Raw genomic sequence first — 72,089 nt, 5'->3', positions numbered from 1 at the left:
CTACTCTAAATATAATCTCCTGAAATAGTTTAGCTCCTGAATGCTACCTTTGTAAAACAGTCATCATCTTTAGCCATGTTAGCAAAATTCATTGTACTTGATGTTTTATGAAAATGCCAGTATTTTAAGGACACGGTGCAAAGCTTCATTTTGGGCCCACACCTGAGGGAGATAGCATAACATTGGGAAGAGCAAGCTGCTTTCATGGTTTTGAACATCGGGGATAAAGGCGCTCCCAGGGATTTAACAGTACAGGTAGCAAAACCACAGAGTGAAAATTACTCATTTGAAATAACTATTAGCACAAATTACTTTGTACCCATCTTGCTTAGGAGATACAACTGTAGTTCTGTAGTTCTACTGAGTTTCTGCTCCTTGTTATTTGGTAATTGTATTCATTTTCTGTTTTATATTAATATAATGTTTTGTATTGATATTATGTTTTCTATTAATTACACACTTGCGATGAGATCAAGACTGGTTGCACTGTCAATATTACTTGTAACTCAAGTTATGGTTTGGTTGGCACTTCGATTCCAACAAAATCCAACTCACCAATTGCTGATAGTTCTGCGTTATCACAAGCAATCGCAAAGCCTACTCATGTAGTCAATGTGATGGAGATGAACTTTTTCAGTTTTTTCTCTCTTGCTGCAGCATCACACCCATGATTGGGGCTGTTCTGGTAGTACTGGTTAAGGCATATTCAGCAGAACATGTGAGAGGTGTCTTTCTGGCAAATTGTGCTAAAAGGTCATCATGGAGTCAGGTTTAACAAACTATAAGCAGTGAGGACCTTTGGATCGAATGTAGTGTACGTATATGAAACCATTAGTGTCAGCTCACTCTTTTGATATACTTTATGCATGATAAAAAAATATGATTCAGCATTTCTTTCATTTGCTTCCCAATCGGTAGGATTACACAACACGAGCGTCATGCAAATCCTTGAGACCTATGATTGAAGCAGAGCATAATTCAGTCTTCCAAAAAAAAATACAGTGTTTAAAAAAAAACTGATTGGTGCCTTTGACTAGAATGAGTGTCTTTCTCCCTAGGTAGGGTTGAGTGGCACAACCCAGGCAGTGTGCGTGCATACATGCTAATATGTGTTATTACTTTTCCATCAGCGATACATATTGGCTTTTACACACAGCCCTCAACTCTCGTCTCCTACCTTCAGGGTTCCTGTAAACTGAGTGCCACTGGGAGCAACTTCTCAGCTCTCTATTTTAATTTAAAAAAAGGCTTAATCTCTCTGTGAAATGAATAGCTGCTATTGAGCATCTAACAGTATGGCTTTTTATATACTTTATTCTTTTCCTTGTCTTTGGGGGTTTGCATGGTGTTTTAGCACTACCGGTATATGGTTTCACTGCATCCACAAGATTCCTAAGAAAGAGATTTTAAAACATACAGTTGATTTTTTTAGGATCAAGAACGATTTATTCTAAATGACTGGTTCGAAACATTTCAAGTAGTTCCAAAGAGATACGTATGTCCCAACAACGTGATTACTTGGCATCAAATGTAAATGTAAATGTAAATCAAGTGTGATTAGATAACATGCTGCTCATGCACGGATCACAGTCAGGGGATTAAGCCAGAATCTGAGTGGTAAAAGCCAAGCAGTCCTGTAGTCTTGGGATAAGCCATTGTTGTGTAGAGTGTATCTAAACTCATTGTTGGGCTTGATGTAATCATCAAGGAGGAACTGCTCCACGTGTGCTGGCATATCTGAAGAGTTTCTCCCCGCTTTTTATGTGTTTCGCTCTCTAAGATTAGGTAATGACATCAAGCACACCCACTGAGCACCAACACACTACACTACAAATACTTCTATATCCCAATTTAAAGATTAATGTTATTATATGGGAGGACGTGACTAACATGAGTAAGAATATTGTAGCAATGTATACTTCTGTGTGTCTAAGCAATAAGAAGTATTGTCTTTTCTCCAGGCAGGAAAGCTGGCCATCGACCGAGGATGGGCAATAAACGTAGGTAAGTTCAATTTCATTAATTCTTTCAGAGACGGACCTGACCTGTAATTAGACAATCAATCTTTGTGCACCCAAGTGGGAAGCCTCTAATGTGGGAACTGAGATACCCACTATATTCTATCAGTTCATTGACTACACCGTGACATTAAATCTAATGCTTCACAACTTTGTAATAAAGGCATTTTTCTTTTTTAAATTAATGCCAGATTACTTTTTTTATTATTGAATATGGCACTTTATTGGACAAAGCTAACTAAAAGGGTTACCAGTCACTTTACAGAGACTGTGTGAAGAATGGCAGGAGAGAAGGGCTTTTGGCTTTGTCTCTCCTCTAGACAACCATCTATAGTCAAATGGGTTTATCTAGTTGTGATTAGCAGGAGGTGTTTGGCTAACCAAGGTTAGTTCTTTTCCGATTTGTGTCAACTGGGAGAGGAAATTGCATCATCAGACATTTTTCTGCAGCTCTTGCTTACTCAGCCACTTAAAGCTCTGTTGATGAATCAGGAAAATATGTCTTGTTGTTTTGCATCAATAAACACAATTTTAATAGAGATCTCAAGGCGATTTAAAAGCATACATAGTATGTATGGATTTTTGCCTACTTCTGAACAGTAAGGATATACTGTAGGTGGATGAATAATGCCTAAAGGATAATTTTGGTGGGTTATTTTATGCTGCTGAAAATTGTATGATAATCAAGTTCCCCCCAATCTCTTATTACTAGATGCAGCTCCACAAAACTATTTAATTAGCCTAACCACAGACGGGCAAAGGGGACTGTAGCTCTAACCTGAATACATATGAATGACTCCAATTTAAAGGCCACTTCGTAATCACTCTGTCCCCAAAGACCCAGAAGTCACTTTTGGTGTGACCATGCTGCCGCTCTTTAGTCATGCAACTTTCTCATGGGTATCGCTCCAGCCTCCGGGCATTTGATATTTTTCTTGCCACTTCAGCTGCGTTTTGAATAGATGCCGCAAAGTTTGCCATTGAGTAGGCGGGGCCAGTAGTGGGTGTGTCGGGAGGAGGAGCGCTGCACCAGAACAGCGTTTTCCCTCCTCCCAAACCATCTCCTAATCAGCAAGTTGTTACACTATGCAATTTTCCAAAACCACAATTTGTATAAATACCAGCGGTCATTCAATAGAATGTATTCATAGATCAAGGGTTTCTATTATGTTCACGTTACTCACGTGTACTGTATGCATTTACCCCAGATGGGCACATGATTCTTTTATATTACAAAATTAGCTTCTGCCTTCCAGAGTGAAGCTATGGACGGGTGGCTGATAGGAGACAGTGATTATCCAGTAAAGACCTGGCTCATCACACCGTATTAGTCCCCACCTTTTCGAGACAACAAGCATGCAATCAATTCTGTCAATGTCCCTAGTTGTAATAGAAAGAATTGGGGGCATAAAAATGGGGACTACAATACAGTCATCAGAACTATAGTGCTTCCTTCATGAAATGTGGTGTTCTGCACAAATCAAATCCTATCCTATGCCCATAAATCTGTACCTATAACCCTCAAGGAAAAACAAAAACTAAATGTAAGAAACCTAGGGAGGAGCGATATAGTGAGGGATCCCCTCTTCCAGAGACTGTTGGTGTTACACAGAGTGGCATATAGGCATAGTACATTTAGGCAGGAAGTATAGAGATAAAAGTAAATATTTGTATGCCTTCTCAATATTGCCATGGGTTATGATACACACTTGGATATTACAAAGTAGATACTATAGGACATTTGGCAATGTGATGGAGAGCAAGATTAGTTTATGGCAAAAAAACAGGGTATCACACCCACAGCCCATAGACGTCATAGCAGTAAAGAATGTTGGCATGTTATGGGACAAAGGTTCGCCGTTGGTCATGCATGCGACTCTGTCCGTGTCAAACCCATTCTGCTGGACTTGGAGGTCAAGACCAAAGCGCCTATGGGAAATAATAAATCATATTTATTTGATCTGAAGTGTATTAATTACAGAAATAGATTATTTCCATACATTTATTCAACTGAAGACTTTACACAATTATTTGTGGGTTTGCAGATCATCAACTATGTGTCATATCAACAGAGGTTTTACAATATAGGAAATATATTTTGGATACAGCTCATACCTGAGAGGTTCCTGCCTCAATCCCTCCAATTGAACCTGGCCTGCATTGCTGAAGTGTTCTCGAGCCCCCAGACGAAGATGCACTGACAGTCGCTGCTTAATCCTCACACACAGTTCTAGTAACAATCCATGGGGGATGATGAGTGTCTTCATAAATCTTGTATTGTTTTATCTCTACATAGGTGAACTTCCATCGCAGCCTTTGAGTTAGGTTGTCTTTGTCTCTGCACTCACTTTTTTCACACAACCCCCGTTTGTACTGTCGACACGTTATTGGCTATAGGGACCAGCCAAATTCCAAAATGATTCAATTATTCAACACATGGTGGGAATAAAATGGTGAGAAAACATACATTTTGTGAGCAAGATATCAATTTTTTTTCATTTTACTGGAGCTTTAGACTGTACTCTTGAGCTTTAGAGTAACAATATACTGTTCTTCCATAGGACACCTATTTTCAAACAAGAAAAAAAAGCAAATGATGGTTGTTTTGAACAATAGAAGTGTGCGATACACAGTGCGGTGGCTGTTTAATGTCCCCGACACTAAGCTTTGCCTTCTGTTCAAGGCGGGGGCTTCCATCACTGCTCCAGTGACAAGGGAGGGGGTTTCTGTGCCTACGCAGACGTCACACTAGCGATAAAGGTACTGTGAAAAGGGGGCAGGTCCTTTTATGTCAAGGTCTAGTTGTTAAAAATGCATCAAGGTTGCATTAAATGCTGGAATGTGTGAAATGTACTGTATGAGGTGAAATGATGATTTGCAATAGACCTTAACCAGTATTGAAATTATATTGATCTACAATTGAAACGGGTACTATTCATTATGAATGTTTTTTCTGGTCTTTTCATATCTCAGTTTCTGTTTGAGAGAGTGGAGGGTATTTCCATGGCCACTATCATCGATCTGGATGCTCATCAGGTGAGCCATAGTTATTTCTTATCTGACTGTCAATACATCCTTGCTTCTTCAGAAAAGGATGACAAGACCATCTGTTTTAGTGTGCTGATCCATGAGAACACAGAACTGGCTCCAAGCAAGAGTTCACTTTCTCACACTTAGTTGATAGGCAGTGAAAATCAGCTTTGTTAAAAGGGATAAGATCATCAAAGGAATTATTTTCTGTATGCAGCTTTTGATCACAAATATCATTTCTACCTTGATGTTTGTAGTTTCTAATATAAAAGCTGATAAATGTTATTCTGAATTAACTTTTTTGTTTAATTTGAGTTTAATTTAGCTGTAATTTAGATCCACTGAGTTTTAAATGTGATTGGGATCAAATTATGAATATACTGTACCTCAACCATGGTCGTATATTCAGGACTACTTCACAATATCGCATAGTTAGGAAGAGAAATTGGGCTCATATTGACTTTGTCTCAGATAGTGTAACTTTTTTCCATAGTAGGGCAAGATGAAAGTCGATGTTTTTGCCTCCAAGCTTCAGTACTTGTACTGCTCTACCACTCTGGCAAAGTCACATTGTGTGTGTGTGTGTGTGTGGGACTGGATGGGATCAGCACAACCCACCAAATAGGCAATCAGCACACAGAGCATGGGTACATAACTAGCAGTCACAAACCAGACACCAGGCACATTATTCCCTGGTGCAATCTAGCAACTCACAGCACACAGAAGGACTGTGGTAAAGTAAAAACTTTCTGGATTGGGAGAGGTCTGTTCTGAAATGCCAGTTTGGAATTGTCCCTGTATTCAATGTCAATACAATATCTCAGAGGCCCTAACTGACCCTGTGGAGATGGTCAGTTCAGTATTGTCATCAGTAATATGCTAACTCAAGGACCACTGTGTCTTCATCCTATTGCTATATAAATAGTCTGTTCTTATTAACGATTTTTTAGCGAAGCATTTTTGTTGATATTTTAGGAGGCCTGATTAGCATATTTCTGTCCGAGTTGTGGTGTATTTAAGATGACTCATATCCACAACCAATTAGTCTTGCAAAGATTGTTAACATTGACAGTGGTTCAAGGTTGCCAAGGTTCATGGCAAATGTCCAAAGTACAGCTTTATTCATTTTGAAGCATGGCTTGATCCTAATGATTGTTTCTAACTATTGACTTATGCAAGGGATCCAATCAATACTCATGCAGTAAATAATTCATGAAGGCTGTCCAGAAAACAAAAGACCAAATGTGCTTGACGGCATAAAAATTGACCTAAAATGCCCCCTCAGCACAGTTTAGGGAAGGAGGAAGTGTGTTGGGGGTGGTGAGTTTGTGAAGATCCTAATTAAGGTGCTAGCATATTACACTCTGGAGTGCTCTTGTCTCTGCACATGTGAATTCAGATTATGGTTAAATTGTGTTTCTCATTTAATGAGACAACCAATTGCTTCTGTAAAAACTCTGACAAGCCGGTAAGATTAACAAACATTACAAGGTCACCAAGAGAGTGGAATCTCACGCAACATCACAGTGTTCAAGACACATAGTGTACACATGTACCTTAACATGCACATGCAGATATCCAAGCATGCCTGATGAAACACCATACCAACACTTATTTTATTACTTTTTACAAAATTCCAATAGAGGACTCTTGCATTTTCCTCTGTGTCCAAACTAAGAACTACCGTATGTACGTTTGACTGAACATAATCCCTCTCTCTCCCTGAGACAGTCAGGTTATGCAATGATTGATTATTTGATTGCAGTGATGGAAGTCTTCTGTTGTCATTTCACATGGATGAGTCTCTCCCGTGTAGAGGACCGTTTTAGGATGTTCTGTGTTGTACAATCCTGTTTCTGCTTGATGAATGGCCTTTGGCAGTCTGATTAGAGATCTATGGACACATTTGTTCAGATCTAGAGGATGTGAATGTCTGCACTGAGCTTCACATCCCTGGATCCCTCAAAGCCCTGCAGGCTGGCGTGGACCAAATGGATCAGCAGGTCCATTTCTTCTGCCTTTGAGGCATTAATACTGAGCCTGGCACCCAGAGACTTTAGATGACAAATGGATGGGTAGAAGTAAAGAAGGATTGAGTTGCTGTGACTTTGGTATGAGTTTCTATGCCCATGGACATCCCAGAAATATGTATGTCCCATATTACCCTTCACTCTCAGAGGCCATCAGAGGTAGACACATTTCTCTAAATGGAATCTATCAACACTGGAACGTAACATGATGTATAGGATGGGCATGTAATTTGGATGCACCTTTCCATGTACACCCCAATGGGTACACCAGTGCCCACCAAAGGTGTTGGGCACTGACATACAGTAATAGTTTATGGGTCCGGTGTTTACAGGTGTTATTCCTACCCTTATTCCCTAACTTTATGTTAGTATGTTCCTCACTGTGTTACAGGGAAATGGACATGAGAGGGACTTCCTGGAAGACAGACGGGTTTTCATCATGGATGTCTATAATCGCTACATCTATCCTGGAGATGGCTATGCCAAGAGTGAGTCAAACCAGAACATCTTGTCCGCTTACATATTTCCGATGGGGTGTGGAACTGCCCTTCTGTTGCAAGGGAACCACACATGACACTTTTTCTTACAAAAGACAATTTTTACCTAAATGGAATAAGTATCCAAAATATATATTTTAATCAAGGTGACCCAGTGATCTTTTGTGCTTTAATCAAACTAATACTGTGGCTGTTGGTGGCGCACACTATTGCGATGCATGTTGGTGGTATCTGTTGTTGGCGGCAAATGCTAGTGCAGTGCCCATTGGTGGCTAACAAGATGCAGTTATATTTATTACTTGTGAGATATATGGTTCCATTGCTTGGTGCAGCTCTACATGGCGGCAAACTTGTTTATATATTTATATTTTTAGTCGCAAACCCCTCATCCAAACAAATCAGAGGCGACACTGCACGTCCCTGGGTCCGAGCAATCCACATGGAAAATGTCTACTTCATACAGTGCCCAGTTCTTGAGACACAGACAGACGCACACAGACAGAATTCCAGCCTTTCTATTTAGATGAGAAGAGTCTGCTGCTCTGAACAGGAGAGCTGGTGTTTCCTCCTGTTCCAGCCCCTAGATGTCACTGACTGCCATTTTAATTATGCTTAATTATTCTGTTAAAAATTCTGTTGATCCATCCACACTACTGCAGCACCTCTGCTCACAGATTGCAGTATCTCTGTCACCTGAGAGACCATTTAACAATAAAATAAAAGCATAACACATTTAGTCTGTCAGTACAGTGAAGATGACAGACATACAATGACTTAATCTCACCATTAAGAATACTCACTGTAATGGTTGTGTGGCTTTATTAAAATGGACTTTAGATTTTATAGTTTTAATTGCATGCTACTGTACTCTTTGAATAATAGGAGATAGTTTTATATAGCTCCTTGTGACAAAGTTAACGTAAGACCATGCAAATTCTGGTTGTTCATTATAAAGCCCTTAGAACCTCACCCTGCTTTGTGTTTTCTCTTGCAGAGAATAATTTATTTTGCGTTTAAGTAACTTCAAAGACAAAACACCATAGTAGTGGACACTGCTTTCCCACAAGTCCTCATATGTCATTGAAAGTCTTAAATGCCAGTTATTGACAGCTGCTAATAAACTTCAATTCAAATAGTCAAATGAATTGTTTCTACCCATTCTTTACTTAATTATGGAATTGAAGAGATAAAAGCCAATTAACTTATTTTTTTGCCAATTACATACTACATATTTCTTTTATATACTGTACTTTATATAGTAATTAAGTGGGGGAATAGAAACTTTGCTTATCTAAAATGTGTTTAAGGATTTAATTATATGTTGCTTAGTTACATTTCAAGAGAAAACTCCACTTAGTTTTACACCTTCTGCATTGCATAAGCCACTACAATAAACTTTTGTGACATTCAGTTGTTTATTACATTATCCAACAGTATTACTGTGAGTAAAAGTGCATGGTAAAAGACTTGACAGGACTAACCATGTCTTGTCAGGGGCCATTAAGAGGAAGGTGGAGCTGGACTGGGGGACAGAGGACTCTGAGTACCTCCAAAAGGTGGAGCTCCACTCTGAGGGGGCCCTCAATGAGGTGCGGCCTGATATCATCATCTACAATGCTGGGACAGACATCCTGGATGGTGACCCCCTCGGAGGTCTGGCCATTTCTCCACAGGTACTACAATAGGTACACATACACAAAGATATGGCATCACTTAGTATTGGTAATTGCCTTGTATTCTTGATATTATTGTAATGTGTACAGTAAAAGTTTAGATAAAAAGTCAACAATATCTTTGGAAGCCACAGTGGAATTCAGGTGAACATCCAAAATAGATTTCAGTAGTGAAATTATTGGCTTTTATTTTCTGGCTGATGTAACAATGACCAAAAGCTATTCATCTGTGAAAAATGTGCACTCCCAATTTTTGGATAGGAACCAGCCCCATGACTTTATTTCATCATGACAGATGAGATCCCACCCAGTCCCTAGATGAACACAATATCTTTCTTTCCTCCCAGGCTCCTCTGTTTTGCTCCTTCTTATGAATTCATGAAATATCCGCCAAATCCTTTAGGGGACATAAACATACAACACAGATGTAAACATCACATTAGCTGCCCTGCAAGATTTAGACAAGCTGGTTTCCATCATTGGTCATGAAAAGACTGACAGACCTCTCGTCTCCCCTCCCCTCTCCTCTCTCCTCTCTTCAGGGGATAGTAAAGAGGGATGAGATTGTTTTCAGGGCAGCTCGGAGACGGGGCATACCCATTCTCATGGTGACGTCAGGGGGATACCAGAAGAAGACGGCCCGCATAATTGCTGACTCCATACTCAACCTGCAGCGCCAGGGCCTGATAGGGGATGACCAGGGGACGGGGCTGGCAGATGGGGTAGGGCCACTAAGTTTTACCCACATGTCTGCAGGGTCAGTACTCAATGCCATCTGAATGCGTCTGATTCTGGTTTACATCTGTGACTGCAGTAGTTTCATTGTAATAGACTTACTTGATGTGCAGATACAAAGGAGAAAGGTGTTGGGCTACCATATCAGGCTGGGACAGTACATTGTAATGTTGGTACTAAACCTGTTAATATTTCAGTACAGGGGGATTCATTGGATATATATGAGGGGGTTTACACATTGCCTGTTGCACATGCAGAACAACAACAGAAATAATTTTAGTGGATGGTCTTTTAATTTTGCATGAGTTGGCAAAAGGATTCAAAGGGAATAATGACTTCTGTACAGACATTTAGACTTTTTCCAATATTGACAGTTCATAAATATTTCATAACGAGAGAATAATTAGTTTTTTGTTTCATTTCAATGAAAGTCAACATTCCAGAAAGTAATTACTTTGCACGCCATGAAATCAGATGACCAGAACAGTAAGTAAAGATTTCATATTGTAATCCTCTGTATCCCAAGATTTATGCCAGTATTCTTGGTTTATTTTCTTTTGTTCATTATTTTCTTACCTGATTTGAGTCAGTCTAAAAGCAAGGTAATTACACGAGAGAGTGGAAATATAAGGGATGACTAATGTTTCTGTCTTTAATCACTGATTTTGTGTTTCTAATGACAATGGTGTTTGATTAATGAACCATAGATACATTTGCACTTTACCAGTTTACTAGTATCTCTACTGTAGCTGCGCTTGTTGTGTTTCATATGAGCCTTCCCTCTTTAATATGACAATGTAATAGCATAAGACTAAGACCTTTCCAATGGGACCTGAAACAAAATACAATTTCTGTTCTGAACTTATAAAAATGCCTTATTGTTTAAAAAAATAGATGTAATGGTTCTGTCATCTTGAGATGAAAATGGTGATGAACAAGCCTGTACCTTCTTCATTCTGTGAATTTTGTACCATTAATGCAAACTTTAATTTGTATTTTACTGTCTGCCATGTTCACTCATGGTTGTGAGCAGATGTCCCTGGAGTTGTATAAATTATAGGGGCTTGACTTATTTATCCACAGGTTGATTAATTGAGCACCTGGAACTATTTTCCAGACTGAGCACTTCACAGCGAGAGCTAGAGATTACACTGTCTGGTCGGCTCTTCTGTTTTTTCAACTCTGTTGAGGTCAAGTTAAGTTAATTTTCATGTGTTAACTAGACAAAAAAACAATGCCTTGATTACAAGGTAAAGGTACTAGCACAGATTCATGGTTAGCTCAAGTAAAAATGTTATTTTACCCATTAGAGATTTTCACTCTTGCTTTGTTGCTTCCACACACACAGTGACTGCACCAATCCATCACAAACGGAGTGAAATCACAGGCCCATTTTGATCTTCCTCCTGAGTACCAGGTGCTTGACTTAAGTGTGAGAAGTGTTCATGAAGGTTTTCCAAAGGAGACAAATGTTAATGTCAAGGGTTCAAAGAGGAAATCATTGACCAAATTGCTGGTACGATGGTTTGAGAGTTGTATGATGACATGGACAATAAACTAAGTTATGGAATAAAATCCCTGAGATAATTTTGATGTAAATTGCTTTATTGGAAGTGTAAACAGTCATGCCTGTAAGGATTTTTAAAGGTATTGGATATTTGTTATCCTACATTAATGTCAATCTAGACCAATGAGAGGCGTAAAGAAAGGCAGAGAAGAGAGCCTGTATTTGAAGGACATGTCATAAAACATGAAATGTACCCTTCTTGGTTTTGGATATTGTTAGATGGATTACTAATCAGACGAACAATGTCATTGCTCATTTCAAGACTCTTTTAAGAAGTGTGCTGCTTGTGAATGGAGGTGGACACATTGTCATCATCTCTATATTTAATTATAACTCTAAAATAGCACCTATATGTGGTTCATACAGAGTATATCAACCTAATGAGTTCTTTGTCTGCATCTTGGAAATTAAATGAAACAGCCAAAACATATTGTCTATTTAAGATTTAGATTTTTTGGTCATTGTACTCCTATGACAAAATCACAAATGGCACAAATGATAACATGTAATAAATCCTAACAAATCAACTTTTTGTTGTCTATAGTTGTGTTATATTCTGACCAAATATGCTTAAACAATGATGCATTTTAATGCAGCGCTACCCACTGTATGTCATGGAGTTCTCCCAGTGGTGTTTTTGTGAGACAGCGATAAACATCTAAGCACCTGTACTTCCTACAAGCTGGCCATTGAAAAACTACAAAAGGATTGAAACACATTTTATAGCCGCACCATGCTGTTCCACTTTTACACCAACGTCATTACTGGCAGCTAACTTGAGGCACTGTGTTCAATAATGATTCTTTTTATAGAACCTGAGGTAATGCCTTTAATGTGCTTTTAATGGTTTTCACTTTGAAAAGGTTTCCTCTCAGACACCCCTTCATCATGCCACAATCTGACATGTTTATTTTGGGATTCATCATGTGACCCTTATTCAATCCTACCATCACCTTTGCCATATCGACATGGCTCCACAAAATTCCTCTGCCACCCTCTGCTGCCCTGACATCATTAAGAAAACAATTTTGGGCCTCAGGCCTCTTGTTACTTCTCCCTCAGAGTAAGAGGACCAAAATGCATGCCATGGTGACACTGTAATATAGATGGAAATGCGATCAGACGAAGGTATTAGAGCTTGCTTAGGTGCTTAAATTCAGCCTGCAGCCATGAAGGGAACTTAGCTCAATAGGATGTCTAGATAAGATCTCTAGTCAAGAGGATGTCTAGATGCAGTTCCTTCCATGTTATGAGAATTTTCCTGGGGACATTTATTGAGGACTGAATGACTGATGAGTGGGAAATTTATTACAGGATTGTCACTCAAATGAGTGATCTACAAACAGTATTAGTCATGATTAGTCATGTGTGAAAAATGTCAGAAGCAGTAATAACATCCTTAAAACATCCAGAATACAGTTATATGAAGTAAAAGACAGAAAAAATAGACACAGCATCCTGTTTGTAGTTGTACAGTATCAATGTTGCCTACTGTAAAAGGGTACATTCTACTGTAAAAGGGTGCATTTTAACATTGCCTCTTTCCCAATAACTCAGTCCCTCTACAACCACTTCTGTGTGGAGCATTTGTATGTTTGAACCCAGGCCAAAAATACTTTTTGTAACGTTGGAAAATCACTTTATTTTTGCTTGAAATGGCCTCATTAAGGAAGCTGTTGACCCAACTTTGGCCAGACATTCTCTCAGACTCTTGCCGTTTTTCGTTCCCAGTCAAATATTAAAGTCACAGAGTGATGTTGGACCAGATTCTAACTGACTCTCCATCACTCACTCATCTGAGTGGGACCGCAGCCAGCCACGTCGGGTCCCAGCAGACAGCCCCATTACCTCCCATAAGTGGCACCTGTGCTGCGCAGGAAGTCACAAGCCCTGGAAGTTGGACCGGAGGAGATGTTATTAAAATTCCTGTCACAGTGAATTTCCAGCAGAGTGACAGAGGCACGCGGGCTGACAGAGGCTCACGGGCTGACAGAGGCTCACGGGCTGACGGAGGCTCACGGGCTGACGGAGGCTCACGGGCTGACAGAGGCTCACAGGCTGACGGAGGCTCACGGGCTGACAGAGGCTCACAGGCTGACGGAGCCTCACGGGCTGACAGAGGCTCACAGGCTGACGGAGGCTCACGGGCTGACAGAGGCTCACAGGCTGACGGAGGCTCACGGGCTGACAGAGGCTCACAGGCTGACGGAGGCTCACGGGCTGACAGAGGCTCACAGGCTGACGGAGGCTCACGGGCTGACGGAGGCTGACGTATACCTGCCGTGATCCAAACCAAACGCTTATTCACAAACAGATTTTCCAAAGTAGAAGCGGCAGGAGCAAATTATATAGGCACTGTGAGGCAGAGATCAGGGAACCGTTCTGTTTTACGTAGGGAAGTTCAGCTACACTCGTCTGACACTACAGTGACAGCTGTGGAGTTGAAGTGTTGCAGACCTGTGTTTACTACTGTGTTCAACAAGAAGCAAACACTTACCGCTCTCAACATCTAATTGAAAGGATTTATAGGAGGTCTGCTGCTTTCAGAATGTGTGTTTGTGCTGACAAATATTACTTCCTCTGTGTGAGTTGAGACTGATCGTGTGTCAGACATACCTCCTGCTGGCTTCTCCTGGAGTGACTAATGGAGATTTATCTTCAGTTGTTTTGTTTCTCCAATCCCATTTTATGTATGCCTTGCAACAAAAGGGGTCCAAGATGTGTGATGGATTATGAATTAGCTCCCCTGCATTGCAAAGAGAATATTAAGTGTTTTTTAAGTGGTCTCTTTCACTATTTGCAAAAGTTCCCTTCCTTAATGGGATACTCTTTGAAAGATGTGGCTGCTTTTGTTTGTACATAGAGAAATAGCTGCTCAAAACTGACCTTCACACACAAAAAGAACTTGGTTACCAAACCATTTCACATTGTGCAAGACCCCGGAGAGTTTGGGCTTTGTTTCTACTTTATACGCATTTCTCTCTGATTACTGTGCCACTTGCAAAGAGTGCTTGGCACATACATGGTCCTGTTGGATCCTGCTGGTCTGTCCTGGGTCTGGGGTCAAAGGGAGTCCTGTTGGATCCTGCTGGTCTGTCCTGGGTCTGGGGTCAAAGAGAGTCCTGTTGGATCCTGCTGGTCTGTCCTGGGTCTGGGGTCAAAGGGAGTCCTGTTGGATCCTGCTGGTCTGTCCTGGGTCTGGGGTCAAAGGGAGTCCTGTTGGATCCTGCTGGTCTGTCCTGGGTCTGGGGTCAAAGGGAGTCCTGTTGGATCCTGCTGGTCTGTCCTGGGTCTGGGGTCAAAGGGAGTCCTGCAGCTTGATTTAAGCAGGCGCTGCTCCGAACACTCTGTTCCAAAAGTGACCTACGCGATGAGTCAAAAACAATGAGATCACATTATTGCCCTGCCAAACATTACAACTCCCGACAACACCCAACAACAGCAGCTTCCTTCTTGCAGATGGCATCACTGCTTTTAATACTGCACATATATCTTATTTGCCGTATGTTCAAATACTAGCAGCAACAATCAGAAATTATTTGTTGACATCTCCCTCTCAATGATTCAGTTCTGAATTATCCATTGTAATGTTGTGCTCTCCTGCTGTCAATTGCTTTCAAAATGTCATGCATTGAGAGGTTGTCGGGAAAGTGAAAATACATTTTTCAAGGCCTGACATTTTTATCCATAAAAACATGTTACTAAATGCATTGCAGGTAGTTATGTTTGGTTCGGATGATCCTTGCTTTGGGTATAGCGACGGTCTGATTGCCCCAGAATGTCTCCAGTTGTCCAGTTTGGTCACAAATGGCCATGAATTATCAATTGTAGTTGTAATATAGCCCTCCAACCAGCAGGTGGCCATTGAAAGCATCAGCAGTAAACCCACACAACACTTGGGCCAAATTATACAATCAGTGTATGGAGAAATTCTGCATAGTTTCCTATTTTGCATAGCTCTTCCTTTTGATTTATCATGTTTGATATTGGAATTATATCTCTATAGTCTATAATTTGTTCAACACATATAGTACATGTTATGAGTAATACAAATGACAGTCCCTTGTTTCTATTGTATTTTGATTTTGATGAGTGCTTTAATGTGCACAACATGCATCTCTGTTTTATTTTCTTCACGTTTGATGTGCAGAGGTACAGAATCAAAGAGCTGTAGAGTCAGGTGGCTGAGCGGTTAGGGAATCGGGCTAGTAATCAAAAGGTTGCCGGTTTGTTTCCCCGCCATGCAAAATGACGTTGTGTTCTTGGCCAAGGCACTTTACACTACTTGCCTCGGGGGAATGTCCCTGTACTTACTGTAAGTCTAGATAAGAGCGTCTGCTAAATGACTACATGTAAATGTAATATAGACAGAGGTACGGTACAGAACCACAGAGCTGTAGACAGACGTACAGAACCACAGGGCTGTAGACAGACGTACAGAACCACAGAGCTGTAGACAGACGTACAGAACCACAGAGCTGTAGACAGAGGTGCAGAACCACAGGGCTGTAGACAGACGTACAGAACCACAGGGCTGTAGACAGACGTACAGAACCACAGAGCTGTAGACAGACGTACAGAACCACAGGGCTGTAGACAGACGTACAGAACCACAGGGCTGTAGACAGACGTACAGAACCACAGAGCTGTAGACAGAGGTGCAAAACCAGAGGAGCTAACAGATAGCACATTACATCTTCTTCAACCATTGAGGCATATGCCCGCCCCTGAAAGGAAACCAAATAATAATCTATCATGTTGACACACATACAAAGAAAGCATTGTATCTTCACAAAAAATAAGTATTTCCATTCTTATTCTAAAATAAGAACAAAATAAAAGATTTAATTTTTTGTATTTGATTGATAGACGTTCTTTATTGTTCATTTAAAGGAGGAAGAAGAGCTTTTGGAGGTCATAAACAGTACTGTAGTCCCAAATGTTGATTACTTGACCCATGAAAAGTCTTCCTCTTGGATATTGGCAGTCTGCTGTCTAGACAACAAAGAAGGCATATGCCAGGATATGTTTGATCGACCGTTAAGATACAAACAGAGACCAAGGGGTTTTATTCATTCAACCCAGATACAGCTGCCTGAGCTCCCCTTTAAAACAACCACCATCCACACCCAAGCATCTACATTCAGTCAGGGCAGTAACAAGCAGGAAAACAGCATGTCTTTACAGGATGATTTGTTTATTTACAAGGTATGTTTCATATTATCAGTCTTAGGATGTCTGACATTTTGGATGGTAGAAAACCACATGACTATTGCAGTGGGTACAAGTACTGTATTTTGATGTTCATTCTTTTGTTTGTTTCGTACTGTACAGTTAGGGTGTATGCATGTATCCATGCAGACTGGTAGCCATGTCAAACTGTATATGTAAAGGCACACATGCCAGTTGAAATAATAGCACATGCTGTACAATACAATATAATATAATATCACAAGATTATTTTGGTTTGTTCTCATACAAAATCTCAAGATTCACATGTATTTTACCTGCATTTGCATCTTTATTTGACTTCAATATTGGATCTTTAATTTGAGTGTTTTTACAGAAACATGTGTAGAGGATATGCCAGTGATTTCTGTCCTTGGTGATCTAGCCACATCGAGAGATGAGCCAAACACATCCAGATGCTGCTCCTATCTCTCCAGTCCCCCTCCTGCCCAAGCATGGGTCAGCTGCCTTCAACCTCCCCCTGTCTGGAAGATGTTCTCTAATACCAGGCAGGAATTCTTGGCAAGACAAAACAGAAACCTTCAACTGAGGCTAGATGAATTGGAGCTCCAGTATGTCAAAGTATATAAATGGCCTCATGCAGAGCATAATTTCAAGCATTAAAATTCAGCTTATGTCTGCTATAATATTGAGTTGATCTGAAGAGAGATCTAATTTTAAGGTTGTATGGCAAAAGGGGAGATCATTTTGCTGGATTTAAGAGTGGGACTAAATGGGTGAGACCAGCTTGTATGTTCCAATCTGCAGACATTCCTGCACCCACACCCAATATGTATTTTTATTTCCAATGTCAATTATACACATTTTGCAGATGATTATGCTGATTGAAATAATAGTGAAGTGTTCCTCTGAGTCTGCCAATAGCATTTAAATACAAAGTGGACTCGATTGCTATGCGTCACATACTGTAGTTGTGGTACAGAATGAAGGTATAAGGACCATTTAGACCCTCCATCAAGCACAATCATGATCCCCCTCATATGTAATGGCTTTATTCACCATCAGAAAGTAGAACCAGTCAGAATGATTGTAGTAGTTGGGTTTGTAATGCCATGAACAAAAGGCAACATACGGTATGAGAAAAACAGACATTGTTGTATGTCTGCGCACATGAAATTAGAAGCCCTTGACAGACTTCCCCTGAATGCATTTACTGCAATTTTCATCAAAAACGCGAGTTTCCCAACCCAGGCAATCAAGCTGTTTCTAGGCACAGCACTTAACGTGTGGCTAGTGTGGGGACATCAGCATTTCTGTGCAGATGGTTGCTGGTGTTATCATGTGGGAAACAGTGGCATTCTGATGAGCTGACGAGACAGACGGAGGCACCTGTAGTCCCAGAGAGATCTGGGACGACAGTCACTACTCCAGAGAGAGAGGAGAGAGAGAGAGAGGAGAGACAGAGGGCCTGAGGGAGTGGTCTGAAGTTTGAATCATCCTAAACCTGATAAAAAAAGTCTCTGACTGGCCTAAAACACACCTTCATCAGCATATGCCAGCCCCTGGTGGCCTGACCCTGGCCACTTTCATTAAGACACACAGCAAAAGCACGGCCTGCTGCATAATCCAGAGCTCAAACACAACACAAATGTCAAAGGAGTTGATCTCCTTTAAATCAGCCAGGTTGTTGTTTTGACATTAAGGCCAAACATAAATGCTCTGTGATTTCAGCAGATAATTATTTGAACAAAGTAAAATATTATTAAGTAACAAGTAAGTAACAAGACTAATGTTTTCCCATTATTTAGTCTGGCAAAGATAGCAGTCTTCTGGAGCTTCGACTGCGTACTGATTAATGCACGAGTGTTGTATAAACCAGTTCTGACATTGTGTGTGTGTATGTCTGTGTGATTGTGGATGATAAACGGGTCTGAAAATCATCTTCTCATTGGACTTCAAGATCAACAAACTAAAAGACAAACCCAGAGACACAATCCAGTGATGGATAGGTGCATGATGTCTCTTTCAAGGCTCATCTATTGACGATAGAACCATTATGGCAATGATAATTAAGTTATTGGTTATTAAATGGACATACAGATACGTCACGATCACTTTAACTGTATCCAGGATCTAGGAAGAGTGGATGTCTGCAGTTGTCCCTCAAACAGCATTGTAGATAGCCTGCCTGAGACTGGGTCCTGTGGATATGGCCTGGGATCCTTAGTCCCATTTCTCACAGCATCACTGTCTCTTCTTACTGGGCCTCTTACACTCTGGATTAAACAAGGACACCGAGAGTAAACTGACTGACGCTGGGACTTGGTTTGATTATCTAGTGATGAGTCATCCACTGGAAAACAATATGGACCTAGGGGAGCTGATGATGGTGTAGTTGGATATATTCTTTCCATTCTTACTTCTCCTACTGTACCTCAAGTCCATGGTGTTATGCTGAAAAGATATTCAGAACCTGGTCATTCAAATTGCTGTGTAACTGGAGATGGTTGTGTTGCGTGGAGTACAGTATCAGCCCTCTAATTACCTTGAATACAGTCTACACAAACACAACGCCTTATGTATACTGCAGCCAGAGTTACCTACCATTGCAGGTCACACAATAGGAGTGCATTTAGAATAAATCGCTGTTTATTTCCCAGCAATACAGTTTCGAGTCATCTGTTGTGATGACATTGAGTCGTGGTTTGCTTCTGGCTTGCTATCTGCAGTCCAGAATGACAAAGACACAGGAAGCCAATTTAGAGAGTTGCATAATTTGGATTCCTCTTCTGTGTCGTGCCACCCTTCTGGAAAACAAAGACCCCAGCTGAGTGCCTGCAGGTAGCAGATGAATATTTCATGAAATCAAGAACTGATTAACTGAGCGGTGCAAAAAGATTTATTCAAGAAACTATCCCTCCGAAAAGAAACATTCAGCTCTTTCAGATCTGCCAGGATGGAGATCTGAAGGGGAGGAAAGATAGTGTTCGCCTTGATGTTGCTGCCGTGACAGATATGTCATTAGAAGACAAAGTGAATTTGCCTGCTGTTTCCCAAGTCTTTATAAATGACGGTTTATGGTGTCACTAAATTCATCACCTCAGATTATCCTTCAGAATATCAGAATAGATTACATTGATTTGGACAGTAATAAAAATAAAGATATTAGTTGTTGTAAAACAGTGGTGAGTCAGAGAAACATGTCATCTAAAATGGCAATCTCTTCAAGCATGATAGGGTTGACAATACATAGTCATCATCCTCAAACATAACTCATGATGCCACCGATAGGTAGATTATGAGGCTCCAGCTCATCCAGCCATCCAGTGCTTAAAAGCGTGTCCTCGGCTTCCAGTGTGCTGTCCTATTTGTGGCTAGTGATTGGAGTAGTCAGAGGACAAATTCAAAACCTTTGCTAGCATTCTCTCTGTTCTGTGACACACACCATGATGCCAAACAGGCCGGCCACTTTATCGCTGAGCCCCAAGCTGACACACTAGCAAGATCAAAAAGCCACGTGAAAATAATACATTGTCCCCTCATGACGTGCTGTGTCTGACTTAAGTGCTTCAGGTTTGAGTCAGCAAATCATTTTGGGATTCTTAGTGCCTCGTTTTACACAATCAGGTGTCTTGCACACCTTTTTTCTGGACTCAGGACTTTGTAACCAAAGTCTAGGATTATGTGCAAAAAGGTTTACAATAAGATGGAGCACTTAATTTACTGTCATTAATCTCACGTGAGTCTGGCCAGCATGGTAAATTATAAAGACACCTAAATGCTTGTACATGTCCACATTTTCAGTTGTACAGCTAAAATGTAAAATTTCTACACATAAATGTATTATAAAAAAATGTCCTGTTGCTTCAGAAAGCCACATGCCTAATTAACACTGTGTGAGGAGAAACAGCCCTGCTGTGCTACGCTAGTGGAGACTCCAGACCTCGGCTACACACTCTACCCTTCTCTTCAGTTCACTTTGTTCAGAAATTCACTGTATTGCATCTCTTAGGGATAACCCACTAGCAAAACTGGGTTGCCCAGGACTGCCAAAGCCCTTGTTAGGATCACTTCACACATCTATGGAAAATATTTCGGAGCAAATATTTTTGCAACTTCCCTTTTCAAATCAAATCAAAATGTATTTGTATAGCCCTTTTTACAAGCAATTGATACATGAGAAGGCAAGTTCCCAACCTAATGGAATCATAATGCACCAAATAATGTATCCTGTTTAACTATTTTGATTCACAGTAGTTTCAAACTAAGGGCTTAGTTTACCTAGTCGGGGTAGCAGAGTTTACTCCCAAGCTACAAAAGGGCCCTGCAGCTGTAAAGCTTGGAAAGCATGATATCCCCCTTGATTAAGATGCACAATGTAGGAGCAAGATATGCTAGTCCACAATTCATACACAGTACATGTCAACTTGAAAGATGTGTTACATGACTCTTACTGTGGCCTTTGAGATGTTTGTGTTACATACTGCAGTGTGGTTGACTGGAAAATCCAAGACAGAATCTGTGCAGGAATTAAGTCCAGGCTGCTTATGATTCGTTTTTTCAATGACAGATTAAAGAAAGTTTATGTGTTGTGCTTAAACTTCTGATGGAATCAAAAGGCTTTTAATATGTTGCTGGCAGCCCTCATATCACAGTGTCAGAGAAGGAGATAAGCTCTGTCTAGGAACATCTAGATATTTATTTAAGGTCAATGGTTCAATGGTTTCTCACAAAGAAACCATTGAATTTGATAGTCAAACTGTACTTGTGTGGGGAGGTCTCTGAAATTAATAGAGAGGCCTAGCTTATAAAGGACCTGTGGCACTGGTCACAGGTGTGCCCCATCAGCAATCATGGCTCCTCCCATCCTGCAACTGAATTGAAGTAGGACACCAGTGAGGCTGGTAGCTCCTTGATGATCCCACAGATAAACCATTCTCCCTGGGGCTCTTTCAAAGGCTTGTCTGTGTTTGATAACTTCCCCCGGAGATCACACTGAGATATCACAAATCTCACCCTCGCGACGGGAGCTATACCACTTTTAGGGTAACAGAGTGGGTGAACAGGACCATGCTATGCACACGCAAAGTGTTGGGATGGAAGTTGACTCTTCACACCATGACAATTATTAATGTTGGCATTCAATATAAAATGCCTGTCATACTACAGTAGGCATATCCTAGCTTGCTAGGATATATCTCCTGCTATCTATTAGTTACAGTTGCTGTACTACTTTTGGATTGACAGGTCCACTGCATATGTGTATGTTCTCTGGATGTCCTTTACCTCCCTCCCTTCTCCTGCCTCAGGCCCATGAGGAAAGCTGCTTTAACCCCTTGCTGTGGTATATCTATGACAGAGATCAGACTACCTCCCATATATCACCCACCACCACCTCTCCACCACCAACACATCCAGTGTCCTGACAGCTGGTCATGACGGCGTTCATTTGGGCTGGGGGATGGAGTGTTATGAACTTCAGGCTTTCTTAGGCACTTCTCAATGCCAAATTTATGGCACTTCAAATGAGAGGGTGTGCTGTTTTCGGCACCAGGAAACTGAGACACGAGACTGAAGAAGTGAGAGTAATTTGGTCAGTTGCCATTTGCTGCCTCAATTCATGGAGAAATGTTCTACCCACAGAAGGGAAATAATGTGTTTACTCTATACTAAAATAATTCTCTAAAATTCAGCTTGTGATCTGTGTATTCTGTCATATACAATCATACTACATGGACAAGTATTTCAAGTCTGTCAGCGATGGAGCTAAACTATGGTATCAATAGGGAGGCCTGGCAGACCTAGGTTTAAATGTCTTTCATCTTTAAGGGGATTGAGTGGAACATAGCTCACTCGCATTGGTCTTGAGCTCTGGATCATGGAAAATCCAAACAGATAAAGGGATCAAAAGACTATTAGAAACAGGTATGTGAGTGTATGACTTGTTTCAAGTGCAGCTGACAGTGGTTGGGGTCTTGGTCATGACGGCTAACATGCAGGATACAGACAGTTTGAGTAATTACTTAGGCACAAGGCTTTTGTTTGGCCAAGGTTGTGACCTTGCTTTTAATAGGTACATGCAAGGTCCTAAAAGAAAGTGTATTGGACATCAGTGAAGTTTGCCACAGTGTCCATCCCCCGGCTCTCAGAGGGACTTGCATCTTAAGGGAGAGCCTAAAGAATTTGGTTTAATCTTAAGGAATCTACTTTACATATAGTATATACTTGCGTACTAATACAGTGACAGCCCTTTTAATCATCTGTGGGTGTAAAACAAATATTCAGGCATGTATTCCAGTTATTTGACAGGGTACATGATCTAAATAAACGTGAAATGTGAAGGCCTATGCTACTGTATACTTTTTTTAAAGAGGTGTAAAGCAACCTTGAAGAAATGTATGGCTACGGGATATCCGATGGAGCATTTGGATCTCAGAAAGTTTTGTACCTCCCACTTGACTAAGTTTGCAAGCTGCTAAGGTTTCAGCTGCAATACATTGGCCAACGAGTTCAGACTGACAACTGTACAGCGACTCGCGAGGGATTTTTTCGGACACGCTTCAACCCATGGCAAATCAAAGTTAAGGTAACGCATTCATTAATGGTACAGTCAATTATTGCAATGTTTAAGTTTCACACTCGAAACTGTGGCTCTGTAAAACTACACAGATTGCGAAAACTTGTACACACAGGAATGCTTTTCACGTAGGAATCGATATAGGCTAGGCTATAAACTTCCCTATAATAAATCAAAACAAAAGTCGTTAGAATATACGTATCTGCTTGATTGATGGAAATGATCATATTCGTGCGCAAAAGCAACACGTGAGAGCGGTGGTGCACTTTATTATCTGTTGTCGAATGAAATTATTGTTCAGAGATGAGTGGCAAATAAATCAACATTGAAAAAAGAAACCCATATATCAGTTATTCCTAACTACTTATTTTCTACTTATTTGATACTAGTTGAGGGAAGCAAAATGCCATTAGCTACCCATTTGTTTTCTTGTGATGCATTTTCTTTATGCGTCTTAAATACGTTCCCACATGCATCCTTAATCTCTGAACCAATAAAACGGCAATGTGTTTGTGAATCTGACTGTTGCCAGAGTAAGAAATGTTAGAAGAATGTGTCCCCTCCTCTTGGCAGACTAAGTGACATCAGGGAGTCATCAGAGATCAGCTGACAGCATGCAGAGGAATCCCTTACTGCTTTTGCCAGAGGGAAAGCCTGCAAGTTTAATGACTTGCTCACTGCGCCATTACATTGATCAATTTGAGAAAGTATGAATGCAAAGTGTATATGGCTAGTCTTTGGAGTGAGTTTTGAGTTGGTTTCTTGTACATGCAGTGTAGCTATGAAAAAAATAGAGTCTTAGTGAATGTCATAGTCATCTCTCAACATTCTGTTTCATAACAGATTAATCTTAATGAACTCTTTGGAATAATATGGGTATCATATGATGTAGGCCAATCTGGCCAGAGCTTCAGATAGTATAGTGTACTAGGCTCTTAACAGGAAGCTCTTTGTGTTGATGTTGGACACGGTATGCATGGTGTGAGGTGCAATGCCATATTTGATACAAAACACATTTTTATGTTGAACTTCCAATCCTGACAACTATCTGGGATATGAATTTAAAGTCTGGGTGGTTTTAAAATGTGGTATTAAAATATATCACACTGTTAACTCTATTTCATAGTGGAATATACCAAGAGCCATATCCCTGGGCAAAAGACATGACTAGCCTTCATAATGGTAAATCAGAAACAGTTACTGCATTAAAATAGCTGAAAGTCTGTTGAGAGATTCATTTGGTTTCATTGAGGAATTTAGAGAAATTAAGACTATTAAAGTCCTTTGAAAATAAAGGAGACAATTTTAGTTCTATTCAAGTTCTATTTTAGAACCTAAATAAAATAAACAGAGATGTATTATTCCTGATTCTAGGGGTAGCACAATCAAATTCTGACTTAACAGAAGAAGTTGGCCATCAGTATACATCTCAACAGTTAAAACTCAAATATATGCTATGATTTGTTTAAGATGATACAAGTAAGAATAAGAATACTGTTTTGTAGACTGGCCAATTTATTTTCCAATCTTCCAGGTTCTTAGAGAGCATAATCAACTGCTGATGAACCTCAAGCAACATCAAAAAGCAGTAATGAATGAGTGCTTTCCTCATCTTAATCTTAGATTTTCATTCATTTCATTTATTAGGACTGTGTATATTAGAGACCATTGTAAATCATGGGTGACAGTATACAATCAAAATGTCAGGACTCTGGACAACCTTGCGATGGTAAAAAGGGGATTAATTTGAAAGGCTGATCTCAATTGTGAAGCTGGATGTTGGCTGAGACAGTGGCTCAAACAGACTTGAGTTTGTCTTAAATTTGAAGCTTTACTATCACTCTCTCTTTATCACTGTTTTAAAAACATAGGTCCTGAGAGAAGGTGATTCATGAGGGAAGACAGCAGCAACATCCTTAAGGACTACAAGCATACCGGGAGCTGAAATTTGAAGGTTTTATGTTTGTATGATAAAGTTGGTTCACCTCACTATTACTGAAATGACCCTGTTGAAATGTGTGCTGATCACACTCTGTGTAAGTGGCTGTTTATGCCAGAGAGACTGCACTGGAGTGGATTGCCCTGTTCTCAACAACTGTATGGAGGAGGTCTTGGAGAGCGGTGCCTGTTGTGCCACTTGTGCCCAGACGGGGTGCACGTGTGAGGGTTACCAATACTACGACTGTGTCAACGCTGGCTTCAAGAACGGAAAGGTACCTGAGAGAGACTCCTACTTTGTAGATTATGGAAGCACTGAATGCTCCTGTCCTGAAGGAGGAGGGAGAATAAGCTGTCACTTCATCAGCTGCCCCGAGATCCCCGCCAACTGTATCGAGGTGTCCGAGCCCGCAGATGGTTGTACGGAGTGTATGCGTATAGGATGTGTCCACAGTGGACAGAAGTATGAGGCTGGTCACTCCTTCCACATGGACTCCTGTCAGGTCTGCCACTGTCCCACCGATGGAGGGAAGCTGATGTGCTACCCAGTACCAGACTGTGACCCACGCAATGTCCAGAAACCCATGTTATCCCCGACCACTGAAGAGAACACACACAAGAAGCTTCACAGTGACCCCTACACATTCAGTCAGCAAGGTCCTGTGGACCGCTTTTCCAAACCTTACAGGCTTTCACACAACGATAAGCTGCCTCTCTTCAAACCGGCCCCAGGACACATGGAAGAGGGAGAGGAGGAGGATTATGACTACGACCCCACGTACACTCCAGATCCCTATGCTAAGGACTTGGCTGTTCCCACGCGGTCATCCCCCTCAAACAGAGTTATCTCTGTGTCACAGCCAGACTGGACACATAGGACCTCCTCACATCAGGGCTACGACAGGGCAGGCAAACTGGAGCTGAGGGAGAGCTATGGAGTTCATGAGGGCACTACGGTTAGAGACAAAGCACAGGTGACAGGCAGAGACAGAGAGAGAGCGACAAACAGTCCCGTGACGGTGACATTGGAACAGACCACTTCCCGTCCCAGAGAGTTCACCACCAGTACCTGGCCAAGTAGCACGGAAAGCCAGATAAACCCTCAGAAACTAGGGGGGGATGAGGAGGAAGAGGAGAGGGTAGTTACATTGAAGAACATCAGTGGGCCTGTGGGGAAGGATGTGCCTTATGATATTGGTGTTAAGAAACAGGAAAGACATACACCCAGCAGCCACGCTAAGTGGAATGGCAGGGAGCCAGGTAGTTACCATGAAAGAACCACGGTGGAGCCCAGCACTAAATCCTCTAGGAAGCTTGAGCAGCACACTCTCCCTACGGTGCAATTCAGCCCCACCAGCCAGCCTTTTCTGAGGCTGAAACCAGATGGAGGTCAGCGTCCCACAAAGCAGCCCCAGACTCTGTTTAACCCGAATAGTGAGGACACGGAAGATTTGGATGGGGAGAAGAAGGAGGAGGAAGTGAGGGACAATAGTCCCGTTTTACTTCCAAAGCCTCGAGGCGGTAAGTAGAAAAGTTATGTATTGTAAAACTTGTTTTTTGACTGACAGTTCAAGACCCGTTTTTCCATAATAGTTGTTCTTTCAATGGCCATAATCCTACTGCTGATTGTTTTCCATATCTGTAGCAATTCTCATGGAGTTGAAAATGACAACATTAACGTAATACTTGCCCCACGATTCCTCGTGTTTACAAGAGCTTTGTGTAAAGTTACGCCCAGTTGGCCCATATTTATTCCCACAACTTACATAGTGTAACTGCCAAACAATTTTTTTCCCTCCCTTGTGCTTATAAATACGAGGCAAAGTCAGGATGCGTATCATGACTAGCGTAGCATATCAATGAGGCTCTTTCTCTGTTCCCTGTACATATGAACGTAAGTATGCACATGCAACACAGGGGGTCTGTCTGGGGCATAGGGCCAAACACTCCTGCTGTGGACATCCCCTCACATCAGCCTCGTATAAGTCAACACCACCACTCACCCAACAGGCAGCGGCTCGCTGGTCTTTAGTGGCCTGCGCTGCTGCCAATCTGCAGCAGGACACAACCGCAGAGGTGGCTGGAGAGTCTGTGTTGTCTAATAAATACTTTGAGGTTTTTATAATGTTGAGGAATAGAAATCCATTTTTACTTTTGTAGGGAAAGTTTGATACTTTTAATACATTTTCATGGGGGGAACTTTTTTGACACATTATTGGTTATATGGCTGAAATGTCAGCAGTTGCCCCAAATTTAAACATCCTGCATGTGTGTTCTGTATGTGAACATTTTGTAATTTTACATTAATTTAGCATTCCTATATCATGTGGAAGGTACTTTAATCAATTCTGTATCTAATATGTACAGCAATAATCATGGTGTAGCTATCTGTGATACAATGTAATTAAACAATGTAGTATAAAGCAATGGAATGCCAACTTATGTTGCTCATTCAACCTTAATGATAAGACTTGCATCTCTTTGGGTTGTTGCAGTCAGATAATTATACCCTGACCACATAAAGGGAACATTTTCAGCACCTTTTCCCAAAATTACACGTTTGTGTTGCTGCAGAGCATAAGCGATGGAATTACTTATCTTGCAGTATGCCAGGAGGCTCCAATTCAAGATAAACTGCTTTCTGTACATAGAACCACTTAGGGCCCTTGACAGGTTGCCTCTCCCCGACTTCTTCTGAAGATACGAGGGCAGGGTAGGCCTCTTTTCTCCTCTGATAATATATGCAGCAGAGCTGTAGTTTATCCCTGCTGACAGTGGATCACCCTGGCATAGCATCACAAAACAATCTGCAAGTTAGAGTTTTCTCCAACATGAAAAATATTGTAGCATTTCCACTAGTCCTTGCACCTTACTGTGGATGTATGATGACTGATGGGAACATCTGGAGGAACAGACGTTTATGTCTCGTGTACTGTAGTGATTTGTTGCTGTGCTCCACTTTGATGTTTTGATGGACACAGGATTTCTGTGTATTCAATTTAGCTGCCATTTTGTCCCAATTTTATTTTGTGATCCGGTTTGTTTGTTTTATCAGCCCCAGTCAGGTCACAACTATCACCATCTTTGGAATAGTATAGTGTTGGATTGTCTGGGGTAAATATATTTTCCACAGTACTGTGTATTAGCAGGAGTCTGGCTCAGAGGTCAGAGTGGGAAACAAAGTCTGGGTTCCACACATCCCCTGGGATCTATTGTAATCAAAACACTGGTCACACAGTCTGCTCTCTGACAGATACACTGGTCAAGCGCTTCAGACACACACACAGACATATACAGCCTCTGTTTGGTAGGATCAACAGACACAAAGACTGTCAGTTGACTTTCAATAAATCTTATAGACCATATAGGGCACTAAGTACTCATTGGGTGTACAGTATTGCTGTGATGCATATAATCAGTTGGCACCACAATTTTACACTCACTTTTACACTGAGACGTGCACTCATGGCTTCAGCAAAAAAAAAACTGTAATCTGCCACACCTTTATAGCCTCTGTATTAGAAATCAGTTGCACACATAAAATCAATGTATCATAGTGTGTGTGTGTCTTAGTGATTTTTGTGGTGTGTAAACTCAATATATAACTGCTGGATCAAAAATGATCCAAAGTCAATCTTTGTACCCTGGTGGTGTACATGGAACATGTACATGGAAATGGACATGGAAAAGGCCATCGAAAAAACTAAATGTTTCAATTTCTCTAATGTTGGGGTCACAAAAAACTGCAATTTCAAGTAAAAAAATATATAATTCATGTAGTTTTCTCTGTTTGTTAAACTCCAAAGTTAAAGTTAAATTAGGTTGCTGAATTACAATCTGGAGGATGTCCACGTTAATAGTACACAAAAATAGAAACACACATTACTAATTAAATTTGATGATGCCATTCCCTATCGTTTGTCCAATATTAACAGCATTAGTTTGATTTCATTTGGATATAGACATGCAATGATATGATATGAAAAATATTTTTTCTACATTTTTGAGATTACATTTCCAGAGTTGACTGTGAACAGATTTATTGAATTTGTGGATGGATGTCTATGTCTCCGCTGTTGCAGTTTTCCCTTGGTGCATCACTATTTTTCAGTGAGTGAGGGAGTTCAAGCCATAAGTAAAGATAACAAATTGATTCAGTGTGTTCAGTGGGAGTCAGGTGGCTGAGCGGTTAGGGAATCGGGCTAGTAATCAGAAGGTTGCTGGTTTGATTCCCGGCCGTGCAAAATGACGTTGTGTCCTTTGGCAAGACACTTCACCCTACTTGCCTTGGGGGAATGTCTCTGTACTTACTCTAAGTTGCTCTGGATAAGAGCGTCTGCTAAATGATTAAATGTAAACTATCTCTCTGCATTTTTTAGCCATATTCATCATGGAAGTCTGTATGAAATACCAACAACACTGTGCATCTTTCACACCCTTCATCTCTACAAATAATCTAAGCCGCCCAGTTTGTCACCATTCAGTTTCTTAACATAGCTTCCACTATATTTTCAGTGAATAAGCTCAACAAACAGACACCAAAGTGTTAACCCAACCAGAACAGTGTCAGGTAAAGAGTGCCCTGATTTTGAGCCAACTCATTCATATCCACCATGTCTGTCAGTGCCTCTGTCTCTGTGGCCCCTCAGCCCTGACACCTGCCAGAGTCAGGAGGCCTCTGCCTCAGTTCAGCTGCCAGTCCCCAGTAGGCCATGCTCTGGGCTGCTCCAGTAGCAGAGAGGGTCTGGTGCAGGGCCCATGTTAGTTACCCTTCCAGCTGGAGATCTTGCCACCGAGTCACAATGCTCCAGGTGCCACCCTCACGTGTGTTGCTCTGCTATCACATTAGCAGCAGTCAGAGAAACATCAACTCCACTTTTTTCAAAATGGCCGTATCTCATTTGAATGCACCATACTTGCAGGGGCTCGATTGTCGCCCAACATTAGTAAGTCAGTGCGAGAGGGTTACAGATGTATGGGCCGTCTGCTCTCTGCTGTTCTGAGCCGTCTCATGCAGACGCAGGCTGCTGCTCTCCCAGTGCTGTGTTGTTGTTGTTGGCAGACCTTGGAGCGTGTGTATGTGCCGATATGACCCCTGTCCTCATGCAGCAGACTGGGTGGGAAAGGCAGTTTGGCTTCAGACAGTTGTCCCCTGACAGTCTGTTCTCAGTTTGCTACATTACCTTACATCCCTGAGTGGGGAAGTATAACTGTACAGTATTACTGAAGTAGTTTGCCTTTTTTGTTGTTGATCATGCATTATCTAGAGCTGCAATATGACACTAAATACGTTGTCACCTTGTACGTATTGCAGTATATAACCTCATCCGTGTGAATGGATGGATTTTTTGGCATGATGATTTATAATTTGCTTATGGAAATGTAACAGTTCACACCAGTTAACACGTTGTGAAAACAGTCATTTGTCTCTCACAGATGGTAGTGTAATCACCTCACACTATTTCAACAGTTTTGGGAGCTTTTAGAGGCAGTTCAAACCCCTATCTCTGAGCTCTCAACCTGTCTGTTATTCTTGGCAGTCATAGCATTATGTCTGGTGCTCAAGATCTATACATATGGCTTACTCCTTTGGAATATCCCATGAGCTGTGGCAGAGACTTCAGTCTGCACTCGTGACCTGTGCTGGATTAACCTTGACTAGGTCAAGCTCTTTAGGTCAAAGGGTCAAACAACAATCCCCTAAATGAGGACAAGCCAGCTCAGCAGTGCTCACAAATCATCAAGCTCTATAACCAGCATTACTGCAGGTATTGACTTGACCGTAGGTGGCTAGTGAGGTCCTGCTCAGTTAGAGGGCCACAATGCAGTTAAGATGCTTGACTTCCTGTCATTTACGATGTAGAAGTAGGTCCCATACGAAGCACCCCTGGGTCTGCTCTGTCTGTCTAGGGGACCACTGCCTGGTGATATACTGTAGTGGGGGATTTTCAGGAGCCCCAGGCTTTTACTTGAAGTCGTTGTCTGAGTGTGAAAACACTATTTTATTTGATGGATGAGAGGGCCCTGTTATTGAGCCTGAGCCGAAGGGGACTATGTTCTGCACCCTAAGCCCTAAGCAATTTTCTGCTCCCCATGGCTCCACTGTCCCAGGGTAAACTGAACTCCTATGAGGGTCTCCTCACACTCACATCCCAGCGCCAGACCTGACCTGTAGCCCTCATCAAAGAAACAATTCCACAGGGTAGCGGCTGAACAAACGTCCACGGCGGTCAAAAAGAACTAGAGGCATCACACGCATAAAAACCTTGTGTGTTGCTAAAGCACAGGCTGCATAAATATCTGGGCTGTGGCCAAGAGAAATATTACATCTGCTAAAATACCGGACTTGGACCTTATCCCATTTGTGTCATACAATATTAGTGTTTTAGGGAAGAAGAAAGGCATCAATACCTTATTTATTTCTATTGCCTAAGGGCTCTTCTCTCTCAGACATGATGTGGTTCTGTAGAGCGAGGCTTGAATTCTAAGAAATGCAGCAGTGATTCTCTTATTATTTCTCACAAGAATACAAAATGCCATCTGAGAGTGCCTGCTTCTATAAAAAAAAGAGAAAATGATCTCATGTACAGTAAATGAGGCCCTCACTTGTGAATTGTGGGTCAAATGGATAGGATGTCACTGGATTGTGCCTTTTACTTATCTGAAGTAAAACTACTTGGAACCGGTTCGATAAAGTAGACAGGAAGACATTCTTGTGAAGGGAAAGTATTGATGATTTAGTGTAGCTTTCCATCACCTCACCCAGCCTAACCTTCCTCTCTTTGTTATAGTTGGTGTTATGTTGTACACTGACCACTGCTTTCCATTAAACCTCTTGTGTCCTTCCTGTGCATAACTATATCATGTAAGCCCTTGGTACGTAGTGGTGTTTGTTTAGGACATGAGTGTGAATCCAGTTGGACAGGCGTTCTCGAATCTTTCACCAACTTTACACAGAGAGAATGCAGTGCTCTTCCGGTATCCCCTGGGTAATTGAAGGAACAGAACAGTATCAGTTTTGTAAACAATCAAGATAATCATCTTTCACTTCTAACAATAACATTTCTGTCAGCTAAGGAATGTGAAACAAAGAACACTTTGGTTGTAGGGTGTGTAGCATTTAATTGTACCTAGTCCCAGAAAGGTTTGCAAAAGAGATATCCTGATGAGCTTCTCTAGTAGAAGCTTTTCTCTTTTCATGTCAATATTATTCCATTGTAGTAGCTAAAGTCGCCTGACTACTTTTAGTTTGAGACAGATAACTATCCTATCATCATGTCTGCATGATGCAGGTTCAGTAAGGAGACCAGGCTTCTTATTGCCAGGAGGCTAACTCTCGTTCAAACACACCAACTTCAAAGCCCTGTCTGGTCCATAGCTCAGAACTGAATGACTTGTGTTGGTAGGGTCCCAAACAGACCAGTGAATGATTTTGTCTGACGTTCTGGTATTAAGCATAATAGAGTATAGCAGATGGAAAGTCTTTCCAGGATATGAAATAAGTGACTCAAATGTAATCCAGAACTGTTTTATTGAACTCAGCCATGTCACCGGTCTTCACCAGTCTTTAAGGATCCCTTTGCAAAAGCAAGCCAGCACCATATACTACTGTACAAGCTACAATTATAAATTCAGTTAATCCATCTGATGCTATTTGACCTTTGTTTATGGCTGGAATACCTCATGAGCATAGAGAAACATAGTTTTGCATTCAACAGTGATACGGTATTGCAGTTACAGAGCATGGTGTTTTTTATACTAACGTAGAGTAGATGTGGTAGATCCAGAAGGATAAAACCCTTGGAATTTGGTGTAAGCCAGTTACAGTTGGGTCCTGCTGCCCAGGGAGCCTGTGGAGTCTGGGATGTGTTGACGTGTGTCTGGGAGTGATAGATTGCCAGACATGAAGGAGTTGATGGGAGCTGGGAGACCGGATAGGCATGCAGGGCATCGGCGGAGATTAGCATTGCTAAACAAAGCCTCATTATGGTGGGGAGCAACACAAACAAAGCTGATGGCTCCATTGTTCCAAATCCTTTACAAGAGATGCTGAATTGTATTTCCCCCTGGAGAAACAGAAAGCATAATAGGACAAGTAGGAAAAGTACTCCTTACTGTGTATTATGTTGTCTTTGTCGTTGAGATAAAATCTTGAAGGCTCAGAATACGTTTGAAAGAAGCTATGCAAAGTAGTTTTGAATAGACATTGTACTTACTAAACTGTACGATAGGAATATAACTTGACACTCAAAGTAGAATGTCTTCTTCTGAGGTTTATTAGAAAGTCAATGACTTTCTGCTTTACCAAAAACGGAGAAGTAAACTATTTCCTATTCACCATAATCATATTGATAATGAGAAATCTCTTTTGATTGCTGATTCACTTTGTTATGCTGGTCCCATTGCAAATGTGTCACCAGAAATGCAATTTATATTGAACTATGCATGAAATTGTCCCTTTGAAAAGTTGCTGTATGAATTTGAAAGTGATTTTGAGCCTTCCTTTAACCACAAACCATCGGCCAAAACTAAAACTTGTCATTGACGGTATACCATTTCCATTCACACATTGACTTTGAAATGCTTATACTTTTGAGGCACAAAGACAGACCTGTTTCAGTCAGTTGGAGATGGTGGAGAGCACATGCTGTAGCCCAGTCTTTCCCATCTGTTTTACAGATGAGCTCCTTGTGATTTAAACCACGAAAGAAAAGTCATAGAAATGACACTGCTTGGTCAGCCATTTGGCCATTTAACGCTGTAACAGTCTGTTTGTGTGAGAAGGTCATTGTTAAGGAGAGGCATAACAGGCTGGTCTAAAATTCTTCTGCCATGTAACTTAAATTGACTCCATATGAGAGTAAATGAAGACCAGTTTATATTAATGAGAACATAGCTGCTTATTTAATCTTAGTTTCAGGGCTGAGAGGGCAGACAACTTGTGCTTGACTCAAATGTTGACCTACAGTGAATGTGTTTCACTTGAATGGTTATGAAGGCCTAGTTCATTTCTCTAAATGTCAAAACTAGTGTTGGTGTGGTGACACTCTCCAACAAGGGAACATACTGTGTTCCCCTGCTAGATATGTGTATGGCTTCTTTATCTTGGACCAACATTGATAGATAGCATTTTAAATGTTTTGAGGCAAGAATATCTTACATGCATGCCAGAGTGGTGGGAGCCAAGACACTTCCACATCCTGACATTGCATTTTTAGGATTGTATTAAACTGACATACATTAAACACAATGAGAATGTAGTCAATTCATACATGGCCTTGCACAAGTAAACACATCAAAACAAACATTCCTGTCAGGAAAAAGAACATCAGTCAAGTCTGTTAAAAGAAGGGAAGTAGCTTCTGAGGTAGAGAAGTGACATACGCCCAGGGCTGGTAGGGCCACTTGTTTCACATTCAATTGCTGCTCTCCTCTTACATCAACTAGGACTTCCTTTCCTGTTGGTTGTATTGATTAATGAGATAGGACAGACTTTATTGTCCTGAATGAAATATGTCTTGGACACATACAATAGAGTTTTATAAAATAGATAACCAAATACTTCACATACATTGACACAAACAACGACCTACACTCTACAATAGCACAATACCTATCGTACTGTGCATACTGTATGGTACATTTTGTAGTGACCAAAATGGTTATAGTCACACACAATAACATAGTAAGGATGCTTTATTTTCACTCTTGGAATAAAGAGATGATTATAAATGTGTATGTGAGCGTGCTCTAGACCAAGCCTGTAAGAGCTAGAAGTGATCTAGCTGTAGGGAACATAACGACAAGGACGGTCAAAGACATACTGATTTGGTTTGGTGAAACTACATGGTTAGTAATCCTGCTGGTCATTTCAGAAGCAGAAAATATATCAGAAGTTAGCTCTTTGTTTACTTTAGTTTGTCATAAATTAAGTTATTGACAAAAGTCTGGTGTCTCAGCTATAAATAGATGTCCATTGTTTCTCTGGTAATTAGTGGACTGCTCCTGAATGTTAAGCTGCAACTGACCCTCCGGTTGAACCTCATGTTTGGCCTTTGGCAAGCCCTCCTGGAACATACTTCACATAGCACTGGGAAACGCTACTGGATTCAGCTCTCGCATGGTTTAACTGACAAAGAAAAACCTTTGAACCTAGGTGAGAGTTGAACTGTATGTTTCCATCTATTTGGACTGAGGCTGTAAAGCCCTCTTTAAAAGCATGAAATAGAAGGCCATTAAGGAGGCCTTGTGCATTCTAACCTCACACTGTACCTGCTCTTGTCATCTCTGCATCTCCATGAACATCCTTTATTGAATCATGGATAGGCAGTGTGTTTTTCCCTTCACTGTTTGCTAGCTTGAGAATGTACTTTGGTAGATGTATACACTTCAGCTGCATACAAATATACAATACACGTTTTCTTGCTAAAGAGAATTGTGAACTTTAACGAATATATATTTTATAAGTGTAATGTTTTTCTAACTAAGTAATATATATTATTTTAAGATACAGCATGTGGCCTGTGCTTTTGTAAATTATAAGAAATCGGTGCTTGTTACAGAGCCTTTCATATTTACTGAAGACAGAACCTATAAATTATGCAAAGTAAGCTGCTGACTTTCTTTGCTCTGGATGATTATTTACTCGGCTTTAAAGGAAGCATGCCGTACAATGAACTGAAAAGAGCAGGCAGAATAAAGGGATGTTCAAAGACAAGCTCAAAATGAAATCCATTAAGCATTAAGGTGTCAGCGTTGCTGACGTTTTGCCTTTTTCATGTTGAAATGAGGGTAAAATGGGGCCTGTACAATGTGGCCTGTTTGCATAATGTTGCCATTATTGTTTGAAAATGTTTCCTCCTGACTCCTATTCGTAATAAGATAGTTGAGTGACAAAACTGTTTGTGCATGTGTGATGTGACACAGAAAGACAGATAGTGAGGATCTCCACAGTGCAGCGCTGCACCAGCCTGTGTGTCTGTACCCCAGATGACCAACAGGGCAGCATGTCGGGTGGCGCCTGAGCTGCAGGGGAAAGATCAGTCCAGCAGGATGAAGGCTCGGGGGTGGCAGCCACGTCACTGTCCCTCTGTGCTGAGGCTGACGTCAGCAGTGCCTGCTTCAAATAAGCCCTGATTGAAACTAACTCGGGTGATTCATAGCAACATGGTTCAGAAATGGGAGGTATTCATTTAATTACAAATGTAATGATTTCCTATTTTCTTTCGGCTCACTCTTTTATCGTTTGCCTAAATTGATTACATTGAATTTGCTCCCCTTTTTCTTGACAAGGGAGTAGATACAGCAGCAAATTGGAAACAATTTTGATAATTATTGGAATTTTATTTGGACATTTGTTCATTGACAGTATAGATGATATTTCTAGACAGGTTACAAATAGTATCCAATATATAAATTGTAGTCCATGAAGAGCGAGCAAAGGTTGAAAGCATACTTGGCCCAGTGTCAGCTTTATTTTTATTTAAATTTAACATTCATCAAGACGTGAATCTGAGTTCCACAAAATAAATGTATTTCTTCCTCCTTAATCCCTACATGTGTCTCTAGTTGTCAGACATCCTGTCAGCATGGATGTGGCAGTATTCATATAACCTTTATGATTCAGACCGCCCATCGCCAGACCGATACTCTCTCAATCTACGTGGTGACAGTCTTGTCATGGGACTGATCCCTCTCATGTGAGCAATATTAAATCCCCTCCCTAGACGTCAGTCATTGTAAACTAGGAATGTTTGGAGTAAAAAGATATAAGGGATGGAACAGACTGTAAAATATTTTTCTGTCATCGAGGCTGTGAATTCTCGGTCAGCTGTCAAACTCATGAAGAGAGGCCTGTGGCGCCTAGACGGAGTACAGTAGGTGTCTGTCTGAGGGCGCACTGTACCTGAGGACTGTGTCTCTCTTCTCCCCTCAGTATAGCAATACTGCACTGGGGTGTAATATGATACAAGCTGTTGGATTTACTGCTTATGTGTTTTGATTTCATAAATCCAGCAGGCTGTATGTGAAAGTATGTGTCTGTGGTGTACAGGTCCAGGTGTTTCTGCTAAAGACCTGGTGGAGAGCTGCTGTGAGGTTGGCCAGAGGTGGGCAGTGGAGCACAACCACTGCAATCACATGCCTCTGCTGAAACACGACAAATACTCAGTATGTAGGTAAGTCTGCTCTTTTCACCCTTCCCTGATTCATTCAATGTGCTTCATCCAAACTTTGACACATACACACTTTGTTCTACAATCATCAAAACTGACATGTCTACTCTGTTGTTGTTGTTGTTGTTGTTATTGTTGTTGTTGTCTGTGTGTGTGTCAGTGTTGCTCAGCAGCAGTGCTGCTCAGGTTTTCTGAGGGAGAACAGGTGTCTGGCTGGAATGACTGCAGCAAGGGAGGGAGACTTGTGTGAGGTGGGAACTGGGGACCAGTGCACAGAAGACTCCCACCAGGCAAGTCACGTGTTCCAGCCCCCCAGCTGTGCCTTAAGCCACAGGCCCACAAAGAAACCGTGAAGTTCTACTTTCTGACTGAACTGTTATAGCTATGTCTAGAGAAATATGGAACTTAAAAAACGCAGACAACTGGATATGTTGTGCTATGTGGATATTCTCATGATTGCCTTCAATCAAGTCTCTCGGCAAGCATGCCATCTGTGAAAAGATAGCCTAAATCAATATTTTATCTAAGACCTCTGTGTTAAATGGAACGGAAACCTTATAGACAATTCCAACCATGCAGTCCCACCCTTGATTTAGTCCAATCAAACACTGGACATTCTTTGGCTCCTTCTGGATAATGTACTGAATGTGATGAAAAACAAGTTAGGTGGTTAGTATAAGAATCTGAACTGTTTAATCATGCCTTGGAAGACATTGGTGTTTGGCCTCGGTAAGATTTCAATTTCAGATAGTGATGCCAGTATCAAAGTTTTGTGAAAAGGTCAGAGAGTTTATTTGAGTTTGTTGGAGATAATTTACTTTTCTTGCCGAATGGCCTTATACTCGATTGGACCTCCGTTCATCGCTGAAACCTGAGAATACTTCCATACGGGGAGAGGAAAGTGAACTTTTTTTCCTTGATGTCAGTTAAAATAAAAGCTGCATTTCTCACAGAGAAGACCTGTTGATTTGGCTCCATGGGTTTCGGGCAGCAGAGCAGAACCATTGGGACGGGTCACTGTTCCAGCAGGGTCTGTCAGAGGGACGGGTCTTGGCCTTCTCTTCTGTCTGGGTCTCAGCTTCAGAGCCTGGCAGCTAACACCTCTCAGTAACAGAGCCATACTTACCTATTTAGTCTCCTATTTCCTGCCTGCCTCTCATGTTTACTAAACACGGCTCAATGTGGAGAGCCGCACAGAGTGGGAACGAGTGGGAAGGTGAAGTGCGCTCTTGTGGAGAAAAACGCCTAATAGGCTCTGCTGCTGTGTCTGAATGGGCAGGTGTGCTGCAGCTGCTGTGCGCTGGGACTGCGCCTGCGCTCTGAGGGACGCGGCTGCGATGCTCACAACTACCTGGGCTACCCCTGCGGACACATCTTCCTCACCTGCTGCGAGGATGATGACGAGGAGGAGGAGGGCCTCCACCAGCCCTCGCTAAAGCAGAAGGCGATGCCTCAACCTTCAGCCCTGCCAAAGAAAGGTAAAGCAGAAGCATGACTTCGCAGACACTGTCTATGTAGTGTAACATGTTGTTGTCATTTACTGTGCGTGTTAAAACTGCGGTATGTGTGTGTGTATACTGTGTTTACAATCACCATCAAAGGGCTTGACACATCTTAAAAAATGACCGTGTTTCTGAGTTGAGGCATGACTCACGTCTGTAGATGAAGTATTGCTGTTGTTTCTCGTTCGAGTTTATGTCACAGGTGGATTATGGGCCAAGTCTGATAGAAACTCAGAGAGACAGATGCCCTATCCGGCTCCGTCAGGTGTTGTGTTACCATTGAGAGTAATGGAGGAAGATGTCGGCAAGCTGGGATGAATCAGGACCAGATGGCAGTGCAGGCTGTTGCCTCTCTATCCATGCCAGCAAAGTTTTCTTTTGTCTCTGATGCAAGTACTTAATAGCAGTGACATCTTACATTGATAGATTCAGTTTTACTGCCAGGGTAAGATGAATATTTCTCATAACACTATGCACCAGCTTTTTTTTACTCTAGTTTTATTGTTTCAAACTCAAGGGCCATAAAGGATTTGAATTCCCTTCCTAGATGAAAGGAACGGTACAGTTGACTAAGGGACAGGTTGATAGAAACAGACAGACACAGACAGACAGACAGACAGACAGACAGACAGACATCATCTTTCTAATGGTGAGGTCAAGTAGGATAAGTCTGCCCATAACCTTCTGTTATTTTAATTCACCATTTGTATGAGGTGAATCTCAGGAATCTGGGAATCTATTTAATGGGCCCTGTTCTTACCATACAACTCATCTAAGTTTCCTCTACTATAATGGGGAAACTAAATGATGTCATGCTGAACTTCAATTAAGCTACAATGAGCTATAGAAGCACCACAGGCTGTAAACGTCTTCGGTTCCGACTCTTCCTCTCTTTCTCTCTCTCTTGATGCTGATGTGTACCTATAGTAGAGCACTGTGTCCAATAGCCTTTCAGCTTTAAGATTTAAGAAATGTTTCCATTAGGTGCATGTTTAGAGCCGTACAACTGCCCAGTATGATTAATTCAAGCGGAAAGATTTAATCTCCTTAGCAGCTCAGTATCCAGACCTAGGTAATGATTGTGAGAAATATTTACCCAAAGCTGATGGTGGACCTGTTGCTGCTGTTTGTGTGTACTGTGTGTGTTGCTAATTGGGCAAAGCCCCTTCAGAAGAGACCTGGTTCTCTCTGACTGGGGCTCGGCTAATTAGGATCCTACAGGATCTTTATTACTCTCAGCTGTGAGAGATGACATGATGAACAGGGCTGATTGACAGTGTGGTAGACAGAGGTGGACCAGGAACAGCTGCCAGAGGTAGCATAGCAGATGTTGTGTCTTGTGTTCGAGTCATCTTAATGAGGAAACTGTACAAGCCTGCTTTTATGAGCATCCCGGTCCTGTCCGTTTCTCTGTGCCAGTCTCTGACAGCAAGTTCCCCAAGGAGGCCTTCTCGATTGGGGGAAGAGACGAGGCTGAGAACTCGGTGGAGGAGCAGCCTGATGTGGATGAGTGTCAGCTGTACCAGGGCCAGCTGTGCCACCACACATGTGTCAACACCTGGGGCTCCTACCGCTGTGACTGTCACCTGGGCTACACACTGCTGCAGGACAGACACAGCTGTGCTCCAGGTACCGCAAGCTCACCTGGACCTATCCATGTGACTGACTCGTACTGTCTGCCTACCTCCTAGTTATCTGTTCTCCGCAGAACAAAATACATATTTTGCTCAATTTGCATTTGGAGACTTTAAATACTATATGTATTAAAGAGTTAACCAAGATGTCTTAACCACTTATACATTTTAATCTCTTGCTCTGTCTCCATTGCAGTAGTTGGGTGAAATATTCACACTCTCAAATTGTCTGGGTTGATATAGACCTCGAAAAGACCTACAAGACCCATAGAATAGCTTCCTGTAGGTGTTTTTTTGTTTTAAATGTTGACATTCTTATCCTATTATGTAAACTGCACACATACGTAGACATGGTACATGGGATGCTGTTGCCAGATATATAAACTGTTGTTTATTTTTTGACAACTCCCTGCACACTCATCCATTGGCTGGGTATGTGTATCCCTGTCTCTTCTGTTGCCTTGGTTACGTGGCACAACCCTTTGACAGAGCTCCTCTGAGAGGCAGTGGCACAACCCTTTGACAGAGCTGCTCTGAGAGGCAGTGGCACCACCCTTGTATGATGAAACTTTCATTTTATTTTCCATATTTCAAAAGGTTTTATTGACTCTATCATCTGCCCTTTATAGTCAATTCAAAACAGTTAAGCTATGGTGACTGTAATGATGATGATGAATACTATAATAGAGACCATGAAACTATCCCTGGCATTTTGGAGGCACATTCACCAGCCTTAAAACAGCAGTGAGAGAGGATGCAGCCAAAAAAGATATTTACTGAGGCCTGTGAATACCATATTGTCTCACAAAGAGATCCTTTGGACATTACTCAAAATCCATGAAATTCATTTTGCAGGGTTTAAAATGTCAGAAGTGAGATGAGGCCTGACATCTCTGTCATGGTCTTGTTTTGACTTGGTTAACTCTAGATTATACCCTGAACAAAACAACATAGATCACTATATATATGAATGGAGGGATCAACCTCCCTTCTAAATGTATTTGTGTGTGTGTGTGTGTGTGCGCGCGCGTGAATGTTTGTATATTTGTATCTTCCTAGCTAGTATAGAGGAAGACAATCGAGTAAGAGGCGATGACAGACCAATCACCGAACAGTCTACAACCATGGCTCCTACCTCTATCTCTACAATTCCACCTAACCCCTGTGCAGGTAGGATGCTGCTCCTGTTACCCTGCCCCTCATCGACAGCATTCTGACTACTAAGTTGTCTGTGGTGGCCCTGCAGGCTTGTTATTGAAACCATTTAACTGCTCCACCAGCCACAGAATTACTTAATTTTGAGCTGTGGATAAATTGTAGACAGATGCTATGAAACCATTGTCCTACTACAGTTCTCAAAAGGGAGTTGTCAAAGATTCCAGAAAATTCTTGCTGTTAGCACCACCTGATATTAAATAAACAAACTTAGCTGTACAGTACTTGAGCTAAGTTCCAGAGTATTCATAAACGATTGATGTGTCTGCTACTGGCCTCCTTGTAACACCTCCAGCATGATCTCCTCAGAGCCATCCATCTGGCTAGGGTCATGTGTGGAGTAGCTTGTGTGGTTGAAAGAGTGATAAGAGTGATTCAAGGCTAGGGGAGTCTCATATATGGTATTGGGGCATGTGGTTCATGAGGAGTCCTCTGCTGTGTTGCTGTCCCTGGTGGCTCCCTTTTATGTCCCACATCAGGGAGTCAGTAGGCCGGATACATCTGGAGAACACATCAGCTCTTCTTTTATAAAAAAAAATCCTGCTGGTATAATCTAGCAGACTGGGCTGGGCTGAACTTAACATGGTTTGGCTAGGTTAGGACTGGGGTCGGCTTGACCAATGAGCCTGTCTGTATTGCGCCTGGCTCCTCAAGTGTAAGGGTGAAATAGGGACAGTCCCTCTGCTGGGAGTTTGAGGGACAGCCATGAACATTTTATCTTGCTCTGCATACTGATACTTCAGATTAAACTGAGATGACCTGCCACTGGGGAATGTGGTTCTTTAAGAGTGAAATGTTTTTCATGGAAGTGGAAAACAGAGTCAAAGCATTAGTAAGGAACATGCCCCGCTGGTCCCATTTCTCACCTCTAAGCCCAACCTGTCTATTAAGGTCCACATTCATAGAAGTGCTGGCGACTGTTAGTTATAAGATTGGGCTGATTGATTTATTGATCAGATCCTAGGCAGCTCCCCATCAGGGTTTTAGGAAAAGAATGTGTGAGTGGAAATAAACAGTTCTTTTGTCATTTCTCTTTTTGTCAGGAGTATTGACCTTTTAAAGAGGGGGGACATTGATCGGCTCACGTAGAATGCAGTGACTCGTAAGGGCTGTGATTCTGGGGGGTAGAATGAGGCCTGGACAGCTCAGATTAAGTTTGAATCTGAGGATGGGATGCCTGGGGAGCACCACACCAGGGGAACGTGGCAGAGGAAACTGGAACAAAGCCTTTTTTTGTGTCCTTCTAGGGCCCAGGTTAGTATTCAGAGGAATTTTGAGGGTTTTCATGGTAACTTTCTCTCTCTCTTGCTATAGGAAATGGCCCCTGTATGCAGCAGTGCATGGTGGTGGCGGGCAAGGCCCACTGCTCCTGTTTCCCAGGGTTCTCTCTGAAGGGGGACAGTCACACATGTGAAGGTGAGGGACTCCTCTGTCAGACAGGATTGCCAGTGTTACAAGGCTGTCAGTAATTGGTTCGATTCACAAATAACTTGTGTATCCCTCCAGCTATTGCCCTCCAGTAGGGCTAACAAATGTCCTCTACACCTCACCTCTCTCTCACAAACAAACCCATGTACACACATGCACACGCATTCAAACCAACCTCACAAATAACGACAAAACAAACCTCCTGTTTGTCTGGGGTTGTCGACTTTTTCTTTTAATTGGATTCAGTCACTCATGAAGGAGAAAAATACAGGTATTGCGACACTTAACAATGCATAGCCTGATTGGCCTCCAATTTCCTACTAGTAGATTCTATGGCCTGAAGCACGACTGATCCATAGCCAATTATTTTATATCAGCCATAGCTGCAATAATAAACACTAGCTTTACATCTGTGGGCTCTGGCCTCCCCTCAGTCTCCAGTTACACTCTCCCCTCCACTTCCAACCCCTTCCAGATCCTTCCTTCTCGCCACACCAACATTTTTTACAATGCCAAGATTCTCTTGCCAGTATGGCCGGTAATACATTTGGCTACAATAATAGTTTGTAAACTGATGTTTGGATTTGCGAGTTTAACTGTTGACAGGGATATGGCCTCTTTCTTCTACAGTATTGAGGTGGGATTCAATGTACAGTTTTACACAGCCCCTTTGTTCTCATCACCTCTGCATGCATGGACACAGATGTGCTCGAATGTTTCTTTATTGAGAGTTGATAAATGATGTACAACATGATGTACGCCCAAGGTCCAGTGACCAACTCAAATTCAATCCCCTCAAACACTTGTGTGGTGATGGTGTGTTCAAGGAATGTGTAGTCAAGGATATATTCTAGTTTGGTGGAAGTGACTTAGGGTATGGGATGTCTGTGATGTTAGTAGAATCTGAATGTTAGTAAGGGGAGACTAGGGGAGACTGTGACAGCATGATGAGAGCTTTAGTGCTATCATAATACCTCTCAAGTAATCTCCTGACTTAGCATTTTCCCCACAGTACTGTCAGTTAATTTAGGAGATTGGATGAAGACTTTCTCCCATAAAGTGTTGCCATATGTTAATGTGTGGGTGGGCAGAATTTGATTTAGTCTGGACTGAAACAAAGGAAACAGCCAGAGTTGGGTTTCACTCCAGCATTATGGAGGGAAGTGAGTGGATGAATGTCAATGTTTGTCTACCCTGAAACACACAGATAACGGGGTCAACTAAATAATACAACATTCCGGAAGTTTTGCCGAGCTGTGCATATCAAAACCAAGCATGCATTTTAGGCTTGAGTGGTGTGTTTGTTTTTACGATCTGACTGTTATGTCTCCCCATGGCTCCCTCTTCAACGTTCAGATGTGAATGAGTGCAGGACTGGCACACACAATTGCTCCAGTGGGGATTATTGTGTGAACAAGGAAGGATCCTTCCAATGTGTTTCGCTCAATGAGATGTGCGACGAAGGGTTCATACACACCATGAATATGGAGTGTCTGGGTAAGACAGTTATGCTGTGCAGCAGCATCATTTTTACCCATCACCTCATCATTATTTTGCACCATCAGCTGTGAACAGGTATTCTGTGGTTTGCCAGGCCTCTCTCTCACACCCACGCACAGTCACACGCACACACAAACATTCTCACAATTTGCGAGAGCACACACACACCGAGAACATTCGGTGCCAGGAGTCCTACTGATTTGTCGCTCTCATGCATGCGGTCGCCATGTGTCCCTATTGTCTCGATCACTCAGGGGACAACACGAACTATAGAGGGTCGTAGAGGATTTGTTCTGCATTACGCAAAACATGGCGGAAAGATCAGCCTTCTGCAGTTAATTGAAAGGACACAGATGCCACACATTATTTAATGAAAGATATCTTGGATGGGTCCCTGCAACGAATAGCTTTCAAGTCTGTCAGCACTCCATGAGTTGCCATATCCCCAGTGTGGTTGTCTTCTTACCAATACTTGATTAAGCTACTTAGCCTGTAATATATTTCGAATCCACAAATATTTGTAAACCTGATTAACTCTGTTTGACCTTATTGCACTGTCAAAGTTGAATGGTTTTTCTTGGCGTTTACAGTTGAAGACAAAGGTGTTGTGATGCAAAGGCTGGCAAACCAAAGATAACCCCCTCACTTTTATCCACTTGAGATCATCTGAGCCCTGAGTCTCAGCTGTCAGCATCCAGCCCATAATAGAGATGATTGAGAAATAATGCTCACAGTCTATAATCCTCACCGCCTGCACTTGAGTCACGCTGTCCAGCCTCTGCCTAACCACCTGCTTGTAACGCAGACAAACAAGCTGGCCAACCAGGGCTGAATCCATCCACTCTCAATCTGGCCTCCATTACATGTCCAATGACACAATGTGTAGAAAATGTTCTCTGCTGGACTTTGTTCAGAAACAGTGTTTAAATATTTCCAACATGCCTTCCTTCTCTGTGTTCTGCGGTGCTACCTCAGGGACAGCTGCCTCAGGGACAGCTGCCTCAGGGACAGCTGCCTCAGGGACATCTGTCTGTACACAGCCAGTTCCTCCTCTACTCCCCCATGACAGGCTGCCAACATCACTTCCTCCTGCCTTGTTAGCTCAAATTGGGTTTGTATTTTCTAAAACGGAGGATCCATTTCCATCCCGTGTTGAAGCACTTTGCTCCCAGCAACAATGTAATCTGCGGGCCCTGGGGAGTAGGCCTGTGTGATGGGGGGTGGGTGCATAGGGGAGGGGACCGGGGGAGGTGGGGTGGGTGGGTGGGTGCAGAGGGGTTGGGGGGGGGCGGGGTTCTTTTCCCCTCTGATGACTCACTGGAAATAATGAAATAATGCAGGTCCCTGAAGCCTGGTCGTCGAACAAGACTGAGCCTCCCCTGCCAACACGCTCAGATGAAACACGTCTCCGGTCTCTGTCCTTCAGGACCCGGCTACAGTCTGCAGGGCTCCAAGGACAGAGCTGAATGTTATCTGTTGATAGAAATACACTTGCCACAATGAAGAAAACATGTGTCCATGTTAAGGAACATCAGTAGCCTTTGTAAATGTTGCCTGAAAGGAATAGTTTTTCTAAATGCCACAGCCCATGTGTCTGTTGGGAGCTGTGTTTTGTAAGAGATGGTTCCACTGTCAGGGAATTATACAGTGTTACCTAGCCTGAGTTCATCATATTGTTTTCTAGAGGGTGTATATTTTGATACAGTATGTGAACCTTGAAATAGGCTGAGCGTGGAGCCTTGTAAGGGGAATCATTTCAAAGACAAAACTCTGAATCTGGGAGAAAAGCCCCGTTGCACCTTCACAATCTCTGATCAGTCTATGCTTTGCTAGGGAAGATGTTACAGGGCTCACAGTTCAGTTGAATTCCCTGTGGTACCAGCTCTAAAGAATCACAGGGGGGAAACCAAGGAGAAGGGCTGTCTGGAGATAGTGCTACTGTAGAATAAACCAGTAAAGTTTATCTGGTTTCTATTTTTCTTTTTTGTTTTCCACGAGACCCCTTGTGCAGATTTTTGTGCAGACTTTTCTGTGGGGTTCCCAGTGGAATGCACCACATTAAGGGGTGATCTTCAAATCTGGATGTTTGCCATGCACATACACTTACTGGCACAGTCCAATCCACAGTGATGGGGATGACACGATAAGGGAAATACTGCAAGTTTATAACAATGATGCGCAGCCGGGATGAAATCCACCACATCTGCAGGGCGCCCCTAATATCATAAATCCACGTTGTCTGTGTGCTGTTTAAACTTGGTTGCGTTGTTTGACTGATAAGGATTTTATGGGGTTTTACAACAATATTTTCATGCAAACAGACCCAGTAAACATATCCAGCAAGCAAAAGATTATTTTTCTTGGCACAGGTCTGACATTTTGGATTCTGCTCATGGACCACAAAGCACTCATTGTCCTGAGCTAAAATAATGGCCCACTGATGCCTCACCCCCCCTCCACCAACTCCCCAACCCCAACCCCAAACCCCCACCCACCTTCCTCTTTTCATGTGTTTGTCAGAATAATTTGTTTCAACCTTGTCTGACGTTATTGCACCAAATAAATCTTTAGACATAATGAGTATCTTGGCCTGGGACTGGAAGACAGCTCGTAAAGTAAACGGCCGCATGATTTTCAACCACCCAAACCCAAACATGGCACCTACAGAGGTAGGAATGCCTTCCCTATGAGGTTCATGGGGTGTTTATTTGCTTCTGCCCATCTGCTGCTGACCCAGGTTGCTTTGTCATGGTGACAGCGGGAGAGCGGGGGCTGCCCAAATGGGCCTAATGCATGGGCTGTCCACAACCTAACCCTGGGAGCCACCCTTGCTGCCATCACTCCTTCATCACACTCTTTTCTCCAGCTCACCATCTCTCTCTTTCTCCCTCTCTCTTTCACTCCATCTCGCTCACTTTCTTTCTCTCTCTCCTCCTCTCTATTTAGCTTGCTCTCTCTTTCTTTCTTGTTCCAAAAACATAAACACACAAACTCCCACTCTTGTGCCCTTTTGCAGATGTGAACGAATGTGTGACCAACACCCATAGCTGCCAGCCTAGCGAACGCTGTGTGAACACAGTAGGTTCGTTTGTGTGTGAGAGGCACATCTCCTGTCCAGCAGGCTACCAGCTTCGCAACCTCGTCTGTGAGGGTGAGTTAACAACAGATGACATCATCACCACAGCATAATTATAGGAACAATGTACCCAAGGGAGTCCCTTTAATATTTGATGCCATTACCCATTAACCATTACAATATTCATGTCCGTCTGTGATAAGGTCGGACATTTGCTGTCACAATTTGCAATACCTCAGGTTTGGATGATAAAACCTCAGAGTGTGTGATGTTCAATAGCCTGTTTCCTATTAATTCGATTCGAGGTGCTGGAGCCAAAATAAATCCCTCTTTTGAGTGTACTGTAGCACTTTGTAATCGACTCTGAAACAAAGCTGTCAGACCCTTAGAAAGAGTATGTCATCTGGCCCCAGCTCCACTGCATCTAACTGTGTCCTTGACAACCTTAAATGCCCGGTCCTCAAAGGGCTATTCTATAACATACCCCCCAAAATGGTCAATGATATCATTAACACCGAACACAGCCAGGTATTACTGACTCCAGACACTTGTTTGTTTGAGACTCCAGGGCAAAACGTCTGTCCATGCTGCCTCTCAGATTGCTGGCAAGGTAGCTGAGGAGGGTAGCGTTCCAGTATTGAGTGGGTCAGGCCCAAGATAAGCTCCTCCGTAGCTCCAGGCAGGTCATAAGACATAATGGTTGGCATCACACTGACTCACCGGAGATGTTTGTTGTAAACTACATTAGCCGATGGTCAGGTTCTCCAAGTGATACAGTAATCACCCTGAAATGCCACATTGCGCATGCGGTAAAATACCCTTGGCACCAGGGACCACTAATCAATGGAGCTGGATAATGAAGGTAATATTTAGAGGACTGGCTAGGAAGGGAAAAAACTAATTATTTGCATGAAAGCAAGCAGAAATCAATGCTCTGATGCTGGAAATGTGCTCGTATGATTTTGATTGGGCAAGAAAAATACAAATGAACAGCTTAAGACTTGTTCCCAAGAACAAGTCTCAACGGGCTGAACAAAACTACCCTTTCTGAGCTGATGCGCAGCTCCATTACACTTCTCCTTGTCATGATAGCTTGAAATGTATAACAATAACTACAATGTTACTAAGTTGAGAAGACTCATTAATAAGCTCACAGAGTCACAGAAAAGTGTATTTTTACCACGACACGTTTTGAAGAGTCCAAATTTGACAGATCAGGGTGGAAACATCCCTGACACAACTCAGAGGCTTGTCCTGCCATTGATCCACAGTGCCACCCACTGTCTAACATACTGAACTGCTGCTTAACAGACAGACACGAAGGGCTAGTGCCATCCCTGTCTGTGGTCTACTGAAGATGACTTCAATGTGCATGACGGCAGTTTAGTGCACCCTTCTGCTCAACACCAGAGTCAGCCTGATGCATGTCTTTCCTCTTTCAGATATTGATGAGTGTATGGTTCGTACTCACAACTGCGGGGTTGGCTTTCACTGTGAGAACACAGAAGGCTCGTTCCTCTGTAACCCCAGACAGAAGTGTCTCACTGGCTTCACACAGGACTCCCACAGCAACTGCATTGGTAAGAACCAGACAGTGTTCCTCCCTAGGGAAAAGGCAATTGTGCAGGAACACTGTTAGACCCCTGACATGTTTCACAGGTCTTGTCCTGGGCAGCACCTATATATATGCAAGGTCGTAAATATGAAATACTGATCAGTATTAAGTAAAATCACAAAGATTATGACCGGGTTGAAATCGTGGCATCAGGACTGTAGCGACTGCATGTCACAACAGCATATTGAATAGATCAGCCCCAGTGTCAATATTTGATTACATGATTGAAATCCAAGGCATGAGGGGTACATTTGAATGTACCCCTCTTTAAATAATAAACTTGTCATCGATCCATCCACTGTCCAACAATCATCCTCCTTCCTTCCTTCCTTCCTTCCTTCCTTCCTTCCTTCCTTCCTTCCTTCCTTCCTTCTCTCTCTGTCTCTCTCTGTCTGTCTCTCTCTCCCCCTCCCCCCTCTGTCCCATGCAGATGTTAATGAGTGCAGCAGTCTTAGTGAGCCCTGCAGCTCAGGTTTTAATTGCATCAACACCGTGGGCTCCTACACCTGCCAGAGGAAGATCATCGTGTGCAGCCAGGGATACCACTCTAGCAGTGACGGGGTCAAGTGTGTCGGTAAGAGCGGAACACACGCAGTACTGCACACACTCAACCACACTGCCCATCTTAGGCAACTCATTTTCACCCGCTATGCTGTTAGATGTGTGTGTTGGTTGGTTGGTTGGTTGGTGGTTTGTGTGTGGTTGAGAAAAGGAGAGAGTGTGTGAGAGTGTGAGAGAGAGAGAGAAGAAGAGAGAGAGAGAGAGAGAGAGAGAGAGAGAGAGAGAGAGAGAGAGAGAGAGAGAGAGAGAGGGAGAGAGAGGATGGGTAAGAAAAAGGATGAAGAGAGACCGGGAAGCAGATAGAGAGAGAGGTTGTGGAAAGGTAAAGAGACTGTCTGTTCCCAAGCCTTTGCTGAGGAGCTGTATCTCCCATCCATCTAGATGTGGATGAGTGCCAGACGGGCATCCACCGCTGTGGCGAGGGCCAGATCTGTCACAACCTGCCCGGCAGCTACCGCTGTGACTGTCAGACGGGCTACCAGTATGACGCCATCCGCCAGGTGTGCACAGGTAGGTACCCCCACGCCACGCTAGGAGAAACTGTGGAGAATGTGTAAAGTCGTGCTTTGAGATGACTGAGGGTCGTACAGTACTGAAGATGTCATCACCACGGAGCCCGGGGCACCACTAGTGGTTACAGTGATTTAGCCATACAACACACAGGGTCAATGACAAACAAGAAGGATACTCAGTGCAGTTTGTGGGGAGCCTGTTGGGTCTGTGCTTGCGAATGAAGGTAGCACAGCACCCACTTTTCTATTTGTGTTTCTCTGTCCCTTAATCACTCCACCCTTCCCATCTCACTCTCCCAACTCCCTCTCACTCTCCTGACTCCCTCTCACTCTCCTGACTCCCTCTCACTCTCCTGACTCTCTCTGTCTCTTAATGTTACTTAGAGATAATGATTCTGAATGCTCCTGAGGGGAAGACGTGGCTGTTGAGCGGAGTTGACTGACATGTTTCCTCTGCTACTCCTAATGTCTGCTGTTTTTCCACTGACAGATGTGAATGAGTGCTGGCGCTACCCAGGCCGACTTTGTGCTCAGACTTGTGAAAACACCCCAGGCTCCTACCAGTGTTCCTGCACGACGGGCTTTTCCCTTGCATTCGATGGAAAGAACTGTGAAGGTGCTCTTACCCCCTCGGAAAATGACACTCTTAAACCACTGTATACAGTTATTCAGAGACACTGTGTGTTGCTGTTCCATTGAGGAACTGTGAATGAATGCTCCTGGCAAATTGCTGCATTAAAAGCTTACCGTTCTGAGTTTCAGTAGCTTATAAGATAACGCTGATAGCGCACAATTTAGGAGGCGCATTCAAAGTATCTGATATCTGCAAGGACTATTTTCTGCTGGAATTTAATTTACTCTCAATCTCTGGAGTCGGGGAATGCCTGGTGCATATGTAACTAGCCCCGACGTTCAGGTGCAGTCTATCATCAGTGAGTAGAGGACATAGTGGGTGTCAGGGAACAAACCTGGGAGGGAGTATCGCTCACACTGTGCTGGGCTTGTCAATGGCGTTATTTAACAAACTTAATCAAGCCACTAACATTGTCAATCCCACACACTTAGGTGAAGCTATCCATTAAGGGGAGTTTAGTTCAAGGACTTGGTTTAGAGACTTGGCCTGGGGTGCTTCTCTGCATTTGTTTGCTAGCATGTCAATGACACAAGTGCCATAATGGGCATCATTTTCTGTGCTGTAGGTGCACATTTCAGGGTACAATATCTGAGAAAAGTTAGGTTAATCTTGTGTGTTGGTTTGCCCTTTCACAGACTTCAATGAGTGTGACAGCAACCCCTGCAGTCAGGAGTGTGCTAACATATATGGTTCCTACCAGTGCTACTGCCGCCAGGGCTTTTACTTGAAAGAGGATGGACACTCCTGTGAAGGTAAGAGTAGCATCTAATTTTCCTTAACAGAAAGGGTTCTCCATAACGTTAAGGATTTAATTAAATGATATATTGTAAAACGCATTTATTTCTTCAAGGGTGCAACCCACAGTGTCCCATACTGATATTTTCACCTGTCAGTGTGTATGTCTACATTACAAATGATGATCAGGCAGGGCTACAAATCAAAGGCATGTGAAGGCAAAGACTCAGTGTCCACTGACCTAAGTAATGATACAATGTTTCTCTAAGTGCAGACAGCAAATCAATAGATTCATGATTCTTGTCATGAGGGATTGATTTTTTGCTGTCCTTGGTGACAGGGCCTAAAGGTAGCTTCTGACAGTAACTCCCAGACATGCACACATACACACACACACACACACACTCCCTGCATGTACAGTACACACTGTATGTCTCACATACTCTACACATACATGCACATAAAGTAACAAATACATACACACACACACAAACACTCATACTGTACACACATTTCTATCAGAGATCAGGAGTAATCTCCCTTTTCATAGTCGTGTTATGCCTGTGGCCTTTCATGATAGAGGTTCTGTCTACAATGTGATGGCTGAAATGTCATGTGTCTGATTGTCTGTGTGTCTTGCTGTTGGTCTGTCTGGCTCATAGATATTGACGAATGCTCCCAGAGTATTGGAAACCTCTGTGCCTTCGAGTGTGTCAACGTCCCTGGCAGCTACCAGTGTGCCTGTCCTCATCATGGATACACCATGTCCAACAATGGACGCACATGCCGAGGTGGGGGCCAACACCCCTCTCTGGATACTGTAGGAGCAGTCAACCATCAGACAACATGCAACTATGCAATATGGCTCTTTACTCTCCAGGGAATTATTATAAATATGAATGTAATGTAGACTCTCCTAGAATCAAAACCTCTGTCATTTCCATATACGCCTACTGTAGTCAATCTTTTTTGAATCTATTTTCAATTTGAGAATCCTTAATAGATTCGCAAGTCGTTCATTAGTGTTGCTAAGTGAGACAGAACGCAACAGGCAATGTTAAAGGCCCCTCTCACTTATCTTCAAGCTGGAACAGATAACCTATAGACTATACTCTCCAGATTGCACTGGGGGAAATTGCTGCCAAAAGATAGTAGGACTAAGTTGTTAAAGGTTAACATTTGCAGGATGAATAAGATGGAGAACTGGACCTAGTGAGCTATAATGAGTGCTTTGTCTGTAAAATGAGATGCATAATTAATTGTGGCTTTGGGACTAGTATTGACTTGTGGCAGTAGCAGACAGAGTGCTCTGTCACTCCCTGACAGACATGTCCCTGAAAATTGTTATTAAAGACTGAGCCATTTATCCTGCAGCCCACCACACTGTCATATTCCTTCGTGTTCATCTTGGCTCTGCCTGTCCATGATACAACATAAAAGCTCAAATGTAGAGTATAGTGTGGTTGTCTGATGCAATGTACAGTCATTTCTGTCCTGAATGATACATGTAAATAGAACAGTGTGCATGCTGTCCTCTTTTGTAGATATTGACGAATGCACCACTGGTGGCCACAACTGTACACAAGGTCAAACCTGCTACAATCTGCAAGGAGGCTTCAGGTGCCTCTCATTCGACTGTCCTCAGAACTACAAGAAAGTTTCAGACACGTAAGAAATGCTTCATTGCTTCTTCCCATACCTGGTGTTTCTCCCCTGTTTACAGAGAATGATCTGTTTCCAGAGAGCATTCCTGATCAAAGCTCTGCGGATTGGAAATGGGGCTCTCTGCACTCAATTCAGTGAAATGTGTTCCAGAGAGCAGAAACCTCACTTCTTGCAAGTGCTTAATAGTATAGCAGTTAACTAGAGACCTTGTGGACAGCTGGATCTACCTTGGGGCTCTGCCATGGGGCTGTACCTGAAGGCTCGACCATATGGCTTTCAGCATGTGTGTTCGGGTAACGAGAAATCCTATACCAACATGACCTTGAGGTTGCAGGACCGTGCCTAGAACTCTCTCGTTAATGGAAATACATTTCAGATATTGAGATTGGTCTGTAACAAAGCACGATTCCTATTCAGCAGTGAGATGAAGTCAGATTGGTTTAATCAGGTTTGGAGCTCTCAGGGCCATGTCTGGGGTGTTGTGATTTTCCTTCTTCTCCGCTCTGGTGGGCATAGACGCCACACACTCACAGCCCCCTGTCAAGCGCTTGGCCCCAGCCTTACAGGGTGGACCTGGACTGAATTCCATCATACTATTAGGAGCCTGGCGGCTTGGCACAGATCTTAAACAAGATCAAATGTTTTATATACTGGTTCACATTACGCCCTCAGATGTGAACGGTAACCTGAGAGACACAGGCTTTGTTTTCATTTCCAATGTGTGTGATTCTGACCAAAGTGTTGTACCTTTTAGTATTTTGACTCTCTTGTGTGTTTTCAATGTGAAAGATATGTGGAGGTTGTTTGGGTCCAGTTCATTCCCATCCTTTTGTGTTACTAAGTGGTCTAACTGTGGCATCCGGGTGTGACTGTGTCGCGCAGGCGCTGTGAGAGAACCAGCTGTCCCGGCTCCCTAGACTGCCAGAGCTCTCCTCTGAGGATCACCTACTACCAGCTCAGCTTCCAGACCAACATCATCATCCCTGCCCAGATCTTCCGCATCGGCCCCTCCCCCACCTACTCTGGAGACCACATCGTCATCAGCATTACACGGGGCAACGAGGAAGGCTACTTCAGCACACGGAAGCTCAACAGCTTTACAGGTGCCGTCTACCTTCAGAGACAGGTGCGTGAGCCCAAGGACTTCCTCGTCGATGTGGAGATGAAGCTGCTGAGACAGGGGACCTTCACCTCCTTTCTGGCCAGGATCTACGTCTTCATCACATCTAACAAGCTCTAGGCACCTACGGGTTAGAGACAAGGAGGGAGAAGCAGAGACGTTCATATGGTGCTACATTTCTCAATGTATTAGATATTCAGCAGTCATCACTGCCTAATCCTCTTCACTTCATGCCTTCCTATACCAATGTTTCCAAATACCCTTTATGTAACTTTTTTCTATGTAGTCAAGCTGCTGATGTTTTGGCAGACTGTATGGCAATGTTATTGAGGATATTTGTATTTGTCTACAAAAGGTTGTGTGATTGAATCTGCTTTCCATATACAATGCTTCTACTATGTCTCCAGCAAAGCTGTGGGGACACAGGTCACTGCACAAGTCTGGCTTGGTGCTTAGATGTACTCTCTTATTTGCCTTCTGCTCTTTGACCTTCCACATTTTTTGTTTATGTGTAGTTAATGGGTTAACTCGGATCTAAATAGAGGAATCTGTTGCAGTCTAAAGACAAGGGTGGGCCCTTGTGTCCATAGGCACCATCTGTCCTGTAAAATGGAACAAAACATTTAGCTGGATTTCTCTAATATCTTCAAACATTTCCACAACATAATGCTGTATATTATTGTTAAAATTTTCTTAGTGTGTTGAATTTCAGTGCAAAATATACCAGAAAAGATCTCACTCTCGCAGGAGTTAAATTCCAGCACTGACAACGGTCAATGTTCTGTTTTGTATGTATCTTTTTGAATGTTTTATTTCTATGTTACATAATATTCTTTTGTATTATGATCTCAGGGCAAAATCATAATTTCACTCATCATGATGAACTGTGTAGGAGTAGTTTATTCTCCCTATGACATGTCCACGATGTCCACGTTGTTTTATTTCACTCAATCCTGGAATAGCCATCAACATTTCAATCAACTGGTCAAATCCATTACAATGAACACATGATTAAAAATATATTTTTGTTCTGTGTCAATCAATCAGACAAAGTTTCACAATAATATTATTATCATCACTTCAATAAAAACTGAATTCCTTTTATCTGCACATGCGAAATCACTTGGAATGTGTATATGCAGCATATACTAACCATTATTATTAATCGTTTTAATACTGGTTCAAGAAACCCATTTTCTTTGTTTCCTTTTTTTATTTTACTAAACAGTCATGTACACTGTAGCATCATGGTTTGCCATCAGATGCACTGAAACAGTGTAGGCTGTAGATCTGCCTAAATAAAAGACCAACAACTCCCTCTATTGGTGAAGAAGAGAGGTTTACAGAAAATGGCAGTTTTTTGTGGGCGGCTATATGTGTAGAAATGGACTCACTATATGTATTACCAACATACAGGCTCTCAACAAAAACCTGTTTACAGTACAGTACTAATGTATAGTTCTTTTTTGGAAGTGATATAGCACAGATTAGAATGGACTGTCTCCCAGCTTCTTTCATCGGCCCTCTTATTAGGCCTCATATCATGTCCAGAGTGTGTTACACCCACAGCCTAGATACACTCCCCAACGGAAAGGGTGGGCATTGTTTGACTCCAACTGTATGAACCCATGGGGACATCCCAACAGATAACCTTTGGTATATCACAGTGGCTAAATTTACTGCAATTACACACCATTACTATTTTGAGAAGCTGAATTGCTGTTTGATTATTCTCTCTGATCGTAAGTGAATTAAGACATATACATACCCATTATCACTGTATAGACATTTTAAACTTTGAAAGAGGAAACTACATTGATAATGGGAGCTACAGTAGCTAACTGGCAGGGAGAGAGTGGGATGTGTGTTTGTATCTGCATCCAACCAATATGATTAAATATAAAGTAAAGTTTACTTTCAAGTTAAAGTTACGGAAAAAAAAGCAATATTCCACATTCAAATCTCCAATACACTGGCCAAGGACCCAAACTGAGACCCAAAGGGTGTATGTAGGTGGTTCCATGATCAGAGTGCTGAGCCACGCCCAGTTTACAGTAGACAGTAGTGTGGGAGCGGACCTCTTTCCTTTCTGCTGACAGAGCTGGACCCCAAACACTTCCGTCCATTGAGGTGGCGTCCCACACACATGGAAGAGTGTGCCGCCCGTGACATCATTATCTCTTCCCTTGAAAGCTTTATCAGCTCCCCTGAATATATGAGTCTGTTCCAAAGGATGAACCCTACACACTGGCCAATGGAGGGGCCACAGTAACTCTGACCCTATGACAGAGAGGGTTTCAGGAAGCTATGAACCTGGAGATAAAGGGAAGGAGGGAATGAGGTTAGACGTTTGTCTGGGATGTCATGGGGCGTAGATTTATAGCTGTCTTTGTTTGGTAAGCCTTTTGTTTCTTAGCAGAGATATGCTTCACTGGCATTGTGTCCAAAGACTGGTTTGACCATAGGTAGTAGCTGACTTATGGATGTGTCCTCATTTTCTAGAAAGTTTCATGAAATATTATTTCTTTGTAGTCTGAGTTACAAATCTGAATTTGATGTGTTGGGCCTGTTCCATCCTATTCTAGCGAAGGGTTAATAAAGTAAACCTAAGAGGTGTAGTAATTAAAAGGCTATTTGAAGTCTCAGACATTGGCATCCTGGGAGTGGATCAGCAGCTCAGGACTATACACCTTGATGCTGCACACTCTGGCTGGCTTTCATCCTACATGGAGATAAAAGGAGAATCATTACCTGTGAATAGGGAACTGGGTCAAGCTAGAAAGTCTTTCATCATGGAACATGGTCTCCCCAATATGTCTTAGGTTGATCAACCTGATTTCACTTCAAAAAGCCTGAAGCTGAATAACAACTAGACTGAACTCCCTACACAGTATCAGGATTGTAGTTAAAAGATGTACACATTTCACTTATCCTTAGTCTCCTTACTTATTTCAATGCTGATTGCTGGAAGTCTATTTGGCATGCTGGAGCAACAAGCTCCCCTGCTTCAATGTGTCACACAAGCCAGCTTCTACAGTGTACAGTAGGTAATGTGTCCATGTATGTTTACATACAGTGACTCTCTTCTGGAGACAGATTGATACATACAGTATACAATCAAACAAATACATTTACTCTAAAGTGTCTTTGTGAGAAAAGGCTTGTGTGTGTACACTGGGTTGATGAAAGGAAAATCTTCTGGTGTGTGTAGGTGTGTCTTATCTTCTGATTGTGCTTAAAAGCTCAGGTGGTTACCAACTGAGGCTGCTGGAGCTCTGTCAGTTTTCAGCTGTAGCAGGTGAGGGCTCGCTCCCTCGCCGGGACAGGACGCAGTGGGGAGACGCACCAGGAACCAGGCAGAAGCTGAACCTCATCACAGTTCAGTTGTTTCAGTGTCCCCCCAGCCCTGCATGTTCTCATGGTGCCCCATCTCTTTTATGAGGAGAGAGTTCCAGGTAAACTGTAGAAGGCAGTAGATTGTTGCAGTCTAATGGAGACACTACAGTATGTATGTGAAAGAATGTTCACTTACACAATACACTTCACAACCTGTACGGCAGCACATCGAAGACATGCTCACATTTTCCATTCCAGCAGGCTGGATGGCTAACAAGAACACTTATCCATGAATCAAAAACTCTTAGTAGTTTTTAATTTCATTGATTGTGTGTTGTTGCGCAGCAAGCCAAGTTTGACCATGAGGTCCTAAAACTTAAATGTCTGAAGAGCGAACACACAACAGTGTAGTTTTATACCTTGGTGATCTGAAAAAAAGATAACCAAAATGCAACCAAAGTGATTGAATGAAAAGTTTAAAAGGTATACAGAGTGATGTTGACAAATTATATTGAGGCTCTGCTTTTTAAACATATTTGTGCAATCCAGTATTATGGAATGCACGAGTTTGGGGATCAGTATGTCTAATCATTGTTTAATAGCATTTCTGCTACCCTCTCAACATGTCTTTCCTGGCAGTGTTTTAATTGTATTCATCCTGTGGTCTGTGCTGAGGTGCTGTGTTTTATTGTCCACAACAAGACTATTGTATGAGATATTTATAGGGACTAAAGAATCAAAACTATTTTGCTAAAGAAAATATTTTGCATTCAACTTCATGTTTTTCATTTACCCATGCAAAACACTCGCAATTAGATATAGTTTTTTTGTTGTTACATTGTCTGACTTGTCTGATGTGTCAAGAAATGTTCAATAAAATGGCAAGCAATGCCTCTGTTCAAAATTTTGATTTATTCCTGTTTGTTACATAATTGCATGGTTGCAATTATGCAAATGCTATTGTAAGTGATCAGGTATTTTTCTTGGAATGAGATTTATGGAAAAATCCCCTCATATTTTTTATATAATGACCTCCAAGGAGTAATTATACGGAGATAGATACACATATTGGAAAATGTAATTAGAAAAGAAAAACAAACACCATGTCTATGAAGCATCCTCTTGTGGAAAACCTAATGGCTGAAACTGCACATTTGTCTGACAGCCACCCACCACAATAACAGGGCGGCAGAAAATCAACAGTGAGCACACCATTGGTGGGCTTGCTTACTTTAGCAGCAGTATGTGTTTGAGTTTGTCCTAGTGAGCTTATGGTCTGAGGTGAGGTCTTTGTGGAGTCCACATGGTGTTTAACCAAATGGTGTTGGAGAAATGTTCATTAGTGTCCAGCTAAATCTGACCATGTAAGGTAACAGTCATTGCAGTGGTGACAGTGCTGGTCATGCCTTGGAGGGGACAGGACTTCCCACCTTCTAAGTTGACTTTCCTTAACAGATTGTAATGGAGTGTATTAATGGTGAGACTTGGCAACCCTCAGTTAAGCGGGAGGATCCGCTTCAGTGTGGCTTTCTGTCTCCTCTATTCCTGTGGTCTGCAGCTGTAGATGCCAAGACCACAGAGGTTTGACCAGAGGTAGACTTCATAGGCACGGCTTCACTGCTGCCCAATGTACCTTAACATTCTGCCAGTGCGCTGGACTTTAATTAAAGCTTGGAACATTCTGCTTCCGTGTGTCTCGGTTCAAGATCAAAAGTTGACCTAATGATGCTCTCTTTTTTCATCTCTTTATCTGTTGTTGTTTATGACTTATCATAAACATATCACTGGAAAATGTGACAGGAGAGCCAAGTTGTTGTCAGGATTGATGGACTACCATAAAACCAGCTTCTAAGATGAACGATCATCATATTTGGAGCCAGCTAGTGATATTTTTTTAGCATTTTTTGTTTGGCAATAAACAAATAAAATTGCTCCTGCTAAAGGACTGGGGGCTTGACAAAGTGAATCTGGGTAATGTGTTTGGTTGGACACATCATCATGCCCTCATTTTATACATGCACAAAGAGCTCCCTGTCCTGCCATGTTTGAAGTGAGAAAAATGATTTCCATTCTTTCCAGACATCCATTCTTTGACTAAGTCACTGGAAAGAGGTGTGGGATAAGTGGCTTTAAGGATGAGATACTGTAAAACAAACTTCTTTCCTCAATCGCTAAGTGATTTTTGATGAAGATGGAGAGCTTTATATATACATTATCCTCCATTTCAGGTCAGTAACAAGCTGGGATCACGTGGATGTTACAGAGTAGAACCAGTACAAGAGGAGCCACATTCTTTTCTTTGACTCCCTGCTTCATCACAGGTGAAGTCATACTTTAAAAGTCACACTTGTTTTAACCCTTGTGTTATCTTCGGATCATTCTGATCAGTCATTGTGACCCACCGTTGTATTGTGACAACTTTACTGCATACAAAAACAAAGTGAAGCATTTTCTTTTAACCGTCGGGCTGTCTCAGACCCCCCACATTGCGAAGGTTAAAAGAAAATGGTTTTTATTTGTTTTTGTATTGGGTAAAATTATCGCAACACAACGATGGTTCATTGTGAACCTTTGGGTCATGTGACCCGAAGGCAGCACATGGGTTAAGCAAAATATGTAAATAAAAAGATTGGGTGCTGTAAATCATTTATCTCCCAAACTATATGTCCGTTAATGTATTTAATTTAGCATTACCAATATGTTTATATCCATATCCCCTTTTGACCAACATTCACTGCATCAAACAATGTCTCCAGCTCACGCTACAATGGTTGCCTGATGCTCCTGAAGAAAAGATGAGTCCTTTTCTGCTCTTTCATGTGGGGTAATGAAGTTGAGAGCCTGTGGTGGGATTGCGTACTTCAGAGCTGCTTGGTGTTTTTGAAGTGTTCCAACAGTGGGCTGGTGAGGACAGAGAAAATCATCCCAGAGTCAGTCTGGGTGCTGGAGGTCAGCAGGACGCCCTCTCTGTCTGACAGCATGGGCCTTTGTACTCACCAAGTGATGCTCAAATAGGTACACCGTGGAGTGCTTTGATCTTAGGGTTGAGAGTATTACCAACAGGTCACTTCAAGCCTCTGATGAGGAAGGTTTCAGAAGATAAACTGGACAAGACTGTTTTTTTGCCAGGACTTAGAAAAGGTTAATGATATATAAAGATATTATTACCATACCATTATTTATGGTATGGTATTGTATGTGGCATCAAACATTTTATTGTATTTTTTCAACATGAGCATTCACATACTCAATATGTTTTATATTCCAAAATGTATTTTTGATAACATTAAAACATTTTTTTTTTGTTAATGCTGAAACTGTGCAGCAGTAATTCGGTTCTCTATTCCTTGACCCTCAGTGAACTGGTCTAATTATGAAAAGTGTTTTAATAATTGTGTGGCAGCAATAAACTACTGTTGGCTTTAATCTATTTCTATTGTACACACCAGGCAGGCAGTAGGATCATTCTGGCTGTCTCTATTCCTTGGCTCAGGGCATAATGATGGTAACCTTTATTATGTGTACTCCTTGTGTCAAACATCCCTGTTTTGTGTTGACACCCTGCAAAGCCTGTGGTTTTGCAGGGACATCCCGATCAGTTTTCTGATGGAGGTTGTATCATTACCTGAGCTCCATAGCTCCTTAGCACTCTAGCAAACAGAAAAGTGATTTAGATTTGAATGTACATTTTGAATATCGAGTGATTTTCAGCATCTTTTAACTCAAGCACAAACCTGATTCATGGTGACAAACAGCTCCCCTGGCCTAATGTAATGCTTTGTGCCGTAGCATGTCAGGTTTGTCAGTTTGATAGATGGCTGGCTGGATCCTTATCTGTAGAGAAATCACCTGAGAGATGAGGCAAGTTTGACTTTGCTTGGTTAATTAGTGGAAGCGGCATCAACACATATGAGACATTGCCATCAGGAAACTGCTTTGCCAAAAAAAATTTTTTACGTGAGGTAATCTGGCACATCATTTGCATGCAATGTGCGGTGTACACACCCTCTGTGAAAGTGAATAGTGTCATTAAGTTCAAAGAATGCCATGTGACTGTTTCATGTTCGGACCACTTGTGATCAAGTTTTTCCATCTCATGATGAATGGTTTTTAATATTTCCTACTATTGTATGACTCTAAAAACAGTGTATGTATATATTCTCATTCTGTCACTCAGGTATCCACTGCAGATTGTCTACTGCATAATGTCACAGCAACACTAGCTGGAATTAAGACTTTCTAATGGGATAACAGAATGGATGACATCCTTAACTTTACAGGTTTACCTTTAGAATCAAGTCATAAAGTTAAACAGTAGGGGGAGCTATACTGATACCAACCAAAGGCCAACACTGCTGTCAAACTGAAAACACTGAAAGTACTGAATACAAATTGGACCCAGTTTGAGAAAGTAAAAAGATGAGGCATGTGCTTGTCCTTGTAGATCTTTCAGAGGGAAAGCTGTAGGTTGTCCCCTGGGAGATGTGGTTTGTTATTTTCCATGAGTTGCGTTGTTCCCAGGACCTCGGGATGGGGTGTTCCAAAGCAGTCCATGGAAAATCCACCACCTGTTAGGAGCGGCCAAACATGCGAGCACAGGACGCTGTCCAGGCTATCCTGGGACTATTTTTACTTCTCAATATAGTCGTGATGGGAAGGGCATCTTATCTGTTGTGATTTAAAGAACTGTGTCTAAATAGTGAACTCTTTGCTCCCTGCATAACAGAGCATTGTACATGCAGTGGTGGTTGTTCAAAGCCCTGTCACTGCCTCACCTCAGCAAGCCTTCGGAATGCCGCTCCTCTAGGCTGAGATATTGTCGTTATCATCCTCATCTGCTGCAGGCGTGTGAACCATCAATTATTCTGAAAGGCCACAGGCATATCACAACTAGGAAACGTGAGATTCCTGCAGATCACTCACAGAAAAGGGTTCGATTATGTTTGCGTGTTTGTGTGTGTGTGGTTTTCAGTCAATTGCCCTGCTTAATACTAAACACGTTTGACCAGCCCATTTACTGTATCACCATTCCATGGTGTATCACCAAGCCCATAGGTCTGAATTGTTTACAATTACAAGTCAAATTTGGAGGGCTAGTGGACACTTTACACACACATCACATCTCAAGCATGGTAGAGTTGAGAAATTGTAAAGGAATCATCCTCACTACATCTGTCAGACTGAAGTTAGATGTGATAGAGTGAAGCGGTCAGTCTCTCCTTCATACCAGGCAGTTGTGCATCACAGAAGTGTTGTAATCACTGAACAGCAACAGCCTGCTTCATGTTGATGTTTGTCAGATATCTCTGCCTGTCACTCTTGCGTGCAGCGTGTTGAAGTGCATTGTCAAGTCACAACGTGAGAAAAACCTAAGGGTCCAAATCATCAAAGGATATCTCAGTTTTCAGCAACACTGATGGAGGATAAACAGGTATCAAGTTGCATATGATGTTGAAAGACATTATTTAGAATGTAAACTTTTTCCATTTGAAAAAGCTAGATTAGTCTGTCTCATTTTCAAAGATGTTAAACTGCACAATAAAGACATCATGTGTGTCAATCAAACTATTGATCACATGCTAGAGATTATGCTTGACATGCTGATTTTGACAAGGAATGGCCTGGGCATTCCCAAGATCACGGTAGCATACTGTAGATACCTAGCCCACTGCGAATGCTATGGGTCTATGTTTCCAAAGACGGAACAGATAAAAGGTTGCTTTTATGCAACTGTGTGTGCCTGTTTGTGCTTGTTCATGTGAACATGCAAGCATGAGTCTAACCTTTTTATCTGTCTCACTTCCTGTTTTTCCTCAGGTGGCCTTTGACAGCCTTCAATAATGGTTCAAACTGTGAAATCATGTGGTGCCACTTAAGTTGAAATCAAATATTTATTCTCCCATAATGTCATTTGTCCTAAATATCCATTGAGATCTTCTAGAGCTCTAATTATTCACTAAATGTTGAATCATTCTCAGGTGTTTGTCTTTAGTATCGGTGAAAATCCCCGGCACATCTCAGCACTTCTTGATCTTTAAATACTTCAATTAGTTGGCCTGTTCTGGAGAACATCATCAGGGCAGGGAATTCCCATCTGGAAACCTCAATCAGTCAATCGTTCAGTCCTTCATTTCAGATTCTGTCTGCTCCAGCAGTATCTCAGGTGTTAGGAGCTATTAACTAAGTATTTAGCTCAGGGCTCTCTGCCCGCAAACCAGATATTAAATGTTGATTGTGGAAAGAGTTTCGCATACTGAGATTCTGGAGAATCTCTGAGTGATGGCTGGCTGAGTATGGCCTCAGGTGCCCTGCTGCATCTTTCAGACGCTCAGCGAAACATGTACAGTCACAACTCATCTAAATATTCTTAGTCTTTTATTTGTGGGAAAGTAAAACTTTTTGTTACGGTTTACGGTCTGTACTTTATACTACTAGCAAGTTTTCTGTGGACAGATATGATTGCAGCAAAACGTCTTGAACTCGGAAGCTGAAATCCTAATGAGGAATGTCGGGTTTCCTGCAATGTGCCATTCCCTGAAAGCTCTAATGGACGGTGGAGTTTAGACGTCAGGCTCCAGAGTTTGCTACTATCACTGCTCACCTCAAGTTTTCTAACCTGGCTGCTATTGAAAGGAGGCATTGTTTCACAGCAATCTACTACAGTGACAAGGTTAGAGCAGCTCTCAATGGACCTATCTGTGCTGTTTCCTTCCACCCTTCATTCACTGGTTAGTCTTTCTTGTGTTCCTATGAGAGGGTGATAAGGGAAGCCTTTCAGGGAGACTGAACCCTCAGTAAAAACAAACTAAACGTATTAATGTGAAAACAAAAAGTAGAAGAGGATTAAATAAATATATAAATAATGACATGAGAGAGAGAGAGAGAGAGAGAGAGAGGAGAGAGAGAGAGAGAGGAGAGAGAGAGAGAGAGAGAGAGAGAGAGAGAGAGAGAGAGAGAGAGAGAGAGAGAGAGAGAGAGAGAGAGAGAGAGAGAGAGAGAGAGAGAGAGAGAGAGAGAGAGTATGGTGCAACAAGCCTATGTCTTCATGGTTACTTTCGTCTGCTAGTTGATGTTTTGAGACTTTGTACATGGGTAAGACAAAACATTGTAATATATCTCAATGGTTTATTCATTAGGCATGGTATTGATAAGATGAGCATCAAGATGACCATCCAGTGGCAGATTTTGGAATGAGTGAAAGGTGGGCAGGCTGTTTGAAAGCTCAGTGGATTATGATGGGGTCAGTGACGGGTCACAGATGAGGTGACACCCGACCACTCTACAAAGCTGTACTCTGCTTCCGAGCCTTCAGGTTCTTTCGACACATGACTTGATGTTTCCTTTAATTCTCCTTCAAGAAAGGTAGACAATTTCCCCCTTTAGAAGTTAGAGGTAGGTACACCTGCTCCCTCATTGTTCTATAAATAAACAGTGAGGGGATCCATGTCATGCCATACCTCAATCCTCAAGAAGATGTCCCTTACGTGCAGAGATGGGAAGTAACATAGTATTTGTACTGAAGTGATTTTTCTGGTATCAGTATTTTACTGTTTATTTCTTATGTTTAGTCTACAAAGCTACCACGGAGCAAGGCAGAAGGCAACAAGAAGAATGGCTAAAGTTATGGATGAGACAGAGGGAGTTAGTAATGTCGGCATGACTGAGAATGGAGACATTCCTGATCACTCATGGCCATATATGAGGGAGATGTTCGAAATTGTCAGTGTCAAAAAGGATTACTTGGGAATGCACTGCTTGTCTATAAATAGTGTATTTTTGTGTTAATGTATTAATACAATGTGAGGTCCAGTTATCAGCATGGCACTAAAACAGGTTGTAGTAATGGCTACTTTTTACTTAGTCAGCACTTTTACCAGAGTCTTTTTAAACATGAGTATAGTACTTCTACTTGAGTGAAGGATGTGTGTACTTTTGCCGTCACTGTTTGGATGTGTATGGACATCAACATTTCTCACATTGTTGTAAGAATGTCACAAATTCTCAAATATTTAAAGAAACAAAAATTGTGACTGGATTATGAATAAGATTTTAAAATTGTTTGTCACAGATATATACAATCATTTGAGTCCAGGCAGGTTTCCATAGATGTAAAGGGAAGTGCTGTGACAAGGCAGTAGTTGAGGACCTACAAACCTGGCCAGGGTGTGAGAGAGATAAAAGAGGAAATGTTGACCAACTGCCTTGGGCACTCCTGCAGTATTTACAATGTAAACTGGGAGGCAGGCAGAGGAGCGTGTTCTTATTTACCTTGGCTCAGAGCTTATCAGTGGAGATGGGAACTGTGTTATGAGAAACATTTTTGTGGGTGGCCCCGAGTGTGTTTGTGGTTAGAAAGCTTGAAGAAGATCTGAGTCTGTTTGAATTCTTCTGTGGTCATTTCTGCTATCCCCACTACTATAGCTGCACCTGTTGATCTGAGTACTTCTTTATCTGAAAGCACCGGAGTGGTAATTGCACTTGGTTGAAAGAAAACACACAAGAAAGTTGACTTGCTTTACCGCTAGACTCTCCACCTAGTCTTCTTCTTAATTATGTTTAAGCAAAAATCTTCCTTCAAACTACAACTGTGTCAGCTCAGAATACCATTTCTCAACAGTCCCTGTGCAATGATCGTAACATGCAGCATTTCTGTTCTTTACGGAGGTTCTATCGAACCAAAGTAATTTGGGTATCAAGGAAATCGGATAGGCTAAGAGCCCCCCCTTAGACAAGTGCACTTTAACCTAAACTGTCATCGTCTGACGTAGGTGGGTCTGCCTACAACAAAGGATAATGGTTCTGATGACGGATCGTGGTGCTGTCTCACTGTGTGGCATGCAGCCTGCGTCTGTCTGAGTGTTAATGCTCTGACACACGTGCACACAAACACAGACTGCTACATTTCTTAAGCCCTCAATCAAAGCTGCTTGTTATGGTGCTGAGTCACACTCAGTTTCAGTGTGATTTCTTCACCTGTTTGTGAAAAGGAAACCAGACTGAACTGGCTCATGGTTATTCACAGCTGTAGTTTCTGTTCAACTGAAGACTGGCGATATCAGCAAGTGCTGCCGTGCAGAGTTACTCATCACCTGAGAAGGCATTCTTTCACCCTGACATCCTCAGGATTTTAAATTCAGACTTCATAGAAGTCTGAATTGCCACACTGAAACATTTTTATATTGTATATGTACATTCTATGATTCATTTCCCTCAAGGCATACAGTTGATCTGATTGTCTCTGACTATCTGTATCACCTTATGAGACCAACTTTCAAACAGAAATGCTGCAGATCTGTACAAGCTTCTATTCCACTGTACAGAAGGCCAATCTCTACCTGCATCATGCTTTTTTTCTCCAACTCTGCCTCATTGAGCCTACTATGGGCTTCCTTTATAGGTTATCTCCAGACTTGTTCCCACAGGAGAGGAGAGGAAGGAGAGCATTGTTGAAATGCCTCACTCTGAACATCCCAGCATGTTTATGTTGTGATGTTGTTTTTAGGTTCCTAAACTGTTGGAGAACAGCAGCCCTGTCCGTTGAGGAAGGTTCTGTTAACTCACCACACATACACCTTTTATGCACTGCACTGTTACTGTCTGTCCTTCTCTGTCTGTCTGTCTTTCTGGGTGTCTGTCACTACATCTCCCGCTCCATCTCCTTCTCTCTCCCTGTCTCTCAATTTCTCTTTCTCTCACTAGTGTGTTCTACAGTTAGAAAAACCAAACCTATTCAGCTCATCTCTCCTCAGCTGGGCAGGGGCATTCCTCTGAACCTCACAGTGAGTTGTTGTGGTCTTGAGTAACAAATCAGCTTAGGAATGCATGTTGTCTGTTGTAAATTGATTTTATGGTAATAAATTTCCAGTCGCTGAGTAATGGGCAGAGTTTCATAATGATGAAGAGTTGGGGCTTGCCTGAAGAAAAACAATGTAGTACTTGTTATTACAAAAAGCATTTTTCTTATTTAAGTTGGAATCTTCATCAGGTTTCAGACTTTGCTTCAACATGTCCTCTTCATAGGCCCAACTTCTGGTGAATTAGAGGAGGAAGCCCTTGTCTTCCCAAGGTGATTTACACCCAACACTCTCAAGAGCAGCAAAAGCAATTCTCATATGATCATCCTGAGCTAAAATGTACTGTATGCACTACAGCCTTGGCAAGTCCAAAAGGCTTGCCAAGGGTGTTTCCTGCCAAGGTGATGTCCTTCATGGAGCTAATGAGTGCCCATTCATTTAATGACAAATTGAGGAGACAAAGTGTGTGGCTGTTCATCATAGGGTAGTCTAACCTCTGAGGCAGTCGAGTGGTGACGGGGATCCTGGGAATGTGAGTCTTTTCTGTTGTGTATCAGCAGTCAGGCAGACAAAGAGCCGGGACCAGGCCGTCAGCGGCTGTGGGACACACTAAGCAGCTGGTGACAGATCTCTAGGGATGCATGAGCACTTTACACTGAGCTGTGTGTGTGGGGGAGACCAGAATGGGTCCACAGCATGTTTTTACTGGGGACTTAGAGCACGCCTCAGGAATTCATCCCAGGTCCTGTCCTCACTAGTAAAACCTGCTTCTGTGTGTTCTTCAACCTCAAACAACAGCATGTTTAATTGTCTGTGGTGGGAGTTGTGAACACACAGACGTAAGTGTGTTTTGTTTGTCTCTCTACCTGTCACCCCGATGTTTCTCCACAACAGAATGAAACAGAAGAAAGGCAACACAAAACAGTACATTCTAGATGTTCCTTCCACTCTTAGATATTGTTATTTAAATTCAAAATTACTTTGTTTATTTGTGCTGTTCCGGTCCTACTTTGATGTAAGGTAACCTAAGTAGTGGTTCAGTCAAACTCATGGTCTGCAACTAAGTCTCATGAGACAGTGCATGAGACAGTGCTTCATTTTACATTCAAGTGGATTCTTTCATCTTGCTCTGAAGAAAGAGCACAGTTCCTCTCTTGAATCAAAAACAATTATCCCATTTTCCATGTTTTGCTTCACATCAGTCTAGCTTACCTCACATACAATTACATAGCCTTTTTCTCAGATTGTTGCTCCGTCACCCAGGTGCAATGGAGTTTTCCTCTTTGATGGTGTAACTGCCCTGTGGATCCTGTTTCATTTCAAACACAGCCAGTAATTATTATTATTAGTTAAACGTTCAGTGGCCATTTGTTATATGGCTTTCTGTCACATTCCTGTAAACTATGCTTATTTTCCAAGGTGTTGACCTGGCAGGGAAACCTGACCCACCCTTAAGCATCTTTTCCTTATATTTTATCTCACTAGAGTCTACAGTACAGCTGCAATACTGGAATCTACTTTCATCACTGCCCTTTCCCTTGTGATGTCACACATCACATCCTGGTCTCCTGGTATCATGGGGGAGAGGAGGGGGATCTCCAGAGCACTGCAGGCTTGAGTTGACACATGATTGGCTGTGAGATTCCGCAGTTGGCTCTTGCATCCTCTAATCTCACATATCAGTGATTACACAGTCTTCTTGACATCGTGCAAAGGCAAACTCTTTGAAACAAACACAGTAAATAGAGTGAACCCATGAAACTTGGTTTGCTGTTTGTCTGGTGATTAGGGGGGATTGCATCCTCAAGTCCCCATCACCCCATCAAAGCAGAGCTCAGGAAAACTGGGGATTTGCCCTTTGAGCAGAAACTGGCATTGTTCTTCTTTTTTAAATGTAAACAATTCAGAAGTTTTTCTTCCATGGTTAAGAAAATTGCCTTGCAGCAAGAAGGTCTAGGATCAAATGTTTGCTTGGGGCCTGTTGGTGCTCAGGAGGGCTATCTCCCGGGTCTTTCTGTGTGAGGTTTGCATGTTCTCCCCAGGCTCACATAGGTTTCCTCCGCACCGAACCCAATATAAAAGCATGCAGATCAAATTTCCCTGGTCAGGACATGGGTGAACGCTTAGACTTGGTCCCCATGCGCTGCTGTTGTGGCTGGGAGGAAGGACAACAGGATTAGGAAACATGCAGAGGCCAAATTCTCCGGTGGACGCCCTGTCAAAATTGTGTGTGTATTCTGCAGCCTTCTGCACGTGTGTGTGTGTATTCTGCAGCTCTCTGGACGTATGTGTGTGTTCCACAAATTGTGAGACAAATAAATGGATTCTTCTTCGAAAAAGGCAGCAAGGGGAAATTAATCTTTTGCCTTTCTGTAACATAGAAAAAACAGATTCACCCTTAGTGTCCAATCTTAATCAAATTGAAATGATATACTATAAAAAAGAAAAATAAGGTTGAGTAATCTACAACAATTAAAGTGAGTTATTTAAAGTGATAAATGTAATTTGTCAACAAAATCTTAGCCAAGAGATGTGCAGTGGAGGAACAATCCTGATTATACTGATTAAATAAATGAGAACTTTGAGCCGTGGAAGTACCACTGCCTCGGGGCATGTCCCTGGAATTCACTGTTTGTTTAGTGGATAAGAGAGAGCGCTGTTGGCTACAACAAGAGGTAATGGAAAGTTCAGTGGCAGGTAAGACTCACCTGGGAGACTGACCTGTAGCTGTCTGACTGCCAGGAAAGAGGTGAAGGGAGGGAGCTGACAGACCCTCATCTGAGCACTATGGAAGAGAGAAAGGCAACATTGTTAGAAGCATGCAGCTTCCAAAATCAGACTTCAAATCTTTTATACGACTGCATTTTAGTTCCTGGGAAAATAGGATGCGAACCACAATCTTCATAGAATGTTTTGAAACAAGTCTAATTTAAGCATGTGTCCTTGTAAAAAAAAACACCTCATGTAACATGAAGCATCAGTATCATCAACATCATAAGCATAGCATTTTACACCATGAAGCAAAAAAGGAAGTGAACTAATGTAATCCCAGTCACAAGGGTATTACTATGCCTGCCTTCATGACGCATTGACATCAAATCCATCAACTGGTGACAGTGACTCCTGCTGGAGAAACTTGAAAAATATAGGCTTTTATCAGCATGTATAGTGTCACATAGTAGGCCACGGACAAAAGAGTAGCCACATTCTCACCCTGTGAAAAAGTGGGATTCTCTCTCCCAAAAAAAGTTAGTCAACTGACACAATACAAATATCTGGTTTCATACTTAAAATGTTGGGAAAGCAAATAGGAGACAGATACCAAGCCAGTTGTACAGGTTTGTTCAATTTGGTATGTGTCTGTCGATGTAAATGATGTAGCATGCATCATAAAGATCATCAGAATGATTTCAGATGAACAAGCTGTTCACCAGTTGCTCATGAAGGCTGTTCAAAGGCAGATCCTTATCAATGTGATCTCCAGCACCGGAGCTTATCCATCTTCCAGACAATTAGGATCTTGGTTCAAAGTGGAGCACACTGCCCTATTATTAGTGGTGAGTTATAAATCTGTAATTAAATCCAAATCATATCAATTAATAACCTGGGCGGGGAGAGAGGTTGAGAGCTTAATGACATGTGGTCGTGAGATCAGTCCTGGGGCGGCTGTTGATGAAGACGTGATAATTTCAGGAGACAGCGGCACGCGGGCAGTAGGTATACCTGATGCAGACACAACGTACTGAAAACCAACCAAGGAGACCAGATGTTGGACATCCTGAATATAGATATTATCCAGGTTTGAAAGGTTGTCATCCTCCCTCTCATTAGCCCCAAATACCTCCGGCTGGTTTCCCCAGTGCAGTCAGTTCCACAGTCACCTCTGCTCCCCATCGCAGACCGTCCCACCCCTCTCATATCCGACCTCAGAGTACTCGCTGTGTGGACACGCCTTTATCTCTGCAACACGCAGCAGAAGTACTCATTTGTGGTGAACCACAGCTTGATTTAAAGCCAATGAAGGAAGTATTCATGTCATGACCCTCAATCTTTTAGTGTTTGGCTGTACATCTCTACACTGATGCTTATTCAGGAAACTGTCTACCTAATAAGTGGGACCACCACCTCTGCTTGTCCTCTGTCATTGAGTTGGACAGTGATATCTCAGTGTGTATCAATTTGATCCCCACTATAATATATCTTATCTCTCAGGCACTTTGCTGGCAGGGGGTTCAGGAAAGTGACAGTGCTTTCATTGGCCTCTCACAGGAAACAGGAGGAGGGCCTGTCTGGATCACTAGTGATGTAGTGCTTTCTCCCAGACAGCCCCTGAC

The 72,089-nt window shown here is 42.2% G+C and overlaps 2 protein-coding genes across 5 annotated transcripts in view; both read left to right on the top strand.

Moving 5' to 3' along the window:
- Positions 1 to 10,815, top strand: part of hdac11 (histone deacetylase 11) — a 13,965-nt gene extending 3,150 nt beyond the window's left edge. For 2 of the 3 annotated variants that reach the window (XM_062464328.1, XM_062464320.1), the window contains exons 6-11: positions 1,962 to 2,004; positions 4,702 to 4,778; positions 4,992 to 5,054; positions 7,470 to 7,566; positions 9,070 to 9,248; positions 9,791 to 10,815. In XM_062464328.1, coding sequence (XP_062320312.1) covers positions 1,962 to 2,004; positions 4,702 to 4,778; positions 4,992 to 5,054; positions 7,470 to 7,566; positions 9,070 to 9,248; positions 9,791 to 10,027 — 696 coding nt within the window. In that variant the 3' untranslated portion in view covers positions 10,028 to 10,815. The remainder of the gene's footprint in view (positions 1 to 1,961; positions 2,005 to 4,701; positions 4,779 to 4,991; positions 5,055 to 7,469; positions 7,567 to 9,069; positions 9,249 to 9,790) is intronic. The other variant, XM_062464336.1, reaches the window with a different exon arrangement.
- A 12,379-nt stretch (positions 10,816 to 23,194) lies between these two features.
- On the top strand, positions 23,195 to 55,958 carry fbln2 (fibulin 2). Of its 2 annotated transcripts, XM_062464300.1 has the most exons (18): positions 23,195 to 23,326; positions 25,189 to 26,776; positions 37,308 to 37,431; positions 37,589 to 37,718; positions 38,708 to 38,906; positions 40,350 to 40,559; positions 41,624 to 41,734; positions 43,094 to 43,195; positions 44,564 to 44,704; positions 47,724 to 47,858; positions 49,226 to 49,363; positions 49,829 to 49,972; positions 50,341 to 50,469; positions 50,962 to 51,087; positions 51,741 to 51,857; positions 52,503 to 52,631; positions 53,385 to 53,508; positions 54,388 to 55,958. In XM_062464300.1, exons 2-18 carry the CDS (start codon positions 25,285 to 25,287, stop codon positions 54,743 to 54,745), a joined length of 3,909 nt encoding a protein of 1,302 aa, XP_062320284.1. In that variant the 5' UTR covers positions 23,195 to 23,326; positions 25,189 to 25,284; the 3' UTR covers positions 54,746 to 55,958. The 2 variants fall into 2 exon arrangements, with proteins under 2 accessions (XP_062320284.1, XP_062320292.1); XM_062464308.1 differs by lacking the exon at positions 44,564 to 44,704.
- The last annotated feature ends 16,131 nt before the right edge of the window (positions 55,959 to 72,089 follow it).

Source organism: Osmerus eperlanus, chromosome 1, assembly GCF_963692335.1.
Source record: "Osmerus eperlanus chromosome 1, fOsmEpe2.1, whole genome shotgun sequence".
Taxonomy (NCBI): Eukaryota; Metazoa; Chordata; class Actinopteri; order Osmeriformes; family Osmeridae; genus Osmerus; species Osmerus eperlanus.
This window is presented reverse-complemented; position numbering and strand designations above follow the sequence as displayed.

What these genes read in the sequence shown, in the direction of transcription:
- fbln2 (XM_062464300.1), top strand. Translation starts at nt 25,285, where the DNA reads ATGATAAAGTTGGTTCACCTCACTATTACTGAAATGACCCTGTTGAAA. An exon ending in CAGACACAGCTGTGCTCCAG is followed by an intron (nt 40,560 to 41,623) that starts GTACCGCAAGCT and finishes GTATCTTCCTAG; the next exon opens with CTAGTATAGAGGAAGACAAT. An exon ending in CATCCGCCAGGTGTGCACAG is followed by an intron (nt 50,470 to 50,961) that starts GTAGGTACCCCC and finishes TTCCACTGACAG; the next exon opens with ATGTGAATGAGTGCTGGCGC.